General features: G+C 44.0%; 1 protein-coding gene and 1 non-coding gene across 4 annotated transcripts; both read right to left on the bottom strand.

The window, feature by feature from the left end:
* Nucleotides 1-3,995: 3,995 nt before the first annotated feature.
* LOC115836487 lies at nucleotides 3,996-4,060 on the bottom strand. The gene has a single exon (XR_004031565.1). It is a non-coding gene; the product is annotated as a U7 small nuclear RNA (small nuclear RNA).
* A 19,416-nt stretch (nucleotides 4,061-23,476) lies between these two features.
* On the bottom strand, nucleotides 23,477-50,300 carry CD83 (CD83 molecule). 3 transcript variants are annotated; one of them, XM_003263534.3, is made up of 5 exons: nucleotides 42,512-42,843; nucleotides 42,304-42,419; nucleotides 28,628-28,856; nucleotides 26,609-26,715; nucleotides 23,477-25,249 (listed from the first exon to the last, which is right to left on the bottom strand). In XM_003263534.3, exons 1-5 carry the CDS (start codon nucleotides 42,546-42,548, stop codon nucleotides 25,121-25,123), a joined length of 618 nt encoding a protein of 205 aa, XP_003263582.1. In that variant the 5' UTR covers nucleotides 42,549-42,843; the 3' UTR covers nucleotides 23,477-25,120. The 3 variants fall into 3 exon arrangements, with proteins under 3 accessions (XP_003263582.1, XP_030673193.1, XP_012364642.1); XM_030817333.1 differs by lacking the exon at nucleotides 42,512-42,843 and adding an exon at nucleotides 50,219-50,300 and having other exon boundaries at nucleotides 23,515-25,249; XM_012509188.2 differs by having other exon boundaries at nucleotides 23,515-25,246; nucleotides 42,512-42,725.
* Nucleotides 50,301-72,089: the final 21,789 nt, after the last annotated feature.

The raw sequence follows: 72,089 nt of genomic DNA, 5'->3' as shown, positions 1-72,089 counted from the left end.
GCTCATCATTTCACCCTCTGGCTTGCTTTTCTACTTTCATCCAGTGATCGGCTAACTTCCAGCTCCTGGCCATGGCTTAGTTTCCTGGATGCTGCTTTTATGGTGTGCCTGCATCATGGCAACCCAGATAGATGACTTTGTGATGACCATGTTGCCCAATCTAGCCCAGGGAGCACCCACCCTTGGGCAGAGTGCCTCCATGCAGCCCTCACCCAATCTTAGTTCAGCTTTAGTGTCAGGGCCAAAACAAACACCACATAGCATAAACAAACAACAGCAAGGAAGGTTCCCAGTCCCTCTCAGGAAAGAATAATAGAGAACAGGGTTAAAAACAATGCTGACATATTCACAATTTCATATGCAAATTCCCAGAGTATAAGTAATAAACCAAGTGAACTTGAAACTCTAAGAATAGAAAATAAATTGGCCTCATGGGTCCAAATGAGAGTTAGGAGCTCATGGAACTAAAAAGTCCAGAGGTAGAGCTAGTTTTAAGCATGGGTAGTGTATTAGTCCATTCACCCACTATTATAAAGAAATACTCGACACTGGGTAATTTATCAAGAAAAGAAGTTTCATTGGCTCCTGGTTCTGCAGGCTGTGCAGGAAGCATGGAAGTATCTGTTGCGGGAAGTCAGGGAGCCCGAACGGAGGGACCGGCTGAAGCCACAGCAGAAGAACATAAATTGTGAAGATTTCATGGACATTTATCACTTCCCTAATCAATACTCTTATAATTTCCTATGCCTGTCTTTACTTTAATCTCTTAATCCCGTCATCTTTGTAAGCTGAGGATGTATGTTGCCTCAGGATCCTGCAATGATTGCATTATCTGCACAAATTATTTGTAGAGCGTGTGTGTTTGAACAATATGAAATCTGGGCACCTAGAAAAGGAACAGGATGGCAGCGATTTTCAGGAAACAAGGGAGATAACCATAAAGTCTGACTGCCTGCAGGGCCAGGCAGAACAGAGTCATATTTCTCTTCTTGCAAAAGCAAGTAAGAGAAATATAGCTGAATTCTTTTTCTCAGTAAGGAACAGCCCTGGGAAAAGAATGCACTCCCAGGGGGAGGCCTCTAAAATGGTCGCTCTGGGAGTGTCTGTCTTATGCACTTGAAGATAAGGGATAAAATACAACCTGGTCTCCTGCAGCGCCCCCAGGCTTGCTAGGATTAGGAAATTCCAGACTGGCGAATTCTAGTCAGACCGGTTCTCTGCCCTTGAACCCTGTTTCCTGTCAAGATGTTTATCAATGACAATGCGTGCACAGCGGGACATGGAACCTCATTAGTAATTCTAATTTTGCCCTGGCCTTGTGATCTTGCTCTGCCCCCATTTGCCTTGTGATATTTTATTGCCTTTGAAGTATGTGATCTCTGTGACCCACACCCTATTCGTACACTCCCTCCCCTTTGAAAATCACTAATAAAAACTTGCTGGTTTTGTGGCTCAGGGGGCATCACGGAACCTGCTGACATGTGTTGTCTCCCCTGGACACCCAGCTTTAAAATTTCTCTCTTTTGTACTCTTTCCCTTTATTTCTCAGACTGGCCGACACTTAGGGAAAATAGAAAAGAACCTATGTTGAAACACTGGGGGCTGGTTCCCCCGATAAGTATCTGCCTCTAGGAAGGTCTCAGTAAACAGGAAACAGTCATGGCAGAAGGAAAAGGAGGAGAAGGCACATCACATGGCCAGAGCAGGAGCAAGAGGGGCAGCGGGGGTGGGAGGTGCCACACACTTTTAGACAACCAGATCTCATGAGAAGTCTATCATCAGAACAGCATCAAAAGGGGAAATCTGCTCCCATGAGCCAATCACCTATCACCAGGCCCCACCTCAACATTGGGGATCACAATTTGGCATGAGATTTGGATGAGGACACAAATCCAAACTATATCAGGTAGATTGAGGAGCTCAAATTATGTCAGTAAAATAGAAGTAAAATCTCTTCATCTTGCTTTCTCTTGTGTTGACTTTATTCTCAATAAACTTTTTACACTTGAACTATGTCTGAGATGGTCACTACAGAGTATAGTTTACCTCCTATCAGCTTAGTAAACCCAGTGTGAAAAATTCCTTTTCCTAAATTATTCCAGAAAGAGTCCTGGGGTCTCCTTCTGGCTTAACAAAGCACATAATTATTTTCCAATCACAAAGAGCAAGGGTGTGAAGTACTATCATTGAGCCTCCTCATCCCCAGAGGTGGGAAAAATGGTTCCCCAAAGGAAAGTCAGAGGAAGACGAAAGAATGCTGAGCAGCCAAGAACGACAGATATCTATGATGTTGGCCTGCAGCTCTTGACTTGGCTTTGGCAAAGGAAGAGTACAGCTTTATTTTTAAATACATGTACACAAAATATATACACATAAAAATAATATAAATATATACATAACATATATGTGTGCATGCAAATGTGATTATATATTATATATGATATATACAATATATCATATATAATATATATGATATATTATATATGATATATATTATATATTATATAATATATATTATATATGATATATACAATATATCATATATATTATATATACAATATATATATATGATATATACAAAATATATATATTTTTTATAGCAAATTCTATCAGCTACCTGAAAAGTGAGCTCCACAAAGGCAGGGAATATTTTTTTATCTGTTTTGTTCGCTGCTGCATTACCATTACTTATAACAGTGCCTGGCACATAATGGGTTCCCCCAAAATAGCTGATGAATAAATGAGTATGGAAATCCATACACATGGAGAGGAAAGCCCAGGGGACAGTGTGTGAGTGGAGACTGAGTATATACCATAGGCTGCCCCACCAGCTGGAGGGTATTACTGGTACTCTCCTGACACCTGCCCATTACTAGTGATGGATTTAAAGTCTCCAGGCAGTGATAAAGACTGTGTACCCCAAATACATGGCTTCTTTGACTTATCTTGCTAATAATTTCACCTTCAGGGAGTAATAGAAGTTGTATCCCTTAGAACTGTCTCTCACCAACCAGTGAGAACCATTTAGGATTGAATGTGAAAGAGATAAAAACCTTTGGAAGAAAGTGGCCAGGCCAGTCATGGTGGCTCACACCTGTAATCCCAGCACTTTGGGAGGCTGAGTTGGGAGGACTGCTTGAGCCCAGGAGTTGGAGACAAGCCTGGACAACATCATGAGACCCTGTTTCTACAAAAAATTAGCCAGGGATGTTGGCACGCACCTGTGGTTCCAGCTACTTGAGGGGCTGAAGTGGGAGGATCATTTGAGCCCTGGCGACTGAGGGTGCAATGAGCCAAGTTTGCACCACTGCACTCCAGCTTGGGGGGACACAGCAAGACCCTTTCAGAAAGAAGAAAGAAGGAGAGAGGGAGGGAGAGGGAAGGAAGGAAGGAAGGAAGGAAGGAAAGAAGGAAGGAAGGAAGGAAGGAAGGAAGGAAGGAAGGAAGGAAGGAAGGAAGGGAGGGAAGGGAGCCATAGGATCCAAGCTTTAAAGGTATTGGTAAACATGTACCTCAGATGTGCATTGCTAAAAATGCAGATGTAGTGATTCAAAATTTCATATGGGCCAATAAACAAGATTTATTTCAGAAAATGTGAATAAGAAGAAAAATGAATGGGGAATAGATATACCAGATATTAAAATACAGCAGTCCCTCATTGTCCATGGGGGATTGGTTCCAGGACTCCCATGGATATTAAAATCCACAGATGCTCAGTTCCTGATATAAAATGGTGCCATATTTACATATAACCTATGCACATCCTCCCATATACTTTAAATCATCTCTAGCTTACTTATAATACTAATACAATGTAAATGTTATGTAATAAGTTGTTATATTGTATTGTTTTTTAAATTTGTATATTTTTCATCATTGTATTGTTATTTGTATTGTGTTTTTTTCCTGAGTGTTTTCAATTTGAGGTTGGTTGAATCTGCAGATGCAGAATCTGTGGATACAGAGGGCCCACCATACATACTCTTTTTGAGGGGCAAGGATGGTTTACAGTGAAAACTGGAAACCCTGTTAGATAAATTCTAAAAGAGCTGTCACACTCAACTCTATATTCTACAATGGCAGTAACTAAACAGTATGGTACTGCCTCAGAACAGACAGACACGTCTATGGAACAAAATAAAGAATCCAGAAATAAACTGAAATACATCTGGGAATGTAATACATTATACAGATGCCATCCCAATTGAGTAAGGAGAAAATGGATTATTTGATCGGTGGTGTTGGATCAACACAGAAGAAGCCATCTTGAAAAAATAAAGTTGGATCCAGGCCTCACACCTTACACCTGCATAAATTTCAAATGTCAGAAATCAAAATGCCAAAGTAGTAGAAGAAAGCATGAGAGGATATTTAATAAGTTGAGCTGGGAATAACTTATCCAACATAAGATTCAGACATTATAAAAGAATAGGTTAATAAAATTCTATCATGAAAACATAAAATGAAAATTCTCTATGCGATAAACATTACAAGCAAAGTCAAAAAGACAAATGACAAATCAGGAAAAAATCTACTTCCTCCATCACAAAGACCTAATTTCCCCACCATGCATGTTATGCAAATTAATTTTTTAAGATGGTCAGTCCATTTAAAAATGAGGAAAGGATATAAACAGTTCATAGAAAAGTAAATATAATAAGGCTCTTTAAAATGTGAAAAATGTTCACAGCACTCACAAAAAAATACAAGTTAAAACTACCCTGAAATACAATTATTTGCTGCTGAAATTGGCAAAGATCCAAAACCCCGATAACATACTCAGTTGGTGAGGCTTGGAGTAAAAGGAACTCATTTATTACTGGAGGGGAAATAAATTGGATGGCCACAAAGGTCAATATGGCAATATCTATTAAAATTACAAATGTGCCTGCCCTTTGACCCGGCAATTCATTTCACAGCCTTTATCCTACAGTTGTACCCACACATATGCAAAATGATGTATGTACAAGATTATTTGTTGCAACAACATAAGAGGGAAAGATTGGAAACTACCTAAATGCCCATTAAAAAGGGACCTGGACAAGGAAATATTATTAAGGTGTAAAAAAGAACAAAAGATCTCCAATATATGCTGCTAGCTGAAAAACAAAACAAAACAAAAAAACAAGATATGAAACAATGAGTGAAAATGAGAGAAAAGAATATATATCTTTTTCAAGTGCATAAAAATCTCTGGATGGATACTCAAGAAACTGGGTCACTAAGAGCAAGCCATATTCAAGGGGAGAGAAATTAGACTCTATCTTTGATGGGAAGAGGGTCAAAGAATTTGCAGACATATTGAAAACCAGTTTTTATACTCCTAAAATTCTGAACCCCATGAATATACCACCTATCCAATATTTAATCCATTAATCTTTTAAAAACAAGGGAATGAGTACCACTGGGTTTCCAAGTTGTGGCAGTTTACTTCTATCAAAAGAAAAGAAAACATTCAACTTTCATCAGAATTTTTTGCAAGTTAGACTTGACTTCAGCATTCCAGGAGGTCCTAGGAGAGATTCCTCCTGGTTTCTTGTGGGGATTCTAACCAAACCAGAAAGAGAGGGATAGAAGCAGAGAGGGAGGGAGGGAGAGAGAGAGAGAGAGAGAGCGAGAGCCAGAGAGAGACAGAAATACATTATGCCGGTGGTAGTTAGCAATGTGGTAATTGTTATAACCCCCTTTATATTTTTGTGTGATTTCTAACATTTTTTCATTAAGTAGAAATTATTTTTGTAACCAGAAAAACTGTTATTTAAAAATTTATATGTTCTTTAAAGTTCACTTATTAGTTAAAATTCATGTATTATTTCAGATTCACTTTGCCTTCCAACAAAGACGCATCCCTAGAGAAATGTTGCTTCTGCTAATGGAGTGCTAAGCTGAAGGATGCTGGTGGAAAAATTCAAAGGAAAACTATACTCTATTTTTAAAAAGAAAATCTAGGGTGGATGAAGGGAAATACAAGAGAAGGGAAAGGCTGGACAGCGTTGCTAACAAGGTTGCAGGGTAAAGGTTACTGGAGTATAAAGGAGCCATGAAGAGACCATCAGACGAACGCTGGGGACCTTAGACAGTAAACACTAGATAAATTCCATAAATTAGGTATCTTCAAAGGGGGTTTTATGCTTGGCCATACGGTGTATGATGTACAATTCTTCCTCATTTCTGTATGAAAGCATCAGTAACTTTGTATATATGTATATAGTTTTCCAAAACACCCCCACCTCCAAAGGAATTTAGCTGAACAGGAACCTCTGAAAACTTCCACCTGGAGAAGGATATCCCCAGCAGAGTCTTGGGACAGGAAATAGAATGGTCTGGTCCAGAAGTGTGAGAAGGTCAACTGGCTGGAGCCATAAAGCGTCAGGTAGGGAGAGACAGGAGATGGGGCCTGATGGACAATAAGCAGGAGACAGGTCTTGGAGGTCCCTATGTCTTGCAGGACTTGTGGACTTTATTTCATAGATTACTTGGAACTACCGAAGAGCCTTAAATGGGAGTGTCTTAGATTTGTAACTTAAACGGAGCATGTGGCTGCAGCTGGAAGACAGATTGGAGTGGTCAAGATTGGAGACAGGGAGATAAATTAGGGTTTTATTTTGCAACAAACCTCATCCAGGTGATGGATGAGGATGGTGGAATAAGGATCGTGGTAGTGGGGAGAAAGAAACACACAGGTATGAGAACTCTCCAAAGGATAAAATGGGCAAAATGGAGTGATTGATTGGACTGAGGTTGGGTGAGGGAAGAGTTTCTGTGATGTTTCTTAGGTTTCTTGGAACGGATACTGTTGACAAAACAAACAAACAAACAAACAAATACACAAAGCATATGTAGAGAAGACCCGTTTGTGTGAGCCTTTTTAAATTGTTGCCTTCTATTTCTTTTCTTGTCTGTAAGGAAGCTATGAGTTCAGTTTCGAACATGTTGCATTTACATTATTTATGGGACAACCAAGTAGAGATGTTCAGCTGGTGGTTGGATACTTGAGTCTAAGGTTTGGGGAGCATTCTGGGCTAGAGGTATAGAAATCACTAGGATACAGGCAAATAAATGATACAGAGGGATGGGTTCACCCCAGAATATCAGCATAGTAAGAAGGGTCATGGGTCAAGCACAGAGCTTTCGAAAGTGATGCCCCGGAGTTAGAGATGGGACTCTAGGGTTTAGGACTCCGATGACTGAGTAGATATTGACCTGATTATTTCAGGCAGGCACCTTTAGCTGCAGTAACTGGGACTCATTCAATTTATCTCAAGAGAAGAGAGGTTTTGTGGAAGGGTCTGGACCAGACCTGGAGACCTCAGCAAATGAGGCAGGTCTGGGGGTATCCATCTCTCTCCAACCCTATTTATTTCTGTATATCCTCTTCATTTTCACAGTATTGGCTTTATTATCTCTTCTCTAGGGCCAATTTCTCCAACATTTGGAAGGTCTATAAACATCTTAAAACTGTAAGCAAATTGTTCATTTATGCATTTCTCTGCAAGGGGAGTCTGTAGCTTTTGTAAGATTCTCAGGGTAATCTAAGATATAAAAGAAGCCTAAACCTCCTCCTTATCTCTGTCTCTCTCTCTCCAGAAAGAAAGAAGCCTTGGCTTGCCTCAGCCCCACCTCAACCCCACAATATCCATTAACTTCCTGATCACTTGCAAATTACAAAATTCTTTTTATTTTCCTAGTTCAGATTTTTAAATTAGAGGATATGATTGATCCAGTTTTTTTACATTAGGCCAAAGTTAATAGGATTATTGCTGTGGAGTCAGGGCTAGCTAGCAAGGGGGCATGATGACAGAATATAAAGCCATGCTGCCTGAGAAGGAGGTTAGGTAAAGAAGCTTCCCTTGGAAGGGATGTGGTGCAGACAGGATGGAAGGTAAAATCCTGGCCTACGCAGCATGCCCATTGCCATTAAAGAGGAGTAGATTGTGTATGCCACATATTGTGTTAGATGATCAATAGCTGGCTGGTTACAATTACCCAAAGAGATTAGATGACAGGATTGATATTAAACTGGAAGATATCTAATGGAATGCTACAGATTTTGTAGAAGATCCCAACCTTATCTTTTCAACATTTATGTTAATTAAAGTTTATCAAACATGAATATCAACTTTGAAGCTGGGGGTGACACAATATATTGGAAGACAGACCTGAGTCTCAAAAAGATCTTGGCAAGTTGGAACAAGAGACCAAAACAAACAAGATTAAATTTAGTGGGACTAAATATAAAATATTGTATTTAGAATTATTAAATTCAAACACACAACTACCACATCAGGAAGAAGTGGCCAATTATATGTTCATATATAGCTTTAAAAATCTCTAACCAATTTGAGCCCAAAGGATAAGGTAATTGCTGAAGAAGAAGAAGAAGAAGAAAAAAGAAAGAAGACAGAGAGAAGAAGCATAAGCAGGAGGAAAAGGAGGAGGAATACGAAGAAGGAAGAGGAAGAAGGAAGAAGGAGGAGGAGGAGGAAGAAGAAGAAGGAGGAGGAGGAGAAGGAGGAGGAGGAGGAAGAGGAGAAGGAGAAAAAGGAGGAGGAGGAAGGGGGAGGAGGAGGGGCTGGGGGGGGAGGGGAGCAGAGGGGGGGAGGGGAGGGGAGCAGAGGGAGGGGGCAGGAGGGGGAATGTCCTGTATTAATAAATGTTTAAACGCCCAGATCCAAGTGTGGTGCTCCATTCTTCATTGCTCAGAGGGCATCTGCATTCAGTGTCTAGCTGCTGGGGCCCTATTTGGAAAGATCCAGTAAACACAATACACTCCGCTCCTTAAGAGAGCCTGCCTGGGCTGGGCATGGTGGCTCATGCCTGTAATCCCAGCACTTTGGGAGGCTGAGGTAGGTAGATCACCTGAGGTCGGGAGTTCGAGACCAGCCTGACCAACAGGGAGAAACCCCGTCTCTACTAAAAATACAAAATTAGCCAGGCATGGTGGCGCATGCCTGTAATCCCAGCTACTTGGAAGGCTGAGGCAGAAGAATCACTTGAACCTGGGAGGCAGAGGTGGCGGTGAGCTGAGACCACGCCGTTGCACTCCAGCCTGGGCAACAAGAGCAAAACTCCATTTCAAAAAGAAAGAAAGAAAGAAAAAGATAGCCTGTCTGGCTTCGACTTGGATTTCCTCCTAAGTTATTTTCTCTTAAATTACTTGTTCATGCTTTATTCATTCCAGTCCATAGGCACATGATGCCCTTCTCCTGTGCCTGCTAAAGTCCTAGCATCTCACCTCCAGGGATTGCAGTGAGCTCACACAACCCTGGACTCAAACTTTCATCATCGTGATCTTGCAATTATGCCCACTCCACGCCTTGAAACAGACACCTAGAATCACCAGTGAGCAAACATGAGGATGGGTTGTTTAGTTTTCATGGTGGCAACAACAGAAGAAACTAAGGTACAGAGTCATATCTCAAAGTAAGTGACCAGCACAGTTAGGATTCAGACTCCACATATTTGACCCCAAAGGCATGTCCACCCCCATCCACTTTTTTCAGTTCCCCTTTGAGCTACGGCAACACAAAATCCAAGAAATCGATTTTTGAATAGTTGTTTTGATTCTTTGGAATTCTCCCTTCTCCTTTCTTATCCCTCAGGCTATGAGTCCCCATCTGCTCTGCCCCCAAGACCCCAGCATCTCCCCCTACTTCCCCCCTTCCCTCATACAGTCAACATTGTGACTGACCTTTTTATTTGCATGCACCCTCACTTGAGTAGATAACCTCCGCTCAAAGAACACCTCAAGATGCAGATAGTTTTGGTCACAGTTTGGAAAGAGCAGGGGGTTGTGCCCCCAGTGGTTTAGCTTACCAAGCAAACTTGCTACATAAATCTGAGTAACCCACACATCATCAGTGATATCAACATGCTCCCAAACCTAGCTGTGGAGGTCCAAAGATTGGCACATTTCTTTCCACATGGGATGAAATTGAGCCACGTCAGAAATTAGGTTAACTAATTTCTAATGAGAGCCATGCAACAAATCAGATAAAATCCTCCAGGGTCCCAGGCTTGTGAAGGAGGGACTCAGACGGAAGAAGAAACCACAGCTGTGTCCATGTTCAATGTCCTGGTGTTGATTGTGTAGGGGTAGGAAGAGTCAGAAGGGAGGCCAAGGTCATGGGCAATGGGGCAGTCAGGTGGAGCTGGCACAGCCATGGGAGGAGCATGAACTCAAGAGACCAAGTGTACATCCAACAGAGCATAATGCTCATGCTGGGCAAATGAGATACCACCAGGGAGGACCAGCCCTTCCCCTGACAGCAAAACGACAGGGCAGGAACACCTGGTCCCAAGCAGAGACTCGGCCAGGCTTGGGCTCTATGGGGCCCATGGGCCAGGAGGCTGGCCTCGTTGGGCAGAGCATGCAAACCCTGCATAGTCCTATTTCGTTTCCTCCAACCTACCAGCCGGGCCAAGTGTACATTTTCAGGCTAATGATCTACGAGGTTGCCAAACTAAACTTCATTTTCTGTTTGAAAGATTTTTCCAGTTTGGGGCCAGGCGCAAGGCTTGGCAATTTTACCCAGAGTTCTCCTTACACGTGCAGTAATAACAATTAACCAAAAGCAGCCGTGTGCTTTAGGGTATCCAAGCCCCTAGGACATGCAAACGAGTCCCAAGGCAATCAGGGAGTCAGGCGGGGGCACATCTGCTCATTTTCCTTTCCAAAATCATTGCAGTGCTAAGATCCCTTCCACGCTTGCCAGGAAAGCGCTGCCTGGTGACTGATTGCTGCCAGCAGTGGCCGCACATGGCTCCCTAAGTAGCAATTCAGGGTGATGTCCCATTTGCCAAAGAACAGTTAGATACATTGACTAGTAGTACAGTTCAGACTTCTGTGGTTTGTGTGTACTTAAATAAAAATTACAGCCCACTCTTGGAAAGCATAATGAAAACTTGTTCTTTTTTTAAGGGTTCTAAGCTATTTAATTGGTCCAAATAACATCTGTCCCTGAACCTTTCACCATTACCCACCAAGTCACAGAGGAGATGCAGGTAATGCGGTTACTGCCTCCACCAAAGGGTGACATCACTCACGCCTTGCTAAGTGGGTCCTTCTGTTCTTCTCCAGTGTCAATCCCTGGTTGCTTCCTTTCACAAAGCTTCTTATCCAACACACTATCGTTGTCATTAGTCAACTAATTAAAATGCCTATTAACATGGAGAATCATAAAAAAGATGAATACGTACAACCAACATTTGACTTTAACCTAAAAACAAATGTACCTTAATTTGCCAGTTTTTCCTTGTGCCAACAATCCCCGATCCCTCTCTGACCAAAGTCAACTAGAAAAGAAAGAGAAACTTAACACAACACTTCCCCAAACCTAAGTTCCTTGACTAATCATAAAATAATCCTGGGCTTAAAAGTCACCTGAGAGATTAGCTCATTCCACTCCTTTAATAGAACTGAAAATGATACGAAATTTTTATCATTTTACAGAAGAGAAAAATGAAGTCAGACCAAGGATGTTAGCAAACCTGAGAGAGCTGTGAGTGCTTGCAACAAACGGGTTACCAATGCTAAATAAGCTCATCTGTTCTCTAGAACCCCAGACAGATTCAGGAATTAGAGGCCCCGCCAGAGTGTCATTGAAGGTGGGAGGCAGGGCATTGAATCAATCAGGAAGATTGATTAGCTGTCACAAAAGAGGCAGTAAGACTTCCCAACTTGTCCAGCGGGGTAACTGGTCCCCATGCCCACTCCCACCAGGATATGCGGGGGTCTTATTTGGGGGATGACATGGACAAGCGTGGCTCCAGGCTCAAGGCTACCAGGCAGGTCACAGGGCAGGGGCTGGTGCCCCGCTGACATCAGGGCAAGGAGTAAAAAGCCCAGATGCTGGACCCTAAGACCCCACCACCACACTGCCTGGGCAGAGCTCAGGCAGTCACCCCCAGGCAGGAGACTGGAGCGAGACCGGAGGTATGATGTGCGCAAAGCCACAGAGGCTGAGACCGAACTGCAAACAACCAGGCAGGGAGAGCATGAGCCCTGAGCAGGGAGGTGGGCAGAGTTCCAGCGAGGGTGGGAGACCAGAAGGCTCTAAAAAAGTTAAATGGCATGGCCATACCAGCACTGGAACAGGATCGCTCTGGCAGTAGAGGGGCTCTAAATAATGAAGGAGGTAACACTGGGAATGACTGGTTGGGTCCAGGTGAGGACGACAGCTCCTGAAGAAAGGCATATGGGGGAGGGAGAATAGGTTTGAGAGGAAAAGTTAAAATTAACAGTCAGGCTGTCTCTCACTGACCTCTTGGTTCAAAACGTAGGACCCCAAGCTCCCAATGTTGCCCCCTTAACCTTGCTAGTTAATAGACCCTGAGATACCTGGGTAAATGAATGTAAAGAAATATTGCAAGTCGAGCCATGTGGTTGCTGTGAGATTTTAAACCAGTTGCCCATTTCTTGCCAGGAAATGTAATCTCATTTTGGGTTAGATGGATCTGCCAGGAAATACTCCAGTGTGCAGTGAAGCTGTGGAGTAGAGGTCAATTTTACAATTACGAAAAAGCTAGCTTTTCCAGAAACACCAGCAGTCACCCGTCTACATCCTCAAAGGGCAGCTATGAATATCACACCTGTGCAGCCTGTCGCTGGGGGACACACTGGGGATGATGATTCACGTATGGTGGGAATGTGGGGGTATGTTGGGTGCACAGCCAAGTGTGTGCCATGAGCTGGACAAGGTGGGAGACGAGGTTGAGGCTCCTCTACGAACCTCATCAGCTAGGGCTGGGCATCAAAATTAAACTTGTGCTTCTACCACAGCCCTCATTGTATCTTCTCATGGCCTGGGCAGTTCTTGGACCATCATGGTCTACAAAATTGGCACTCTCCCCAAGAGAACTAAGGCTCCTTTACTTCTTCCACTTGGCACTGACGATGACTTTAGCCGTGACAGAGCAAATGCCAAAATACGAATGTCATCTGGGCTTTAACAGTTACTAACTAGAGGAATAGTTCAACAACACCTTTCAACTAGTGGGAAATAATGGAGCTAGTGTCTTTAGCCTGTCTCAAATCAGTCCTACCCCTGACTCAGGCAAGGCTTAAAGGGGGCTGGGACTGGGAAGAGGCAATTCACCTGGGATGCAAACCATGAGGGGATCCCAGAAAACTCAGCGATCAAGATATAAAATATTTCCAATATTTCTAAATATTTAGAATATTTCCGATATTGCAAAAATTAAAATGAACGTAGAAAAATCCATGATGAATAAAATATCAAAATTTTATACAAAAAGATGCCCTTCCAGGCCATACTGGAGCCTGAAGCAAAAGAAAAAAATCAGTAATGCTGGTTGTTTACTTATTTAAAATGTGCATATTTTGCTCATCATTGTATTCATTTGGATTTTTAAACAATATAGCATTAAAACATTTTAATCTTGAGTACTGACTCTTTGGACACCTTCTTAAATCTCGTGCCAGAGACAAACACCCCACTCTTGGATCAGCTTCATGGGAAGGAATTTGAATAGTTTTACATGTATTCACTTACAGCTTTGGACACCCCACCTCACCCCAACACACACACACACACACACACACACACACACACACACACACACACACGTATGCACATACACACAAAAGGGCTCGGAGAAATTAAAAGCCAGTCTTTGGAAATTTAAGCAGACATCCCATCCATTCAGAGGCTATGCAAACAACTTTTCTCATTTCTCTTTTCAAGAGTGTTGCTGTTCACCTTTAAATACACACCTGAGATCAGCATTTGTAACAGAGCCGTGCACTCGGGTTGTGCTCACACACAGAAAGGAGGAAAATCAATTTCAATCCCCGAAGGACAGAATTACTGGTGCAGAAGGTCACTAAATGCTAGCACTTGCTCAGTGGGCTTGGAACAAGATCCTTGTTCTCATTGCTTCGCTGCACTTCTAGCAGAGTGTGGGGGAGGGAGGCCTGGAGACTGGCTCTCACTGGGGAAGAGAGCGATGTCGCTTGTACAAGCCACAGGATAAACACTTAAAACAGCAAAGGGGACACGGCAAACACATGCATGAGCAATGTGGAGTCCCAGACTGACGTTCGCACCTAACACTCTGGAGAAATTGGCCAAGATTGGTCCAACCAACTGAAAATATCATTGCTGTAATTCTTTCAAGGTCACTTGTCTGACTGGGTTATCTACTCCCCGAGGGCTTGCTGCATAAATCGGCCTTTCCAGAGAGACAGAACTCACGGCTGTGTCTGGGGGAACCTCTCAGGCCTGGTTGCCATTTTGCTCATGCTCTTCCCTGCCAAGAGCATCTGATTCAGGCCATCTGAGGTCTGCAGCGGACAAGGGCCGAGCCTGGATCCTGTGCAGTGGTCACGCAGGCTGAGTCCTTCCAGATGTCGGCACACTGGTGCCATCTCTGCCACCTCAGAGATGACTGCGAATATTTGGTTGGAAAGTACACCAATGGTAACACGATCAGAGGCACAGAGGGGCAGTAGTCAGGAGAAGGTGGCCAGGCTTCTTCTGCTCACATGCTCCCAGGAGCACATGCGTTCTTCCTCCAGTATGAGGAGGAGGGTTTAGCGGTAAAAGCCAGAGCATGGAAATCAAATAGATCTGCAGGAGTGAGTCTGGATCCTGGCTCCACACATTAGCCATGGGACCTTGGGACATTATCTGACTTCTCTGAGGTTCAGTTACCTAATCCATAAAGTGGGGAATAGCTAACGGATGCAAAGTGCCTGGTGCAAAGCCCATGCTCCCCACGTGTGTACTGCGCCCTTTCCCCAGCAAAGATCTGCCACATAGGACCTCTCTCCCCTTCTCTGCACCAATCCCTTTTCTGTGCCCAGAACCGCCAGGCTGCTCTTGCTTCCCGTTCATTATGGTTGAGGCTTGACCTGGCCTTCTTTTTAGTCAGCGTCTGGCATTGGGGACAACGGGATTTTTGTGAGAATAAAGGAGACAGGTGAGAGCATCCCATTCCCAGCTTGCATGATTTAGGCAAGGAGGCAGGGAGGAGAAGAGGAAACTAAAGCACATCTCTTGCAGTCCTCTCTCCTCTGCTCCTACCCAGTCCTGAGGACCAGAGCAACCATGAGAGTGGGCCTACCGGGCTGCATCCCAGTCGACCTGCTGCTATTCTGAACTAGCTTTCGGGAGGCCATGAAGGACACGCAGAGACTGAAGCTGAAGGAGGTGGCTGGACACTTGTTCCCACATCCTTGTGGGGAAGGGAGGTTATAAGAGCCCGAGGGAATGAAAACACTGCCCCAAGCGACGGGCTCATCAGGAACTCTAGCGCACATGAGCAGAAAATAGGCTGACCTTGTTATTTGAACAAAAAGATTCATGCAGTGGGAAAGGAAATTTGAAATTACAGATGCCCCCCGCCGCCCCAAATCTAAGCTATACGGCCACCAACCTCCACAGGCTTCCTAGGGAAGATTACTGGGAGACTGAACCCGATGGGTCAAGCCCGTTCTGGGATTAAGAGTCACAAAGATGACAGAGAAAGGCTGTACAACCTGCGAAGTCCCATGTGGGCAGGGCATTTTCCTGTAGTGACAACAGTTGTGTCTGGCCCCTGCTGTGGTTTTTGGCTAAGGTTGGGGGCAAGATGTTTTTGAATGGGGCACTGGGGTGGTGAAAAATGCCCCAATTCCAGGAACTGAAACCAACGCAAAAAGTTAGCTTATTATGTAGGGAGGTTTTATTGGTAAGAGAGGCCTTTACGACTCCCAGGGGCCCAGCGGCTTCAGCCTTGAGAGCAGCAAGTCAGCCTGAGCAGGAGGGATGGGGGAAGCAGTTGCTTAACCCGTCCACCAGGTGGCAGCACAGAGAGCAGCAGTGGCCGGACCAACAATACAACATTGACGGCGGACAAGGGCCAAGGAGAGCCACGGAGGCCCACAGGAATGGGGCCTGTGCGCGGGATACCAGCCCTGTTTGGTGGGGAAATGCAGGGTCAAGGATAATTTTATTTTTATCAGGGTTGTTACTCATGTCCTTTGTCATGAAGAGCCTGGAGAAATAAAGTTATACTCAAAACTTGTTAGGATTTGTTTAAAAAAATGAAACTATAATGAGTTATTTGGCAAAGATCATTTCCGTCTGGGTAAATTTGGGTTAAAAATATAACGGGGGTTCAGAAGTCACTTTTTTTTGAGACAGGGGTCTCACTCTGCCACCCAGGCTGGAGTGCAGTGGAATGATCATAGCTCATTATGACTGTTACTTATAGCTCACTGCAGCCCCAACCTCCCAGGCTCAAGGGATCCTCCTGCCTCAGCCTCCCAAGTAGCTGGGACAATAGGCGCACACCACCACGTCTGGCTAATTTTTTTCATTATTATTTGTAGAGACAGGATCTCGACATGTCACCCGGGCTGGTCTTGAACTCCTGGCCTCAAGTGATCCTCTGGCCTCAAGTGATCCTCCCACCTCAGCCTCCCAAAGTGCTGGGATTATAGGCGTGAGCCACTGTGCCCAGCCCAGAAACCACTTTCAAAGTAAGGTTGCTGATTTCACCTCCTTTGGGTTCAGCTGAGGCTGATGTTTGGCCTAGTCTGAGAGGAGTGACTTCTTGCTTTCTTTATATTGCTTTGCTCTCAGCCTTGAAGAGGATCCATCCACAGCTCGAGCTGCCTTCCTGTTGCTCCCCATCTCTGGTTCCCCAGGAGATGAACCCTACCTTAGAGAGAAGAGACAGAGAAGGAAGAAGCCCCACTGCCTACTGTTGGCCCACTCTGGACAGGCTGGTGCTGCTGCCAGGAGCTCTCGGGGGTGACCCCAGACAAGGAGAATCTTCCCAGGGAAATCCTGGGAGGGGCTAACTAAAGCCATGTAGAGTAGGAAGCAACTTCTCTCCAAGCCACAGTCCAATGGCAGGCTCAATTATGCAGCCTCCTTCAATGGAGCCATCTCCCCGAGCCTCGCCCTCTGCCCCTACTCCAGCTTGCCGGGGCCTATATCGTCAGCTTCCATGCTCCAAAAGAAGAAACTACTTACTGAGCAGAAGCAAATGCTACTGATAATTTAACACATACTGCACACCACACCTTTACACAAATATCAATGCATTTAGTTCTCACAACAAATCTATGAGACTACCATACCCATTTACCGGATGAGTAAATTGAGTCACCTGGATTCTAATTCACATTGACTGACTCCAAAGACTGTATTTTTTTCACACCAGTGTGTATGCCATCATCTTTCCACCTTATTATGTGTTACCCCCTCTGGGGACTGTTTGCATTTTTTTTAAAGGAGCCTGAAAGGGGTAAGACTAAAGATAAATATCACATAATTGTCTCTTACCACGGACGTCTGCAACCTCACCCACGCCAGATGAATGGTATTTCCAGACTTTGGGTCTTAATGTCTATAGATTTTTTTCCTTTTGCTACACTTGATCTAGCACCACTGGCTTCTGGGTGCATTCTTTGATTTTCTGATTTACTGTAAGGATTAAGAAATGGAATGTGTTAAATGCATTTGCACAAGTGCAATTCAACATGTTAAGACAGGACTGACCTGCCAAAACATCTAAGTGTCTGAGAACCATCAACACCTGCCATGCCAGAGGATCGCTGTGCTGTCCCTGTCACCACCATTGCACTCTGACCTCATCTCCAGCTGGAGCACACCACAGTCACAGCCCAATCCCTCCAGGAAATCTTCCTTCAGTTATCAAGATGGTAGGATGTGTTTTTAAATGAATGATCATTTTAACAATCCTGCATTTGAAAGCTTTCCAATATTCAGATTATTATATTAGTTTCCAGGGCTGCCATGACAAAGTACCTGAAACTGGATGGCTTAGAACAACAGGAATGTATTCTCCCTTAGTACTAGAGGCCAGAAGTCTGAAATCAAGGAGTTAGCAAAGGCCATGCTCTCTCTGAATCCGTTCCAGGCCCTTCTCTTAGCTTCTAGTGGTTGCCAGCAATCCTCGACATTTCTTGGCTTATAGATGTATCATTCCAATCTCTGCCTCTGTCTTCACAAGGCCTTCTCTTCTCTGTGTGTCTGTCTCCACATTTCACTTTTGTTATAAGGACACCCATCCTAATCCAGAATGATCTCATCCTAACTTGCCTACGTTTGCAAAGACGCTCTTTCCAAATAAGCTCACGTTCACAGGTACCAGGGATTAGGACTTCCACGTATCTTTTCTCGAGACACAATTTAATCTACAACAACTACCTTTTCCAGACATCAATAATCAATCATGGCCTATTCTACTGGGCACACTAGATACAGCGATCCTCCAGGCAGCCGGCCTGGCTGTACCTACCAGCAATCAGAGCTGACACCTGCGGTGAAACCGATTTGCCATCACAATTCTCACTAAAGGAACGAGTCAGAAATGACGGCAATCTAACATGTGGTGATGAGCCTGTTGGGGAGATCGTGCCAGCATCCTTCAAGCCTGGGTGCAGGTGGCCAGTTCACTGTATGCATAAGGTCGGTCCTGCTGGGGAGGGAGTCATCACACTGTCTCTTTGGCCTGGCAGGGACTATGTACACCTGACCACAGCCCTGGATTCACAAGGGAGACATTCCCGGTGCCTTTTCTGAGTTTGCAATCCACATGCATTGTAGTATGGCTTGGTTCCAACTTCACTCCATGCATACATTTCTCCTTCCTATACCCCCTGCAAATTGGAAATAGTGATACACAGCCATCTCACAGGGCTGTTGGGCAATTTAATTAATGTTTATAAAGCACTCTGAGGTCTTCAGATGAAAACTGCTGTGTAAGTGCAAAATTATTATTAGTTCTCAGCCTCCTGTCCCTTGACTTCTGACATGGGCTTTTGTTGTTCCTGAATGGGAGCCGTTTATGGGCTGTCCAGCTGGCTCTTTTGGGTACATAGGCAAGTACATACACATTTACAGATATTTTCCCCTTTGAAAAAAGCATTCCAACTCTGTGGGATGTCTCAAAGCTTTTCAATGTCTGAATTTCTCTCTACTTGTCTCTACTAAGTACTGTAATCTACAAGAGTAGATTGTAAACAGGCTGCTTTTGCAAAGAGTTGGGGCGGGGGGCAGGAAATGGTCAATTTGAAGAAATAGCTCCTCTTATAATGAAGAATAAAACAGTATCTCCTTCTCATGCAGAATCTAAATGAACCACTAAGTGAGGTCTCTCTCCCTCGCCCAGAGGGATACTGTACGTGTTTATGCATTGAAAGAAGAAAAGAATAGAAGATTTGCTTCCAGTGCCCACGTTTTGCCTCTTTCCTTCACCCTAACTTCTCAGGAACCATGGAAACAAATACACCCCACCTAAATGATGGTTTCCTGACAGTCCTTTGTTACCTCACTGTGCGCTGCCTGGGATCCCACGGGGAGAATGAAATAAAAAAGTGGAAAAGAAGAAAGATGTGTCTGCAAGTGAAATGTCTTGTCTCTGAAGGACAGAGTGGGGCTCGTATGTGATTTATCAAGCTGTGGGGGCAATAAACAATGTTATATTCCTTTTCCTTTTCCCTAAGACGTATTCATACCCGTCCCACATCACTCAGGCACAACTCATCACATTCCCTTGAAGGTATCTTTTGGTTGATTATTATGCTTTGTTAGCAGTGTTTGTTAGTCAGCCAACTGCTGGAAGATTTTATTTTTAAAAATCGCTCAGGAGCAATTATATAACATGTAATCCGTTGGACAAAAGTATAAAGGCACAAAATCAATGAAAGGATCAAATGTTAGTTACAGGGTTATAAACACAGGAAGAAATAAACCAGAAGAACTCAGATGGTGCACACCGTGTTTCCTAAGTCAACCAATCACCGATTAAATAGAATATCAAATTATATAAGGGAAAAATAGGAATATTCTTCCGGGACAGGAATGCAAATTATATAAGGGAAAAACCAGGACTATTCTTCCGGGAGAGGAATGTTGAGGCTGAAGTGGGAGGAAAGAAGGATAGAACTAGCGTGAAACACGTGAAGTCTATGGCTGCAGCAGCGGTAGTGTTTTATTAGCTACGGGGATGACTGTGAAACAGGGGGAACATTTTCCATGGTCTCCAATGATTGAGTTCTGTCTTTTAGGTAGAGATAAAGATAGGAGAGAGAGGTTCTTTTTTTTTGCATTCTGGTAATTTTTTTTTTTTTTTTTTGAGACAGAGTCTCACTCTGTTGCCCAGGCTGGAGTGCAGTGGCGCAATCTTGGCTCACTGCAAGCTCCGCCTCCCAAGTTCACGCCATTCTCCTGCCTCAGCCTCCCGAGTAGCTGGGACTACAGGCGCCCACCACCACGCCAGGCTACTTTTTTTTTTTTTTTTTGTATTTTTAGTAGAGACGGCGTTTCACCGTTTTAGCCAGGATGGTATCGATCTCCTGACCTCGTAACCCACCCACCTTGGCCTCCCAAAGTGCTGGGGTTACAGGCGTGAGCCATGGCGCCCGGCTGCATTCTGTTATTTTTTAAAAGGAAAAGATGGCTGAGTTTTAAAAAAAATAATAACAAAAACATATAAGCAGCAGCTAGGATCATAAGAAAACCCAAGGCGGGCAATTGAAAAAACACGTGCAGGAGCCGGCTGGGGTCCAGCCCTCCTCTTCTCTTCCGTTGATGCGGTGCTTCTTTAGGCTTCCCTCCAGTCTTCTACATGGTCCTCCTGCCTCCCATCTCTTCCAGATCTTTCATCCTTTACTTTGTTTTCCTGGTTATTATCCTAAAATTGGATCTGACAATATGGCTCCCCAACTCAGAATCCATTGACACTACCACTGTGCAAACTCTCCGATAACTTACCCAACTTCCATTACCGCCTCCTCCCTCCTCCACCTGGGCGGAAGCCGCCCCATGCCCACCTAAACTCCCATACGACCCTCTGTTCAGCCTGCTCTCTCCCTTCTTGCCTTAGAGACTGTGCCCTCGCCATTCTCACTGCTCTTCCCATCGCTACCATTCAAAATCAAGTCCAAGCTCACACGGAATCAGCTCTGCAAGGCCTCCTAAGGTGCTCCCAGAAGAATCCGGACATTGCCACAGTTATTTTTCTGTGTTCCCAGTAATCTTCATATTTCATATATTGCTCTCATATTTAGTAAAACAAGCAACCACGCATACGGCTCTGAGCTCACTTCTCCTTCCAGTTCATTGTAAGCTCCTTGAAAGAATGTGTCCCACTAGGTTAAGTATTGCATGGTGTCTACGACAGTATTGTAACTGGAGTACATACTCGGCCAATATAACTTATGTTTAATTTCACCTATTCAACACACACACACACACACACACACACACACCACAGAATGGCAGGTGGTAGAATCTTAATTTCGTACGTACTTTAAATGTACTTTAAAGGTGAAAATTAAAAACTATGCACAACTAGTCTTGAGAAGACAATAAATAACAATAGTAGTAGACTGTGACCAAATAACTGACTGACTGCATTTAACCAACCAATTGGTCCCATCTGCCTCTGCAGACAATCAGTTACAAAATTATGGGGGACAATAGCTGGTGAATTAAGCACATAGCTCATATCCTAAGATTTTTAGGTCTTCAGCTATTTTTACATAGGAAAGATGAGGTATTAAACAATGATCCAGTTAATGCCACCAAATAAAGTTGCCAGCGAGGACAGAGCTGGGAACCAGACTGAATTATTCCAAGACTCTCGACTCTCACTGTGCTGTTAGGTTGAACACATGGCCTTGCTCTGCTGTCTCTACGTCCAGAAGTCACTTTTATGTCTCTTCCCTTGCAACCCCAGCAAATAATCGGGCTCTGTTGGATTCCATGAGTGTGGCTCAGTATTTTCTACGAGGAAACCTCCTAAGTATTATTATAAATACGAAAAAACCACAGGCTTTCTTTTGGAAGAATGTGGAGCTGATAGTCACATCTGTATTTGTGTCCTGGGACATCCCAAGGCAAAGTTATTATAAGCGTAGAACTAATTTCATAGACAAGGGACAGCCTTGAATACAAAGCTTTCCCTGGCAATGGAGATGAAGAATAAATATGGTCCACGACCATGTGTCTTCCTCTAAAACATCTTTATAGGCCTCAGTCGAGGCAGTTGAAACCAGTTCACTCTCCCTGACAAATTCTGCCCTCCATTCTCTTCTACGCCCCCCTTCTTTCTCTCTCTCTCACACATACACACACACACACACACACACTTTTTTTTTTTTTTTTTTTTTGAGATGGAGTCTCACTCTGTTGCCCAGGCTGGAGTGCAGTGGTGTGATCTCAGCTCACTGCAACCTCTGCCTCCCGGGTTCAAGCGATACTCCTGCCTCAGCCTCCCGAGTAGCTGGGACTACAGGCACACGCCATCACGCCTGGCCAATTTTTGTATTTTTAGTAGAGACGGGTTTCACTATACTGGCCAGGCTAGTCTCGAACTCCTGACCTCGTGATCTGCCCCCCTCGGCCTCCCAAAGTGCTGGGATTACAGGTGTGAGCCAATGTGCCCGGCCACACACAAACGTTTTCTTATACCAAAGACTAGGTCTGAAACATTGAGTCTACCTGCTCTCAAATTTCCATCATGTTTCCAGCTTAATTCAGTCCAAATTGACAAAGGGCAACCCTCCTTCCTGGTGTGTCCTGTACTGTAATTCTAATGGCCACGAAGAATTTTAGTACACTGAGTATTAATCCTCTGAAAGCAGCATGACTCCTTCACCAAGCCAATTCATTCCTTTTAACAAAACCACTTTGTCAAAGATTTATGGTTACTGACACTTTCTCTGCTAGCTTTTTCTCCTTTCTTGTTCTAATATCAATCAAAGGCTTACCTTTTGCTAGACACTAGGCTTACTGCTTCTATATATTATTTTATTTAATCCTCACAATAAACCTATTAGGCAGATACTATTCTTATTTTAAAGATCGGCCAGCTAAGGCTTAGAGGGGTAAGTCCTCTGCCCAAGGAAATATAACTTCCAAATCTTGAAGCCGGGCTACAAACTCAGGTGACTAGGAGCTCTGTGAACTCTCAATTACGATGCCCTGGCACTTTTGGTAAAGCATTTGAGAACAGACTTGATTCCACTGAAAGTGAATCCACAGCTTTTAGAGACATTTTATGTGTATTCATCTTTGTAAAGAGCCATCCACCTACGATGCTTTTATAACTATTACAACTGCTTAGACCACATTGTTCTTAACATTTCAGGGGGAAGGGACCTACCTGAGAATCTTGAGTGAAACCCATGAATCCAGGCACAAAGCCCCTGATGTTACACATCTTCCTGAAGCAGAAACCCTCCCTCCATCCCTCCCACCCATGATCGTGCATGCTAGTATGAGCTGCTCATGTACTGGGTAGCAACGTGGCCCCAGGATGGAAGCAGAAGCATCTCTGGGAAGGAGGGTGCTGCTTACAAAGCTCTGTCTGGCAGCATGCCCTCCCTCCGAGAAAGACTCAGCCAGTCTTTCAGCTCTCATTTTGGATTCTGATTCTCAAACTGCTTTACAACATCCTAGCACTCATCCCAAAGTCAGGATTTTTTTATTTGTATTTGTCTATGTTTTTTATTTTTAACTTTTATTTTAAGTTCATGGGTACAAGTGCAGGTTTGTTACATTGGTAAACTTACATCATGGGGGTTCGTCGTACAGATTGTGTCATCACCCAGGTATTAAGCCTAGTAGCCATTACTCACTTTTCCTATCCCAAAGTCTTATGAGTTGAATATCAGACAGAAAAACACCGTTTCTTCACATGCATACATTTAATAACATGAAAGCCACGACAGAGGCAAAAACACTAAATCAACTTGGTATCCATTTTACTCCCTAATATTAGGGGGACAGTGAACATATAACTCAAGCCATAAAATGCCTTTGGAAACCAAGAAGGGAAGGGCCCAAGTTCGATAAGAGAAACCCAACAATGGCTAAAACATCCATGCAACACTCCGTGAAGTCCCCTCTGCCAGTGGCTCCCGTGTGTCCATATCTTGGAGTGTGTTAGGCTACTGCTTCAAGAACAGACCACGGACCTGGCTTCCTCACTTCCCCAAAAGAATTCCTAGAGAAGGCTACGGGAAAGGCTTCTTGGTAACCTTCTTTGTTTCAAACAGTGGAAAACATGAGAAATGGACAGCACCCTCTCATCCCCAAAACACCACCATCACAGCAAGGATAATGACTCAATGGAGTTTCAAATTTGTATAATGCTTTACATGTTTTCAAAGAATTTTCACGTATATGATCTTCATCAGCCCATGCAACAGCCTTGTGGTTTACAATGGAGAAAGCAGACACCAGAAGGAACCTGCTCAAGATCATGCAGCCAGATAGTGGGACAAGGGGGTGAGCACCCAGAGTGCACCGTCAGCCCAGCATTTCCAGCCGGCCATTAAATAGCTCTCTATGTTGTCACCCTCTCCGGCTTCTTCTCCCTCTCTATGTCCAGGCTGCCTGTCAGTTCACGTTGCTATCTCACTACAGATACAGATTTCAAAAGCAGAGAAACACAAACCTTCTTTGACAAGTACATATAGATATAAAAATAAATGTGGCACTCTTCTTTATTGCTTCTTTATGGATGTCTTTCCCAGATGAAAAGACCCTGCTGGGGAATAGTTCATCGACCTGTTATTTCTTTGTACACAGATTACTCCTTAGTAATAGCAGGACCTTCACACCAGGAAATTATTTGCTAAATATTTCCCACTGTCTCACAGCTTGATCTGTCAATTTCTCCCAGACGTAAAACATCTGGGTTGGTACAGCAAAACACAGAAAATTCAAAGAGATGTCCCCAAGATGCAGGAGAGGACAGCTGTCCTCAGGAGTCTGTCACGGGCCAGCTGGGGGCATTCATATTTCCCAAGACCCTTTTCCAGCTGCATCTCACCATAGCTTTTATATGACTGAAAAAGTGTCCAGGAGGTTGACCAGATAGCTGCATACATTGCTGAAAAGGTAGCCATGGAGAAGCAGCAGTGGCCCCATGCTATGTGGTCATGTGATGGTTTTCAAGGCCTGCTCACAGAAAATGGGGTGGGATCCACTTCCAGATGTTTTCAGTGAGGTGAAGGACTGCACAGGAGGATGCCGTCTTCAGCGTAGGCTCGTTCTTCTGTCCTCCAGTGTGACAGACAGGCACACCCCTGAGCCTCAGCTTCAGGAAGGAGAACCTGCAGAAATCCTGCTCATACCAGTTCTGTTTTGTGAAGAGTCACTGGCCCTAAATGCTTATTTGGGGAGGTAACTGGGAGAAAAGCTCGTTCCATGCCAGCTTTAGAAAAATCTGGGAAGATACTCTGTAGTCGTGCAAACTTCTAAAAAGAAATGAAATAAAAGTGAAGTGAATAACTGGAAAAATTCAGCAGTTGTCACCTCCTTTTAAACTCTATTCCCTAACAGCTGGCTAGACAACCCATTCTGGAAGCTGTCCTACTCACTGCCTCACTCGCTCCACAAGGGATTTGTACCCACCATTTCACTGGCGGCTCCAAACTTGGACCAGGAGATTCACTGATTGTGGCCATTTCAACCCCCTACTGTTAGGTCTCTGTATGGAAAGTCCACGCCCACAGAAGCAGGCATTTTCCAACAAGAAGCTAAAGTCATTCATGTTTAAAATATACTGCCTAGTAACTCTAATTATCTTCTTATATGCAAATAACCCTAACATCCTAACTGTAAGCTCCTTGAGGGCAGGAACAATGTCTTACACCTTTTTATGCCCTGTACGGTGCCTAGCATAATGCCTTGAATATAGTAGGTGCTCACTGGAGTCTTTGATTGACTGGTATCTAAAATAGAAACCAGACAGATGAGTGCACAGCCAGAGAGGCAAGTAAGTGAATAGAGGGACACAGTGAGTGGCAAGAACCAGTCCTGGGGTAGCTCCTGAGTGAAGTCTGTCTTGGCCCCTAGGTAGCCAGCCCTGCCTGGTGGATGGAGACAAAGGGGGCAGATCACTTCCTAGAGGGGTCAGAAACACATGTGGTCCTACTCTCCCACAACCATGGTCAACACAGGTGAGCAGCCATGCAGAAAGAATCTCTGAGAGCTCTGAGCCGGAACCTGCAACCAACAGCTAGCTCATGGGCAAGTCTAGGGTGCCCGAGCGCCGGCCAGCCATCCTTCACCCCGGAAGCCTCCCGCTGTGCCTCACTGCTCTGGCTTCTTGGGATTAATTCTTAAGTCATGGGCAGAAATACCAAAAATAGAAGGGGAGAACCCCCATGAGAAAATAGTTTGAAGGCAGCCAAAGGAGGCTGATCTATCCCCTGGCATCCCTGGGGCAGTGGGGCCCATTCCCTCACCCACAGGAAGAGCGGGGCCTCTGCTCTGGGATGGGGGACCCTCAGCGCTGCAACTTCTAGCACGGTGCCTACATGGCCTCCGCTCGTTCACAGAACCCCTTGTGATTCCCCAAACGTCCTTCCTGTATCTTACTTTGTTTTTTTTTTTTCCACAATGCTCTAAATGTAGCCACTAGACAAAAGCTGGAAATATTTCAGGGAGCTTCCTGTAACGATTCTCCCAGTCTAGGGGCCTCAAAAAGTCCAGGGTTCAAAGAATAATCTCTCTCACCATTATTAAATGATTCACACTATCTGCAAAAGATATTTGGATTGGTGCCCTGGGTAATCTTTTAATAACAGAAGATGTTTTAAAAAGATACTTACACAAGTGAAAATGATGAGTGTTAAGTAGAAAATAACCAGAGCCAGCAGCAGGACAATCTCCGCTCTGTATTTCTTAAAAGTCTCTTCTTTACGCTGTGCAGGGCATCCTTTAAAAAAGTAAGTGACATGTGAAGCCATTTTAACAGGATTTTTCTACCATGAAAAAAAGCTAAGAATGCTTTGTTCCTCGGTCCTGGAGTCTTGCTTGTCTCCTCTTCCCACCATCAGGATGAACGACAGTAACGGTGACAGTGACGGTGACAGCAGCAGCAGCAGCCAGTGCGCACTGTCGCTCTGTGTCTGGCTGCATGCGACAGGACTCTCACAAAGCATCTTCCCGAATCTTCAAAGCAGGCCTGAGTAGTCCCATTTTACAGATTAAAGAGCCGAGGCTCAGAGAGGGTCAAGGACCAAGGACCAAGGCGGCTGAGCCAGGCATCTGTTCCAGGCTTATCCTGCGGCCTGTCTGCCTGCACTTCGGATGTCAAGCCTTTTCTGGCTTATTTTGTCCTCCTACCAGATGAACCACCACTTGTTAATCCAGAAATTATCTTAACTTCATCAGTGTTGGGTAGACTGTGGTGCGTCCTCACCTCGGGAGGTTTCAGGGACTATGAAAGGAAGCAGGTGAGCTGCCCTGATATTGCCAAATACGTCAACAGATTTTTCTAGAATCATTCAAGCTCTTTTGGCAAGGCCGCCAGCATGGTTGGGTGGAAGAACAACTCCCTCAGGGTTATTAAAGGGTGTGGTGCAGCACGAAGGGAGGGTAAGAGCAGCGAGGCCTTTAGCCCAGGACAGACATGAAGGGAGGTGCCTCTCCCCACTCAGGTGCAAAACCCAATGTGCTGTTTGGGGAAGCAAGTTGAGCTTTGGCTATAGTGTGCTTGCAAACAGAATCTGCTCGATGCCCCAGGCAGGAGCAGGTGGAGCGCAAATGAGTGGAGGGGGTTCTGCCATTGGAGCCTATGGCTGCATCTCCAGAGAGCTGTCAACCCCTGAAAATGGACTCAACATTTTGTGCAGCAGTCGAGGGATGGATTCTCACAGCCGTGGGTAATAAGAGCCATTGTCCTCATGGTCCCTAACATGTATTGATCATTCAGTCTACCCCGGGCACTACACTCAGCATTTTAACGCAACTTCTCATTTAACCTTCACAACAAGCCTATGTTGTAGATGTTACTTCCATTTTAGAGATTAGAGAACTGAGGCTTAGAGTCAATCAGTGATTTGCTCAAGGTCACACACTAACAAAAGGCAGGGTTAATATTTGAGCCAGATCTAAGTGACTGTAGGCTCTGATCCCTTAAGTTGTAGGCAATATCGCCTTGGAAGAGGAAAACGAGAGAAAATCAGCTATTCTCTTCATTTTCTCTCCACTCCCCGCAGGACATGCCTCCCCTCTCCACTCTCCTCTGCAAGGTTCCTCTCATTCAGGTGAATATTCATTGAGGGCCTACTATGTGCCCAGATACATCAGAGAAGAAAACACAGAGGTTCTTGTTCTCTTGGGGAGACAGACAGTAAATCAATCCATACATAACATACCAGTTGTACTAAGTACCAGGAAACAAAGAAACCAGGATGAAGGGCTGGAGATCCAGGAGGGCCTAAGGGAGGTGTGTGCATACAAGACTAAGCAAAAAGCACACACTGCCCCCTTAAACAGGGGTTGTACTCTTGCAGGTGTAATAATATTACCCTAAGTCCGATTCCTTTCAGATCCCTGACAGAAGGAGAAATCAACTGTTGTATGGAATCAGGGGCTCTGTGACCACATTTTTATCATTTCCAGCCTCAGCCCCTAACAAGTGTTGGGCAAAAGTCAAACAAAAGGCATCATTTAAGCCACAGAAAGAGAAAATGGTGACATGCTTGCAGCGGATTTCCACTTTCAGCCACAGATGTGATCCAAAGCTCTAGAGCAACACTCCAAAAGAGAGGATCGATTTTAGGACCTAAAGGAAGCACACATGCATTGTGCAAGAAGAAAACAAGTGCAGCAGATCACCTCACCTGTCACTCTCAAGATCACCTTGCCACTTAGGTTTCTCTGCCCATCCGGGTCCTGCAGAGTGCACCTGTATGTCCCCGAGTTGCAGCTGGTAGTGTTTCGGATCTTCAGGGAATAGGGCATTTCATTGGGGGCGTCGAAAGAACCATTTTGCCCCTTCTGATGATAGTGCTGTCCCCTGAGGTGGTCTTCCTGGGGTGTCTCCATCCTCTCTTCACCGCCCTCCAATAGCTGTGAAGAAGGAATCATAGCGCATCACGGTCCACTGCCAGCACTCCATCTCGACACCAATGTTTCCATTTTGTTTTCAGAAGATCCAGCCTCAACTTACGTTTGTAAAACAAGACATGATGCTTTTGTGTGTGTGACCTCTTGGGGAGGAGAGATCTATGAAAATTCCCAAGGCTACATCTTTGGAATATATCAGGACTGCATCTCATGATTCTATCATAAGTATCCCAATTTCCACCCTGCATAAGGGACAGAGAGTCATTGTTGATGACAGTGATACACTGTGTGTGAATCTTGCTGGATTATATTTGTTTCTATGTATACACGTATAGATAGGATTGTTCTGTATTAAATGTTCTTTTGTTTTCTTTAGATACCAAAACTTAACCACTGAATGATTCCTATTTTTGTATCCCAGCCTTTTATTTGGAAAAATTCCTAAATCTGTTATGATCCTTGCCAGACAATTCAACTAAAATCAGACAGGCAGATGAGCAACGCCTCCTGTGAACAGTCACCTTGTTCCTCAAGGGCTGTGTCTCTGTGTGGTCATGCCTGACGTCGCCGAATGTGCCACACCTTTTCTCTGTACTAGGGCAGCAAGACAGCTGAGAAGCATGCTTTATAGAGAGTGTATGTGTCAGATCATTTGCTGGTCATATCAAACTCCACATGGAAGGGCAGTAACAGCTGACTTCACTGTACTCAGGACAGACCAGCTGGACTTGGGGTGAGGCCCAATTTAGCCAAACATTTTATCTGGCTGGCTTTCTTTCTTTTTTTCTTTTTTGAGACAGGGTCTCACTCTATCACCCAGGCTGGAGTGCAGTGGCTTGATCACGGCCCATTGGACCCCTGGCCTCCTGAGTCGACCTTCTGGTACTCCCACCTCAGCCTCTCCAGTAGCTAGGACTATAAGTATGTGCCACCATACCTGGCTAATTTTTGTTTGTTTTTTTAGAGGCAGTGTCTTGCTCTGTTGCCCAAGCTGGTCTTGAACTCCCAGACTCAAGCGACCCACCCGCCTCGGCCTCCCAAAGTTCTGGGATTACAGGCGTGAGCCACCGCGTGCGGCTTGCTTTCTGTGAGTTCTTTGTGATCAAACTGGTGGAGTGTCTTCAGCATCTCCCACTGCATAGATTAGGCTCATACCACATTCACCATTAATTCTCTCTTTCCTAGATGTATTTTTAGTTTGCCTAATTAACTTGCTGAGTTGCTCCTCCATTGAAATACTTCAAAGCTTCTAAAATGAATTTACATATGCAGTAAAGCAAATCCTTGTTTTCAGCCTTCCTGGGCAGCCCTTCAACAATGACATCCCCTAGCAGCACCTGAGTTTCCCTTTGCTGGTTGGCTGGGGACCAGCAGGGAGCCGAGGATTAAGTGACATTCCTTACCTGTCCTTAGCATGATAACTACACCCAAGAGCCACCTTAGGGAAGGAGACAGAGATTATCAGGCTCCACTGCCACTATCTTTGCTTGCACCCGTCAATGATGAATCTCCCATTCTGGGAGCACCCTACAACTCTTCTCTGACTTTTAGGAAGGGACTCAGTGTAGGGAAAGAGATAACCAAGGAGTTAGGGGAATACTCTGAGAAGCAACTCAGGAAAGAAAATACACACACACGGGCACGTGTGCACTCGTATACACACACGCGCACACACACACACACACAGTCATTTCTGCTTCATGTGTTAATTCAGGGCATAGACCACAAGGTCACCGGAAAGCTCAGGCTCCAGCCCTGGTGTGTGTTAGCATTCCTGTAGAGTGGGCTACAGAGACATCTGGTGGCAGATTGATCGCTCCTGCAAGAAAACCCGCTCAGCTCCCAGCTCCCTCCTAGCCCTGAGCTGAGACGAATGGCTCTTCTCAGGCTGAGTCTGTGGACATAAATCCCATTTCATGATGGTCCTTCTTGTGTGGAAAGATTCCTTCCTAAATAATCGAGAATCTATGGGAGGAAGCTAAGAGACTGGGGCCCTTGGGTGTGCAAAATTAAAGCACAAAAAGGAGGTGGGGCCAAGGAAATTTAGAGGAAACTAACGGTGTCCACCTGATTCCAGAACACATCTAATTTAGCACCATTTTTCCCTTTTCAAGCCTAAGTAAACCATAAACTGCAGCCTCGTCATGGGCTCACACTGCTCGCCTCTCCCTTCCGCTGCCTGGCAGAGCAGCTTCTTCCTACCAGGCAGGGCTTTCAACAGACCAGAGGCCGAGGCCCATCCGGGGCCAATCTGTATCTAGGATGGCCTGAAAGGCCAGTTTGAAACAATTAGCTTGGCCCAGACCCTGCAGTCCCCATTCCGATGTCCAATCTTGCCTTTCTTTTTCTAAATTAACGTCCAAATGCGAGCATAGCTGCAACAACCATTTTGAGATTATTCATCCATGGTTTTCTCCTGGGGAGCTCCTCTCCCATCCAGCAACCCCTCCCTCAGCTCAGAAAGGCCCATCTGAAAGTCAAGATCAAAACCGTGAACCCCTCTGGAGCTGGTAGAAATATAAACTATTGTGTCTATTTACATAAAGATGGCCCCATTATTGTGTTAGCTGCTGGGAATTGTTGAAGCAAAAAGATGCTGGTGATCAAAACTGGCTGGCAGTAACTTCTGCCTATTCGCAGAGAATTCATTTTAAAAATCAGCAGCAACACCAATAAAATGTAGTTTATTTGATGGCTAGATTTCCAAGGGCCTCTGGCAAAATTGTCAGTGAGCCGCTAGTTATTTTTAAATGGCAAAACAAAGGCGCAGGGTGAGCCATAAGAACAGAAAGAACAACCAAGGGAGAAGGCAAAACAAAGAACCTCAAAGCAACCTGCAGAATTCTGATGTGCTGAAACATCACTGCCACCAGTGGGATCACGGCAAAATATCTCAACTCTCGTAGGGTCATCTTCCAAACACCCCTTTTCCTAAATGAACCAGAGAACTATCGGCAAAACCTAGGAACTCTTGCCAAATTAATGAACAGCACTGTTTGCCTAATAACTAACCACATCGAAAAGAATTCCCGGTAAATTCATGCACTGCACCTGGAAATATTTCATAACCCTCCCTCTAACTTCCAGTTTTAGGTATATACATTTTCAGCTAAACTTTCTCTTGTGATCCCCAGCTGTGGAATTTGGGGTTTATCCACAGCTGCAAAAATCGTGGTAGTTTTTATGTTAATGTTGCATGCTCAGAATGGGAGTGGGGCCCTAGCAGGATCAAGGGACCGTATGCAAAAGCTCAAATCATTATCGTCAGATACGTGGCCAGGCAGCTATCACCCTGCTTTATCAGATGAGCTAACTGTGGCAGAAGCACCACCAAAAACTGAAGGGAAATTTCCGTGGGAGGAAAATGGAGTAACAGCAAATGGGCCATCCCCACTTTGCTTTGTTTTATGAGTTCTCATAAACATTGGAGCTGGCTCAAAATCAACCACTGGCAAGAACAGCTCTTTAAACATTCCAAATCTAAAAGTGTTCCATCGCTTCTCTGCAAAAGCATTTTAGGAAATAGTAATTTATAACAAAAGGAACCCTCAGATTCATTCACAGCCAACCATAATTGACAGGAACTATTTAATGCACCCTTCACAATGCTAATATTGTAGTACAGTGTGCTAAAGCACAACACAATTTCAGCAAATTAATTACTCCAAACACTCATCCCAATCATGTTTTAAAAATCCACATGTTGTACATTAACTTTTAGGCTGACAACTCTATAATTTTTGGTTGAGCTGGAAAAGTGCAATGTGGGACGTCTCATTTTCAGAAAGCCTGGGGACTCTGACTTGCCTCAAGGCCTCCAATTTGACTAAATTATTTAAATACCATATTCTTTCTCTCAAATGGAGATTTGACCTTAAGGAAACCACAAGCCCTAAATTAAACTAAACTCTCTTTCATTTGCAGAATGCTAAATCAAGCAAACACAAGTACTAATTTTATGGGCACGTGAATGGAGTCAGTTTTTTTTTTTTTTAATGATGAACTAATTTGAACTAAAACAAAAGACATAAAATAAATCATTAATTATGGCTGAAACTGAACCAATATTAAAACATCCTATTGTGGAAAGTGTTTTTTTTTAAGTTTACATAATTTTATCCAAATATATGCCAACCTCCTACATTACCATATTTGAAGCTAAGAGGGCAATAGTTTCATTTTATAGGAAAAAAAGAGTTTTGATCACAAAATTGAAATCTAAATGTATCATACATCAGATTTGTTAAGAATGCAGGGCCAGGCATGGTGGCTCACGCCTGTAATCCTAGCACTTTGGGAGGCCGAGGCAGGTGGATCACATGAGGTCAGGAGTTCAAGACCAGCCTGGCCAACATGGTGAAACTCCGTCTCCACCACAAATACAAAATATTAGCTGGGGGTGATAGTGGGCATCTGTAATTCCAGCTACTTGGGAGGCTGAGGCAAGAGAATCGCTTGAAGCCAGGAGGCGGAGGTTGCAGTGAGCTGAGATTGTGCCATTGCACTCCAGCCTGGGTGGCACAGCAAGACTCTGTCTCAAAAAAAAAAAGCAGGAGTAGGGGGAATGTGCAATAGTTGCCTACCTAAAAGAAAAAAAAAACAGTATAAAAATTTCATCTAATGATTTGATAAAACATATTTAAGGGTATAGATTGTAAGGATTTAAAGTTGGTATTAAATTAATCTGATGTATTCCAACCACATTGAGCAGCTTTTTTTTATTGCATTTCTTGTGCACTAACATTCATGTACCTTGGTTTCTAACTCAATTAAAGTGCCAATATAATTCCCATTCATCATAAAAACAGCTCTTTATAATGTGCAAAATAGTTTGGCTCGGAGGTTGATGTCATAATGAGGGTAGAATGTATGAGCATTAATATCTTTTTTTCTATGCGTAGTTTTATTAGAAAAATGATTTTCCACTTTGAAATTTACTGGGTCTAACAGACAGAGCTGGATTTATGGCTGTTAACAGAGTTATGAGTATAACAGAGGCAACATAATTAAGAGCACAGGCATTGGCATCGGACTGAGCTGGAACCAAACCCCAGCCCTCCCACGGCTACCTCTGCTCTTGGCCAACTGACTGAACCACTCTCAGGCTTGGATAGCTCCACTGGTATCTGGGGGTGATCACATCTCACTGAGTTGGCATGAAGATACTTATGATGATGTATACAGACCCTAAGCATCGTATCGATCACACAGAAAGCCCTAAAGATGTTACTACTCTCACTCTCACCTTTTTTTTATAACCAAGGTTTCATTCTGCATACTAAATAGTTCCCTGAATATAAGAAGTATTGAAAAAGTATTTACTGAATGAATGCATGAATTTTAGAAACAATGAGAAAGTTACAAGAGCACTAGCTTTGGAATCAAAGGTCTGAAGTCAATCCCAGCTTCTCCATGCGTTAGCTGGGTCATCTTCCATATGTCACTTCACCTCTGAGCCCCATTTCATCATCTAGAGCTCCCTTACTTGCTCATGGGGTTATTATAAGAATCAAGTGAGAAAACACAGAAAAGTGCTGTATAATTGGTAATGCTGGTAATAGAAATTATTCTTATATGTGATAGCTTTCCACACCATCCACCTATTCTGTCATTTCCTGACCACTGACACTTCCCGTCTCCTCTGGGAAAGTTGTCCTAGAAGTCCCAATTTCTGCTCTAGGGAGAAACTGTTTTTTCCACATACAATGTCTTCAAAATATCCACAACATTCTGAATTTTTTAAAGCATCATCATAATAATGTAGCAAAACCCCTTTGGAACTGAGATTTGAAGGCAATGTTGGACCCATCACTGTTCATGCCAATCATCTCTCTTCTATTAGCATCCCGTGGGGCCTGCTGGACCTGGAAGAGGTACCATTACAAGCTCTGAGTTCATGTCCTCTGAAGAACTCCACACCTAGGTTCTAGAAGAGGCAACTTAACTCAGGCCTGGTACCCCACGATCATGGAGACTGGCTCTGATAGGCACATGACCCAGTCAAAGTCCCTTGAGAATAATCAGACATAAGTTGAGATATTTGAAGAGAAACACAACCTTCTCCTTTGCACTTGCTTCTGGAAGGATATACAGGTTGAGCATCCCTAATCCAAAAATCTGAAACACTTCTGCTCCCAAGCATTTCAGATAAGGGATGTGCAACCTGTCCAACTCTGTAGTTATTGGCTATGATCTGGCTGCTATGTAGAGGTTGGACACAGAACCAATGTAAAGGAAGGCAGAGTTGACAAATGGAAAGTCACCAAGTCCTGGGGACATTCATGAACCTCTAAGCCTAGCTATATTCATTTGCCAGGGCTTCAGAGCACCACAAACTGGGTGGCTGAAACAATAGAAATGCATTCTCTCACAGTTCAGGAGGCCAGAAGTCCAAAATCAAGGTGTTGCCAGGGCCAAGCTCTCTGAAGGCTTTAGGCGAGAATCTGTCCTGTGCCTTTCTCTTAGCTTCTAGTGGTTGCCAGCAGTCCTTGGCATTGCTTGGCTTGTAGACACATCACTCCAATCCCTGTGTCTGTCTTCACGTAGCTTTCTCCCTATTGTCTGTATCAGTGTGTGTTTTCTCTTATTAGGACATCATTCATACTGAAGCAGGACCCACCCTAGTCAGGTAGCACCTCATCTCAATTTGATTACATTTGCAAAGACTCTATTTCAAAATAAAGTCATAATCACAAGCATCAGAAATTAGAACTTCTGATCTTTTGGGGGGGCACAATTCAAGCCACAACGCCAGCCATAACTGAAATGCGAACTGTATTTTGATTTTTCAAGTTTTTTCCCATTCCAATTATATATAAGCCAATATATTTCCTTCTCTTTAGGCTAGTTTTGATTGGATTTACAATCCCTCACAACTGAAAGACTCCTAATGATAAGGCACCCGGCACCACCATGTAAGTAAGGGTGATACATAGGGGGCTATCGGCACATGGCTCCAGCCTCGAGGCCAGTCCTGCTTTGTCCTTTGGGCTCACATGCCTTCCACTCCTTGTGGAATGAGACCTCAAGGCCTGATTTGAATCAGAACCTTTGTTCTCCAGAACTGCTGGTCCAAGGCGATTATGAACTGTTTATGGAAACCAGCATCCTTCTTTTCCTAAAGGTTTTCCCTATGTGGACCCATAATCCTAGGCAGCTACCAGCTCTTCTAGAATCAGTAACCTCGATTCTAATTGGTAACCCCGAGGACTGCTGGCAACCACTGGAAGCTAAGAACTGGAACAATTCTCCAAATTGTCCCAATTTGGGACATGCAGTAGAATGGTCCTCCAAGAAAGCATCAAGTGATATTAGCAAGCCTTGGGCTCCCAAGTCTGTACTAGTTCCACATGACACACACAGAAATTTTACCCAAATACACCTCAGTGCAAAACAAAACAAAATGAAAAACAAAAACATGCTTATGAGTATAAAGGAATCTTAGGGAAGTATCTTCCGTCCAGCTCTACTTTGAGCTAATGATTGTTGATACAAAATTTAGGGGTATTCCAGGAGTAGCCAGGAAGGGATTATGGGAACATCTTTAGAGGGAGGAAACTTTTTTTAGGTAATCAATCTGCTTTTACTCTTGCCCTACATAAAACTTTCCCTTATGTCACTAAGACCTTCTCCAAACTTCCTCTTCTTTGTGTAGTGACATTGCCAAGTACATTGCTAAGACAATCCAGTCCTCATGTGACTCAGGTTCCCCCTTTTATTAATGGAAAACAAGTTGGTTTTTTTGTTTAGTTTTTTTTTTTTTTTTTTTCAATTTAACTCTCAGCTACTTTCTTCCTCTTTCCCCACTGTCAAGCTAAAAGATTTTGGCAACTTGTGCTCTGTTCCACTATTGTCCAAAAATCTCAGTGATCCACCATTCTCATCTAGATGAGACTTCTTCTATAGCCCCTCAGAGGTGGCCTCATTCTTCCTTGCCCACTCCTCCGCAGAACCACATGGACAGGACTGGTGACCAAGAGGAAAAGAAGGAAAAGAGTGAAGTCTCCCTCTGAGACTCATCTTCTAAATGAATCATATTCTATCCAACACCATGAGAAATATGCTTTGCTTTAGGCATATTTTGCATTATGCCATTCTCTTTGCTTAAAATCCTTCAATGAGGCCGGGCATGGTGGCTTATGCCTGTAATCCCAGCACTTTGGGAAGCTGAGGCAGGTGGATCACCTGAGGTCAGGAGTTCGAGACCAGCCTGGCCAACGTGATGAAACCCCGTCTCTACTAAAAATACAAAAAAGTAGCCAGGCATGGTGGTGGGCGCCTGTAATCCCAGCTACTCAGGAGGCTAAGGCAGGGGAATCACTTGAACTTTGGAAGAGGGGGTTGCAGTGAGCCGAGATCACACCACAGTACTCCAGCCTGGGTGACAAGAGCAAAACTCTGTCTCAAAAAAAAAAAAAAAAAAAAAAAAAATCCTTCAATGGGTCCTTACTGCCAAAAGGATAAAGTTCAAGTCATTATTGTTGGGCATTTGAGGCTCCTCACAATCTGTCTCTAGCCTGCTTTCTAATGTTATCTCTCAGCCATCTGCTGTTTAAGTCTCCCTTCTACATCACTGGTTACCTCAATGGTTCCCAAAAAGTCTTAGTGGATCCCCATGCCTTTGCTCAAGATGGTCCTCTGGCAAAAGTTCTACATCGATCCTGAGATGGCCAATGCCAGGCCCAGGATGGGGCACACATTTGGGACTTAGAAATATTTACTAAACAATGAAAGTATAAATATGAGAGACATCTGAAAAGCAACTTTACATCTTTCATGGTTTGACCTAGGGAGGAGCCCATAAAAGTGATTCAACCAGGCCAAGTACTATAGGTGCCAATGGGGACAGTATGATTTTTTTTTAATTCTAACATACATTGTTTTCATAATTCAATGGTTCTACATTTAATGGAGAAATGTTTCCTTTTTGTCCTAAAACATGTTCTTAAATCCATCTTACAATAGAATCATTCTAGAATCAAGGAAGCACAGTAAGTGTTCAGTACTGGCTCCTTCCATGGGCTACGGGGGTCTGTGGCTGTATAGATTACATCTGCCCCGACCGCTTATCAACTCTAGGCCCCCCTAAGGCACTCTGCTCTCCTCAGTATCCCTGGTTTTGTAGCTCATTATCACACAAGATGGTAGAGATAGAAAACATAACTCCATCAAAAAGAAGTTTAGCAACATACATGGAAGACAGCCTTGAACTTCTGAAGTGGCCTCATGCAAGCCATTAACCTGCTCTCCAACAGTTTCCTTAGTGTTAATGTTAGAAGCAGAACACTCCATGCATGGCCCATGATCTGCCCCAGCTGGGGCTCTTCTCAATATTATAAAGTCTATTTATAGTAGACTTTTATATGAAGTCACACTCTTACTTCCCTTTTCTCCCTTCCGTTGGAAATCATCTGAAAAGGGCACTTGTCTTGTGATGCTTCACTGTCCTCACCCCCGCAGCATCACTCAGAGATGACACCATATATCCTCTTTCGTTTTGCATCACCCGTAGGCTGTCAGGGCTCCTAGCGTGATACAAGAAGGCACTGCATCTCTGGGATAAATGACCACTCATTATTATCCTTAGTGAGTATCAACCAGGCCCAAAGTACTCCATCCACAGTCATCCTCTCTCTCCAAACCTACATTGAAGAGAGTGTAGACACAGCGATGCTTTTCATGAAGTACAGATGCAGCCCTTTAATGCACGGCTTTACTCCTTGCAGACATGATATTGTGCTATGCCCTTTTATGCTGGAATTTAACCACAGGTCATGGCCAGTGGAAGAAAAGTCATGGATCAAAGTCTATTTGCATATTTTCTCAAAATACCTCCTCAAAGAACCACATCTATTACAACTTTTTTTGTTTGTTTGTTTGGTAGAGACAGGTCTCACTACATTGCCCAGGCTGGCCTCAAACTCCTGGGCTCAAGCAATCCTCCCATCTTGGCTTCCCAAAATGCTGGGATTACAGGCATGAGCCTGAGCCACCACACCCAGCCTATTACAACTTTAAAAGATAAATTGATTAGCTCATGCCTGTAATCCTAGCACTTTGGGAGGCCGAAGCGGGAGGATGGCTTGAGGTCAGGAGTTGGAGACCAGCCTGGGCAATGTATTGAGATCTTGTCTCTACAAAAAATTAAAAACATAAAAATTAGCCAGGTGTGGTGGTATGCCCTTGTAGTCTCAGCTACTTGGGAGGCTGAGGTGGGAGGATTACTCAAGCCCAGGAAGTCGAGGCTGCGGTAAGTCATCTTCATGCCACTGTACTCCAGCTTGGGAAACAGGGTGAGACTGTCTCAAAAAATAAAAATAAAGCTAAATTGAGCTACTATCCTAATGAATATAATTTATTAACTTTTCTATTTCTTCTCAATCACCCATTCTGCCTTAAAAAGTATAAGGGAGGAAGGGATGAGAGGAGGACCCTTTGTTGGATCCCAGTTAAGAGGACATGGTCCATAGAAGAGAAGAGCTGGGCCAACAGGAATTGGGATATCTCTGTCCACTTTTGGCTTCACCTTTAGCCTCCTGCACATGTGTCTATTAAGTCCCCTCTGGCCCATCTCACTGCATCTTTGAAACAGAGAGAATAAAAGGAACACTCTTCCTTCCCAACCCTAATGTTGCAAACAAATTGGATGCTGTCTGTTTTGAGTTTTCTGGTTAAAGGCATATGATAAAAAACACATGGTTTACATGGGTCCTTTTGTTAATTACAAGTAATCAGTGCCAAATGGACAAAGGCAAGATGCTACATGGTGCCGGGGGATTGAGCGGTGAATGGAATTTTAAATTGTGAGTCATTATAACCATACTTATGATACGCAGACAGCCTGCAGAAAGTGCTTCAATCTGGTGGACGGTGAAAACCCACCGCAAGGGACTCCGCTTTCCTTGCCCAGCACGAAGCCCCCTCCTGTGCCGGCAAAACAGGTTTTACAAAGCTGGGGTAGTGATGATGAAGTGAGTAGGATGGGATAAGCTGGCTCTGGTTACCAAAATGAAATTCATCCCTTTGTGGCTACCCCTCCACTTTGATGAAACATTTTACAAGAAACTTGTAGAAAAATGACCAGATGCTTAATCTTCAGTAAAATGAAGTATTTCGGCATTTCACCACTGGCTTTATCTCCAGAACACTCTATCCATTTTTGTTGTATAAGCACAATCAATGCAAAAGTATAATTATTGGGCTGGAAAATAATAAGTATCTACAGAATATGCTGAGAGCTGTTTAAAAAAAATGCTTAAAGGAACAATATATGTCACTTTCGAGGCACCTGATTCATTTATTGGTACAGCATAACTCTCCTACCCACGAATCTCAATCACCATTTACTTCTCAAAAAACAACTACAGTATGACTTTTCATTGGCACTATTCCATGGATCAACAGGAAAAAAAGAACGCCTAGAGACTGCTGTCCCTTTTCTTCTTGACAGAGTTTTGAAAGACCTTCGGGGTAAATCTCGCAAGAACTGTGTCCAATAAACAAGCTCATGCGTTACAGAGTTACATCACCAGCTGACATCCAAGGAGAAGTCCAAGGTTAATTGCTATGGTTTAGTGGACCATTCCAAATGACCCTGTGCCAGAAGCTTTCACTCCAGAACTGTTTGAACTTTACAGTCTGAAATTTCATCTACTTGTTTCATGAGGACTTTTTAATTACTCCCCTGGGGGTATTAATAATGTTTTCTTTCTTTATTAAATAATTACTCTCTGGAAGGGATAGTGGTTTCATGTTTTCCCCCTTCTTTGAGATAACTAAGTCCCTGCCTGGTTAGCCCAGGGGCACTTTGATTTTCTTTACCTTAAGTTATAAGGTAGAAAACAGAGATATCAAGACAGACCTCTAACAACTCAGGATTTGGAATCAGACTGCTTGGTTCAAACCCCAACTCCACCATTTAGCCAGCTGTGCAAAAGTGGACAGGTTGTTTCCCTCCCTAAGGCTTAGTTTCCTCACCTGTAAAGTAGGAATAGTAACAGTACTGATCCCTAAGTCCATTCTTCCGATGGATGGAAATGGATAATGTATGTAAATATTTACCTTGGAGCTTGGCATGTGGTGAGCACTCAAAAATTGTTTTTACAATATTTTTTAAAAGACTATTGTTTTGACTATGAGAAGAATTTCAAAATTGTTGTGTTCTCTGATCCCACAGTAAGTAAGGTACAAATGAAGTAGGAATATTTAACACCTTACTTTTATACACAATACAATGCTCTGAGGCAGCAGCACCATCCCTGTCATGCATAACTCATGAAGTGCTGGGCTGAATTCACAGAGCACCTTTGCAATTTATAGGGCAAAAAGTAGGTGCCGTGAAGAATACACAAAAGTATTGATACAGCCACTGCCCCCCAGGGAACTGACAACCCAGTTAGGAGCCACACGCACAGAGAGATCACCGCAATGATGCCTTGTACTGTTAAGTGGCCAAAGACACGTACAGTTTCTTATAGTATCTTTTATGGTGGGCAGAAGAACACCCTGCAGTTTGGGGAAAGCTACAAGTGCACAGATTTGCCCCCATGGTAAGACAGCAAATCAGTGAGAGCTACAGAGTAAGGCTGGAGTATCATATTCATTTGGGTTAAAATGGAGGTGCAGTGGTAGCAGTGGCCTAACTTAAAGAAGGACCAGTGATATCAAACAGTAGCTGCTCGGCTTTGGAATGACACCATCATTGCCATCTTAGAATCTGAGAATGTTTCAGTCAAGAGGAAACCTTGAAAAAGCCTCCTTGCCACTCCGTCCTCTTACAGTACGAGCAGCACGGCCTGTTCTTACACATGCGGGCTCCGGCTCATGCATCCACCTGATGCCCTCAAGGCTGCCTCTCTCACGGCTGCCAGAGGAAGGAGGAGGAGGGCTAGGGGAGGAAGCCAAGGGTATGCCACAAAGGAGATGACCACTGATAACTACCATGGATGAAATGGCCTAAGTCACTTCTGTGTCTTAGCCCTTCCTTTCAAATTGCCCCCTCCCCCTCCCATGTATCCTGGGCATCACAGTCACAAAACACAAGAAATCAGAAGTCTGGAGACATTCCCCCTGTCCAATGCCCAAATCTAGGTCCCTGTTGCTTTCTTCCTGACCTGCTGGCCCACAACCACAGGTGGCCTCCAGAATTAATCCAAATGAGAGAGTCTCTGCCCTTCCAAAACGTCTTAAGTGAATCATTCATCTCAGGCCACCTTCAGTGGCAGGAAGGGGGTTGAGGTCTGCGGAGAGCAAAACCGAAGTCGGCCCTGTACCTGGATGCGGACGGGGTAGGGGAGGCGCGACGGCAGACTGAGTACTCTAAGTTCAGCGGCGGGAGACGCCCCCCGCCCCCACCCGGCAGCCACAGAGGGTCGCCAGCCTAGGGGAGATGGTTCCTGCTGTCTTCAAATGAGCCCACCAAACCCCAGCCCGCGGGCATCGCAGCACCTACCTTAACCCAAGAGACCGTGTAGGGAACCTGCGGATCCCAGGGGGCGGTGCAGGGCAAGTTCACATCTTCCGAGCAAGCCACCTTCACCTCCGGCATCGCGGGAGCCAGGCTGTAGGCTACAAGAAAGAGAGAGCGCGTCGTGAGCAAGCGACCGACGGGAGGGGGTGTCGTGGAGGGGCAGGGGGCGACAGGCGCTCGCGGGCCCTACCGCAGCTCAGAAGCAGAAGCTGGAGGCCGCGCGACATGGTTGGAGCGCTGCGCCGCTGCCACGAGCTGCAGGGCTGTGGCGCGCTGGCGCCGGCTGCCCTTTTATGCCCGCGCGTTCGGGAACTTCCCTGCGCGCCAGCCCGGGGGATTCCCCGGCAGGCAGCGGAAGCGGGTGGCGCGCCCTCCTAGTCCCGCTTAGGCCGGGGCGCCCCCGTCCCCGCCCCCTTGGCCCCTGTCCCCGCCCCCGCCGCCCCTGCCGCCCTCGCCGCGTGCGCGTCCCCGCCCCCGCGCGCCTGGGCCGGGCGCCCCGAGTTCGCGTCGCTGCTGCGGCTGGCAGCGGCGACAGCAATCCCCGCGTGACGCCCAGCGCTGGGGGCTTCGCAGACCGCGCTCGCGCGCGTGACGCTGCCGTTGACCCGCAAAAGGAAGCCGGGAACCGGGCCATCCGAGCGGGATCTGCCCATTTTACAGAGGCCAAACCAGATTCCCGGAGGGTGGGCAACTTCCTCAGAAACCCAGCCTGTCTTTGGGAACGCACTGGTGAACCCAAGTCCTCACTCTTCTCCAGAATCTGTGATAATCAAAGGCGCGTTAGATTTCCATAGAAAAATACAAGTCTGTAGTACTTGGCTCCCTGCCTTCCCCGGGAGGTTATCAGTCAGTACCGTCCTACCTGTTTAAATTATATCACCAAAGGAGAGTGTCTCCTGTTAAAATAATAATTACGCACACATATACACAACATTTTTGGAAAAGAACATTCTAGAAGACAATGAAATCACCTGTAATTCATCCAGGAAGTAACTTCAGTTAACTTTTTTTTTATATTATAAAGTGTTTATAACATAACATAAAATATTTATAACATTTATGTCAGTGCACAGATTGGTATTTTTAATGGTTTATTCTTCCTGCTATCTTGTAACCTACTTTCTTTTAGCTTAATAATTTGCAAGCAGTTCCACATCATTAAAAACTTCCAACAGCATCATTTTGGTCCATTGTTCAGTTGCACCATAAATTAGAATCGATTAGTGTTAGACATACAGGTTGTTTCTTTTTGTATTACTAATATTAGAAACAATGCTGTGATTGCTATGGGAAACTTCAGTGTAGATGAATCTTTGCTCTAAAATTGCTTATTTTCTTAGAATAAATACCTCAAGGAAATTGTGCTAGGTGAAGGGGAGTTTCCAATTTTGTTAAATATTGGCAAAAAATTACCTGCAAGGAGGTGTCTTCAATCTATATTTCCATCTGCAATGAGAGTGCCTGTTTGCCAACACAAACTGTTATCCAACCTTTCTATCTTTGTCCATCCAAGAGGTTAAAAATAGTGGCATCACTATACCACCAGTTTTAATCTGCTCTTGGAAGTAGTTGTACCAATTGACAGTCCCGCCAGCTTGTGTGAGTACCTTTTCCCCAGCAGCCTCACCAAACTAATTTTTTGTGAAAATGTTAAGCATACAAAATAAGTATAGAAAATATGGAATTGAACACATCTGTATACAATTTATTCTTGAGAACTAAAACAGTACTAACATTTTCGAGACCCTCTTTTTTTTTTTTTTTTTTTGAGACGGAGTCTCACTCTGTCGCCCAGGCTGGAGTGCAGTGGTGGTGATCTCAGCTTACTGCAAGCTCCGCCTCCCGGATTCACGCCATTCTCTTGCCTCAGCCTCCCGAGTAGCTGGGACTACAGGCGCCTGCCACCACGCCCGACTAATTTTTGTGTGTGTGTATTTTTAGTAGAAACGGGGTTTCACCGTGTTAGCCAGGATGGTCTTTTGAGACCCACTATGTGTCCTCTGCCAGATCTCATTCCTAGGCATTTATGCTTCTTTCCAGTTTTTCCTGATTATAAACAATGTTACAGGGGAGCTGAAAGTCTTCCAACACTCTAGCTCAGTAATTACAGTGCATTGTTAAATATTGCCATCTTATTATCCAAAATGCACATGCCCATTTACACTCCCCTCAGCAGGTCTTAGCATGGTCAGATTTTTTTTTTTAAAAGATAGGGTCTCACTATGTTGCTCAGGCTGGTCTCAAATTCCTGGGCTCAAGCGATCCTCCTACCTTGGCCTCCCAGGGTACTGGGATTACAGGTGTGAGCCACTGTGCCCAGCCAGATTTTTAAAAATTTCTGCCTATCTAATGAGTGTGAAATATTAGATCCTTTTTGCTTAATTTATGTTACATTGACAGCATATGTTTCAAGAACACTGGATAACCTTTTCTGAGGATTGTCATTCATATCCTTTGGCCTTTTCCATGAGCGCTGTTTATAAAATCTGGGCCAAATCCTTTCTTGGTTATATCCATGCCAAATCTCTTCTCCAAGTTTAAGATTTGTATTTTCCATTTTGCTTATGGTATCTTTAATCTACCAAAGACTTTTAAAAAATATTTTAATGTGGTCAAATTTACTGATCTTTTTGTTTATGATTTGTGCTTCTGGTATTGTGTTTAAGAAATCTTTTCCTGACCTGAGATCATAAAAACATTCTCCTTCATTTTCTTCCAAAAGTTTTAAAGTCATGCTTTTTCATATGTTGGTCTTTAATCCATTTAAATATGGTTTGATGTCATGATCTAACTTATTTTTTCCATATGGATAACCATTTTTTCCTATGCTGCTTGCTAAAAGTCCTTCTTTCCCTACTGAATTAAAATGACATCTGTGCTTTATACAAATTTCTATGTATAAGTGGGCCTGTTTCTAGACACTATTCTGCCTCTCTTTGTGCTAATATCACACTTTCTTATTACTATAATTTAATTAAGTCTTGCTGTGGTGGAAGTGAGTGAGTCCTCACATGTTGAACTTCGTCTTCAAAATTGTTCTGGTGGCTGGGTGCAGTGGCTCACACCTGTAATCCCAGCACTTTGGAAGGCCCAGGTGGATGGATCACTTGAGATTAGGAGTTCAAGACTGGCCTGGGCAACATGGTGAAACCCGGTCTTTACAAAAAATACAAAAAAATAACAAATATAAAAAATAGCCGGGCATGGTGGCTTGCACCTGTGGTCCCTGCTACTCAGGAGGCTGAGGCAGGAGGATCGCTTGAGCCCAGGAGGTCCACGCTGCAGTGAGCCAAGATTGTGCCACTGCACTCCAGAATGGGTGACAGAGTAAGACTGTGTATCCAAAAAAAAAGGTTCTGGCATTCTTGGTTCTTTGTTCTACCTTATACACATTATATCAATTTGTGAACCTCAAAAAACTTGATTTGAATTTTAGTAGAAATATATTCAATTTATAAATTGCCTAAAATCAACATCTTTAGAAGTCAGTTCTACAAATTCATCCCATATTGTGTATCTTTCCACTTACTTAGGTCTTCAAGAATTTTTAAAATTTTATATATATATATATATATATAGGTTTTTCACATCTTTTGATAGATTTCTTCCTGTATACCTTTACATTTTGTGTTACTACTTTCACGTATATATTTTTTAAACTATATTTTTCTAGGTGTCCATAGCCAGTGAGTAGAAATTTCCTTTCTTATTAATGTTAACAATGTGTTCTTAGACTCTCCATTAAGTCACTTGTTGAATTATGAATTATTTAGAGGGTTTTTTAAAAAAAATTTCCCAATATATGGCTTGGTTTTCATTTTGCTACTGGTGTCTAACAGTTGAGGTTGCTCAAGAGCAGTCTGTATGATTCTTTGTTGCATATCAAGGATTGCTTTGTAGCCTCATATGTGATCTTTTGGTAAGAGTGGCATGTACTTGGAAAGAAAGATCTTTTTGATCAAGTTTGCCCATAGTGTTGCTCAGATCTTCTATATCCTTTCTGTAATCATAAACTATCAATTACTGAAAGAGATGTGTTAAATTCTCTCCCGTGACTACAGAATTGTCCGTTTATCTCTGCAATTTTATCATTTTTTTGGCTTGGTATAATTTGATGCTATGTTTTAGTGTCTGGAAGTTATGTTTTTCCAATGAATTGTTCCTTTTTCTCTTCATTTATTTGACTTTTTTTTCCTAATATTCCTTTTTGCTTGAAATACAACTTTGTCTACTTTTATTTATTTATTTTTTTTTGAGATGGAGTCTCGCTCTGTCACCCAAGCAGGAGTGCAGTGGCACAATCTCGGCTCACTGCAACCTCCACCTTCCAGGTTCAAGCAATTCTCTGCCTCAGCCTCCCAAGTAGCTGGAATTACAGGCACCTGTCACCATGCCTGGCTAATTCTTGTATTTTTAGCAGAGATGGGATTTCACCATGTTGGTCAGGCTGGTCTCCAACTCCTAACCTCATGATCCGCCTACCTCAGCCTCCCAAAGTGCTGGGATTACAGGCGTGAACCACCATGCCCAGCCTGTTTACCCTTAATATTACTATCCTCTGCCTCTTCCTTTCTCTGGGTTAATTTTTTGCTGGCGTTTTCCATACTTTTACATTCAACATTTCTTTGTCCTTACATTCTATTGTGTCCTTTTTAAAGTATATTGTTAGATTTTCTTCTATCCAGTATGACTGACAATCTATCTTGCTAACTGAGGGTTTAATTTTACTTACTTTGTGAATTCTGCTATATTAGGATTTATTTCGGTCATTTTGTTTTACACTTTATGCTTAACCAGATTTTTCTCTGCCTCTTCCTTTCTTGCATCTTTTTATTGACCATTAATAAAAATATTTTAGCCCAGGCATGGTGGCTCAAATATTTTTTGAGACAGAACATGCAGAGGAAGGGCTTACTGACAAGGAGTGTGGACTGTGAAGGACCAACCACATCTGTTAGATGTTCAAGACATGATAAACGAGGACTAATGAAAGTTATGAACCACAGCAGGTTAAGGAACAAGAAATCCTCTACTGGACACAACACAGTATAACTAAAAGAAGACCAGCCGGGTGCGGTGGTTCACGCCTGTAATCCCAGCACTTTGGGAGGCCAAGGCAGGCGGATCACCTGAGGTCAGGAGTTCGAGAACAGCCTGGCCAACATGGCGAAACCCCATCTCTACTAAGAACACACACAAAAATTAGCTGGGCATGGTGGCACGTGCCTGCAGTCCAAGCTACTCAGGAGGCTGAGGCACCAGAATCGCTTGAACCCGGGAGGCAGAGGTTGCGGTGAGCCGAGATCACGCCACTACACTCTAGCCCAGGCAACAGAGCAAGACTCCATCTCAAAAAAAAAAAAAAGACCACGTAGAAAGGCCAAGATCTTAGAAGCTCTCAAAAACAAAAGCATTGCCTACAAAGGAATGAGTTATCAGGTTGTCTGGAACTTTGCAACAGCAACAATAGAAACCAGAAGACCAATGGAATAATATATTCAAGTGCTGAGAAGAAATAACCGTCAACTTACAACTACACTATGAGTCAAGAATATGAGCAAAATAAACACTTTCAGACAAAAACAGAGAGCATTTTCCACTTGAAGACCTTTGCTAAAAGAATTAAGAATATACTTCAGAAGGAATTGACCCAAGAAAGAAGCAGTGAGATGTACAATATGAGATAAATTTCAACAAATACCTAATATGTAAAAAAAGACTACTTGGGGAGTATAAAAACACAGTGGAATGAAGGTACTGGTCATAATATTAGAAGAGATGGGCAGAGTTTGGGCATTTGGGCATTTTAGGGAAAAGGGTGGCAATATTAATTAACTCTAGAATTTATTAAATTGAGTATGCTTATTAAAAATTATAAAAAGGTAATCACATAAGAAGAGAAATAGTATGCATGACTTCCAAACCAGTAGAGAGAACACCACAGAATATATATTTTTATTTTTATTTTATTTTTTGAGACCCGAGTCTGGCTGTGTCGCCCAGGCTGGAATGCAGTGGTACAATCTTGGCTCACTGCAACCTCCGCCTCCTGGGTTCAAGTGATTCTCATGCCTCAGCCTCCCGAGTAGCTGGGATTACAGGCACATGCCACCACACCTGGCTAATTTTATTTATTTATTTATTTTCAGTAGAGATGGGGTTTACTATGTTGTTCAGGCTAGTCTCAAACTCCTGACCTCATGTGACCCACCCGCCTCGGCCTGAAACCATTAGCTGTCTCTTCATCTCTCTGCACAGGCTTCTGAAGATTCCTCAGATCTTTCTTTCCATTCATTAGTTATTTATTTGGTAATATATAATATTTGGTTTAACATAGTAAGCTTTAAATGATAATTTTTAAATTTCTGAGTTATATTTGATTTCCTATGTAGCTGAGTCTAATCTTTTTGATGTCTTATTCTGTTATGTTCTTTATTATTATACTTCTTTTATGACTTCTCATTTTAAACCTGCTTATTTTTAATCTACCTGATAATTATATTTTATCTGAAGTTGTTGGCTGTTTCATATTGTTTTTTGTTTTGTTCACTAACTATTGGTTTTGGGGGATTGTTTTTTTCATGTGTATAGTAGTTGGGTTTTTTTTTTTTGGTTTTGCCTCCCAGACTGGAGTGTGGCAGCACTATCTCAGCTCACTGCAACCTCTGCCTCCCGGATTCAAGTGATTCTTCTGTCTCAGCCTCCCAAGTAGCTGGGCACCACCACGCCTGGCTAAGTTTTGTATTTTTAATAGAGATGGGATTTCACCATGTTGGCCAGGCTGGTCTCGAACTCCTGACCTCAGGTGATTCACCCACCGCAGCCTCCCAAAGTGCTGGGATTACAGGTAAGAGCCACCACGCCAGGACTGTATGGTAGTTTTTAATTGTAAGTTAATCTTTAGTTGGGACTTCATATGAGGATATGCTAGGAGGCCTAGGATGGATGTATGGCCTCCCAGAAAGGTTTTATTTTTGTTTCAGCCAGGTTCCCAAGGATATTGTCGGCGTGTGACAGCACTTTATATTAATTTCTTGGTGGGACATGTCTTAGACCACTCTAGTAATATAAATTTAAATATCATATCCATGTGAGGGCACATTAATTATTATAAATTAATTTTAAGGGGATCTTTTTTTCTTTTTCTCAAGCAAGCTTCCCTGTCATCTCCCTGTGTAAGCAGGCAATGGTTTTCAGTTCATCCTTATACCAGGGTCTCAGTTCCAACTCCCTACTCTTCTGGGGCCCAAGCCCCTTCTTGTGTGCCTGCTGGTCATGAAAGCCTAAGCTCCTTGATTTAATAAATTCTAAAGTGAATTAATATTCCCAAACTGGATTCCCAGCCTGGCCAACTGTCCTCCCCAACCTTACCTCCAGCAGCCCCAGGGGCAGCTCAAGCTGGTCATAGTTCTTCCTCCATTTTTGACCCTTCAGCGTTCCCTTACTTTCTTGCAGGTGCAGCTAGGCATTTATTAGACTAGATTCAGCACTTCTACAAATTCGCAACAGCTGTTTTTCATATTACATGGAAACCTATGCTGTTAAAGAATAGAAGTATCCAATCTGCTGCTCAATAACCTAAAAGCTTGCCGTCACAGGAACCCCTTCTTAACCCACAGAGCTGAACGCCAAGGTGTATTTTCACACGTAGCATATTCTTCGTCATGTCCTCACACTGAGTATGAAGAGATTTCTGATGAGGGCCATTCCTGAGGAAGCATTTTGAGGCTAACTACAGGCTACCTTACCATAAAAAACCAGACAGTATTTCACAGCGTGTGTCTGGCGTGGGAGTGGGCGTGGGTGGGTGTGGGAGTGGGAGTGGGAGTGGGAGTGGAAATTCAGTAGCTCTGAGTCCTGACTTGTGTTCTTCCTCGAACGTATGAGAGGAGCTTACCTGTCTGTTGATCTTCGCTTTCATTGAAAAGGGAAAAGAAAGGTGCATGCAGAGGAAGAGCTTCTTGCCTTTCTGAAACCACTAGTTGTCACCTTCATGTTTTCTCTGCTGTGACTATAAAAAGAGAAAAACCCAAAATCATTAGAAAACATTGTGGTTACGCATTCTCACTGCCAAGGCAAGCATTATGGTAACCTTGGTCAAGGAACAAAGCTAGCTAGGGCCCTCTCCCCTTCTTCTGACCCTCAAACCTTCCTGTCTGATTGCAATTTGCATCACGGCCAGGGCTTGGTCATTTATCTCAGAGAGCGTCCTGACTGAGCATGGCAGAACACTGTGAACCTAGACATTTGAGAAGCTGGTCAGAGTTTGGGGGCCAGGGGAGAAAGCTCTAGAATGTTTTATTAGTTCTCTCACCTGCCCCTCCCAGGGCAGGGACTCATGGGGAACGGGTGTGGAGAGAGGGAAGGTTTAATTCACTATTAAACATTCACTAAGCAGCTGGTAAGTGGTGCATAAGAAAAGACCATTCTCAAGAAGTTTACACAATAGAATACGGTTTCCTTTATGTTCTGGAGTTGCTGGGGGAGTGCCTCACCATGTTGCCCAGGCTGGTTTCGAACTCCTGAGCTCAAGTGATCCTCCCACCTCAGCCTCCCAAAGTGCTGGGATTACAGGCATTAGCTGCCGTGCCTGGCCATTGAATACCATTTCTCACAGTGGACCTTGCTTGCCTCTCTGGAGTTGTACACAGTTTCTCGCTGAGGGTCTGAGGGGACTGGGATGCAGGAGCAGAAGGTGGTTCTACAAGGAGGGAGAGAACTAGTGACGGGAGAATTCAGGGGAGGAGAGAGGATTAGGAGAAAAAGGAAATGAGAGTAAGGCATGCCCTTTAAGAAAAAGTCCCGAGGGAGGGGGGCCAGTGAACACTTTTCTGCTGTCTGCCTTAGACACCTGTCAGATGCTGAATGGATCATAAATAGGCAGAAAGAGGTTTGTGATAGGCTGGAAGTAGCTCACCTGATGACTGCTGCCAGCGATGGGGGCAAAACCCATGGTACTCCCCAGACACCCAGCTCTCCACCCAGCCTGACTTCCTGGCTGGACTGATCTGCAGGATGAGGAAGTTCTGTAAAAAGGGAAGGCGGGGTTTCCCCTCTGCCCCAAGTGTGCCTTCTGAGCCTCCTTTCCAGAGAAGGGCTTTTGAGTGAAAAGAACGCACTTAACCTAGGCCTGCCCACGGACTACCGCAGCAGCTGCCCCTTGTTGAGCTCTGGCCGAGAGTCAAGCCTTCTGTGCTCAGCCCCTTCTGACTCTCCGCTCCCCAGCAACCCCAATGGAGAGCTCTCACCTGCTGGCCTCCAGGTCTCGGCTTCCCATTAACACAGCCCTTCCCTCAAGCCAGTAGAACCTTCGCGAACACCCTCCACTGCTCGCGGCACTCCCCAGCATTAAGGCCTGAACACCCATGGGCCATTGAGAACCACAGAAGGGCTGGAAGGAAAGCCCAAAGTGTGGCTATGTAAACTGTGTTTTTAAATAAAATTTCCCATCAGGTTTTTCCCTGAGGGCTACTTCTTAGTCACCCTGTACTTTCCAGTTATGGGCTTGTTTGTTCACCGAATGAACCAAATAAATAGAAATAACTCTTATTTCTCGTATTTTGTCTTTGCTTTCTTTTTTTCTCTTAGAAACTAAAAGCCTGTAGAGAGAGTGCCCATCCCCTGCCAAGGAGGAAAGAGGGAGGTGAAACAATTCCTTTGTTGAACATGAGGAAGAAACTGCATAATCCAGCAAGTGACACAAAAACAAAACACAGAGATATTGGTCTCAGGCTTGATTTGAGGCACTTTAGTGGAAAGTCTTTCCACAGGCACAACACAGTCCTTCAAAGACCATGTAAAGCAAGCCTCTTCTCTTCTCTTCTCTTCTCTTCTCTTCTCTTCTCTTCTCTTCTCTTCTCTTCTCTCCTCTTCTCTTCTCTTCCTCCTCTTCTCTCCTCTCCTCTTCTCTTCTCTTCTCTCTTCTCTTCTTTTTTCTTCTCTTTTCTTTTCTTTTTTCTTTTCTTTTCTTTTCTTTTCTTTTCTTTTCTTTTCTTTTTTGAGATGAAGTCTCACTCTGTTGCCCAGGCTGGAGTTTAATGGTGTGATCTCAGCTCACTGCAAACTCCACCTCCAAGGTTCAAGCAATTCTCCTGTCTCAGCCTCCCGAGTAGCTGGGATTACAGGGCCCCGCCATCACGCCTGGCTAATTTTTGTAGAGACAGGGTTTCACCATGTTGACCAGGCTGGTCTTGAACTCCTGACCTCAGGTGATCCGCCTGCCTCGGCCTCCCAGAGTGCTGGCATTACAGGCATGAGCCACCACGCCAGGCTGCCTTTTTTTTTTTTAAAGGCAGGAACTTCTATGCTGATATCTCCTGCTTGTATGCTTCTTGCTGCACCTTTGAGCTTGCTTGTCTCTCTCTAGAAACTTCTTGCCCAGAATCACAGCCCAACTTCCTCATTCATTTCACCCAAGTGTATTCAAATGTTACTCTTCCAGAAGAGTCTCTCTTGACCATCTATCTAAAAGATTTAAGCCCTGCATCATCCCTGTACCTTGTCTTAATTTTCCCCCACATCACTTCTCTCAATCTGACATTATCACACATATTTGTATGCCTAGTTATATTTTTTCTCCTCCATTAGAATGTGGAGGCCATGTCTTATTCACTTCCTTTAGTCTCAGGTCCAAGAATAGCATTGGACATGTAGTAGGTGCTCAATAAATGTTTGCTGAATGGATGTATCAATGAAGACAGATGTACTTGGGAGAAATATTGTGGCAATTTGCATTATCAGCTTTCATTTTCACACCTCGTTTCCATGCTATGAGAATTGAGGCCAAATGTTAAGTCAGGGGACCCTCACTTCCAACATCAATTCAAGTTTGAGGGGTTCCCAAAGCCATGCTTGAGTGTGATAATGCACTGAAGGGACTCATGAAGTGGCTGAAAGCTGTTATACTCATGGTTACCATTTATTACAGAGAAAGAATACAGATTAAAACCAGCCGAGGAAGAGAAGCCTAGGGCAGAGTCCAAGAGAGGTCCAGTGTGGAGGTTCCAGGCATCTTCTTTTCAAGGAGTCATGGACAGTTGTACCTCCTCCCAGCCATGATGTGTGACAATATGCATGGAATATTGCCAAGCAGGGATGCTCACCTGAGCCTCGGTGGCCAGAGTTTTTATTGCAGCTCAATCACTACTGCCGATGTGGCTGACATGATTCTCTAGTTCCTCCAAAGGCAGAGCTAACATCACCTCCACCAAATGCCTCCATTGCAAATCATATTTTTAGACTGGCAAGTGGCCAATGCCCCTAGACAAACAAAGACATTTCTATCAGTCTTGATATTCCAGGAGCCTAGGGGTTACCTCCCAGTAGTGAAGGGCAAAGGTCAGACCTCTCTTTGGGTAGAGCTAATTCTTTACTCACACAAGCCTTATAAATTTGCTGTGCCCTTGAGCTGTGGGTGGGAATAACTCCCCCACCTCTTGACCTTGGGTTTGTCTCATGAGTGGTGCAAGATCAGAGGTAACCAGGTCCATGCACATTTGTGTCTTTTCACATTGACAGATTTTATTGATGGTATTTCAATCACAAAAGCCACTAGCTACATCAAGTCCCCAAGGAGGCAATTCTCGTTAGCACTTCCTATTCACTAGGCAGTCAGAGTCACAGGCACACAGGCTGAAGCCACACCACAAGTCAGTCTATATTGCAAATTATACATAATAGTACACCTAATCAATACATAAATGTTATGGGTTAAACATCTACAACAAACAAAATAACATTTAACATCAAGAGAAAAGAAATGGGAAAAAAAGGTTACTGAACCAGTCCATGAAGAGCAACAGAGACAAAAAGAATCTCCGGGTCTGGGCCAGGCAGTCCAGTGGTCTTGCAAGGAACACCTTTGATGTGGGTAGAGCCTTTCATGGCAGATGCCAGAGGCTTTCATGGCAGATGCCAAGGAGCTTATCTTGAGTGACAGCAAGACAGTGTTGATTAAGACAGCTGTTTCAGCCGGGTGTGGTGGCTCACACCTGTAATCCCAGCACTTTGGGAGGCTGAGGCGGGTGGATCACCAGAGGTCAGGAGTTCGGGACCAGCCTGGCCAACATGGTGAAACCCTATCTCTACTAAAAATACGAAAATTAGCTGGACATGGTGGCACGTGCTTTTAATCCCAGCTACTCAGGAGGCTGAGGCAGGAGAATTGCTTGAACCCGGGGGGCAGAGGTTGCAGTGAGCCGAGATCACGCCACTATACTCCAGCCTGGCCGATAAGAGCGAAACTCCATCTCAAAACAAAACAAAACAAACAAATAAAAAACCACTGTTTCAAGTGCTGAAGTCCTGCTCCTGCCCTTTTTATGGCTGCAGTGTCCTCCAGTAAAGAATGATAGTGGAAGATTGTGCTTATTTTTGTCCTTATCTGGTTGGATGCAGTCTTTATTTATTAATTTATTTATTAAGCAAAATATCTTGTCCCTATTGGCAAGTGTCCTGTGAAATGTAAGATGGAGTTTTTTTCTAAGATGGAGTCACTCATTTCAAGGGTGCTTTATACAGTTTGTAGTGTGACTTCTTGCCCATGGAATGAAGCAGATATCGAGGTGTATTAATTCCACTTTCTCTCCTTCATCTCTACCATCATCATGAGAAGAACATGTCCAGGCTAGCCCATTAGTTCCAGGAAGAATATGAGAAACATACGGTGCAAAGCCAACCCAGCCCCAATCTGAACCCAGCCTAGAGCCAGCCTTCATCTCATGGGCCGACTATCTGAACCCCATAAATGCCTTCTGCTATATGCTGCTGAGATTTTGTGATTGGTTTTTAAGCAGCATTATCATGGGTATAATTAACTGATAAAGATATCAAACCCTTAAGGACCATTTATATTTTTCTATAAGTTTGCTGATCCTATTAGAGCTCCTTTGGCTGTCAGAAACAGGGCAGCTTGAGAAAATGGGCACAAGTTGACGAAGTTTGGATGAAAGCAGGTGATGAGGGAGGAGGTTTGCAAGATCGAAAGCAGTGATTGCAAACCCAGTTACCTACAGGGCCAGGAGGGTTATGTGAGGGAACAAAGAAAGCCAGTTACCTGACAATAAATGTGACCCATGTGAGAAGAAAAGCAATAGAGAGTAGTGAGGACTATGGCAAACTGAACAGTAATCGCCCATCTAAGAGAAGCCACCACTTAGCTCCCACCAATTGTTGCTAATGGGAAAATGTTAACCAATGCCAAATCTTTCAAGTTTTTTTTTTTTTTTTTTTTTTTTTTTTTTTTTTCAGAAAAGTGGATATAGATATTATATGAAATCTCTTAAATGCTGCAAATGGTTGATTTTTGTTCAAAACACTGTTGCAAGACAAACCAAACGAACCTATGGCTGTCTGTATGCAACCTCTCATTTATGTCATGATGTACAACATCTGGTGGCAGCAGGCTTGTCTGGGACCTTAAGGAGAGGACCCTTGATGGCCAGGGTCAGCATGAGGTGACCAGTTGCCTTGTGTGCGGCTGGGTGATGGGATTTAGCTCAGAGAGGAAAAATCACACAAAGAGGAGAGCAGGCATAACAAGCGGATACCAAAGACAAACTTCTTCACCGTTATTTGGCCCGTGGCTGTTCCTATCACAGCTTAATGGGGCCACTTGAGGGTTCTGAAATGATTTGTTAACAGTTTTCAATGGTGGGGGTGTAACACCCATAATAATCAGGCAAGGAGCAAAGTAATTTACATGTAGAACTCTCTGTAGGGTGCTGCAGAATGTTTCAGGAATTCAAGCAACATCAGCGGCAGCACGTGAGTAGCCTCTGCCTGGGGCTCAGGGGCAAGGTGGGAGGTGCTAACATAGCCCCTCCATATGCTCGCCCCTCATTGGCATTGCCCCACACACTGACCCTCAACTGTGTATGCAGAATTTTGCTGTTTGAAACAGAAAAGCGAGAGGTGGGCTTCTTTTCTGTTTGTGACTAAAAGCTACGGACATCAGCACCTAGTCTTTTTTCTAAGGTGGAATTCAGCTGTGGACACAGTAGAGCTGTCAGTAAGTCCTACGACTGCCTTTCAGGGTGTTTATTCTCCAGTCACTGGTCCTGATATGGGCTGTCTGCTCTACAGGTGCAAGAATTATTCCTGAGACAAGTCATTTGTAAGCTGGTATTTGTTTAGCACCAGGTTGTTGCTTGCTCTTCCTCATTTCCTTGCTGTCTTGTAGCCCTGGGGATGCTGCAGACATGATGGTTCTGAGGAAGGCCAGGGAAGGTCTCCCCCACATGCACAGACCTGAGCGCAGCTGCCGGCAGGAACAGCAGAAATGACAGAGCATTTGTCTCTACCTGCAATGGGAGCAAGCCCACTTCATACGCAAAAGCACCTAAGCTTGCCTAAGGGTTTTATTTTTAAGAATGTATATCAACAATGCCACTGAAGGCATATTCTACTGGTACCAGTAAGACAACAGTAACAAACATCCACTGAGTGATACTAACCAGACATACACATCACACCATTTAATCCTTATGATGATTCTGATGGGTGATATTAAAATGTCCACTAGTACACACGAGGAAATTGATGCCCAGATAGCCTGACCCAAGAGACCACTGTTAGATATGGTAGGCATATGTCTTGAACGTTCCAGATTTTGAATACTGTGTTCCACAATTACACCTTCTCCCCTTGTGGGATGTCACTATGTCATGAGGCCAGTGAGGAGCTCCCTATCCCCGTGGTCTTTTAATATCTTACAGAATTTTTATAGGATATTCTATAAATGCCCTCTAGGTACCACAGGTGAGCATCAAGCCAAAAGGGAAGAGCAAGTTCAACTTTGTCTCTGCTCACTTCCGTGATAGGGAAGCAAACAAGTGAAAGCTCCTTGACAACGGTATTTTCAGTAACTTACATGAGAAGATTATGATGTCGCAAAGGTAAAGGCAGCCTTTCTCATGTCTCATGGCTAGCCGAATAGACCTTCCCTGAAGATTCAAACATGATAGCACAGTCAACTCTCTACCATTCCAAAGGCAGGCTTGTGTGGGTACACGAGTCCAGAAAGTAGATCTGTACGAGGAGGCCAGCCTGCCAGGAAAGAGAGAGGTCGGATGTCTGGTAGCAGAAGCCAAGATCTCATCGGGCTCTGAGTGTGGTCATTTGGTCCAAGCAGGAATGGGGCAGGCAGTGAGGGTATGAGGAGGGCCCAGGAAGGCAGGAGACCAGCATCAAGGATGTGAGAGTGTGTGCCAGGGGCTAAGATTGGGCACAGGAAAGGCTGGGGAGCAAGGTCGGAGTCCTGACCCTAAGGACTCGGGGCAACTAGGCCAGAGTCAGGCAGTACCAAGACCACCCAGCTGAGCCAGAGGACTTCCCACGGGGTCTCTGCCTGGGTCAGACTCAGTCCCCAAGACCTCAAGCTGATTTTGATAGCCTTTATTTATGAAAGGACTCGTATTTAAATAAAATACTTTATTTATCCATTGACTGTTGGTGTTTGTAATCAAAACATGTTATCCAAGTGATGAGACTCCTTTATCCCACCCATGACCTCAGGTTAGTGAGCAATCGGAGGGTCCTGGGCTGCTGCCTATGTCTGGATGAGAAGAGCTGCAACTCCAGATTTGTGCATTTGAGGACATGCCTATATGAGAGTGGGCATATATGTGGTTGTGGACATATGGATATGTGTGTGTGTCTCTCTGTGCATGTTTGTGTATGTGTGTTTCCTCAAGATCTGAGGCATCTCTTGCAGATGGGGATTCAGGGCTGGTAATCCCCAAGCATCACTTCTCTCTCTGTGAGCAGAGGAACTTGGAGGAATGGGTGAATATCTCCAACCTCACCTCTGTCACCACTACCCTCTTCCCTATTGTCCAGACCCTGTCCATCAACCTTGGAACCCAGTCCTGAGAGTAAGAGCTGGTGGTGGGACCTTGCCTCTCCTTCACAAGGACCTCCTGAGACATGGCATGGAAACAGAGGTGGCATTTCTCACCTGTTCTCCTCTCCTTCCTGTGTGAGCTGGGTCAGGGGATCTCAAGTCCAGGGTGCACTTTTTTTCTACCACAAAAAGATGGATGTCAACTTCCAAATTATTATTATACAGGTATGACTAAAAAAATGAATCTAGCCAAGTGCAGTGGCTCACACCTGTAATCCCAGCACTTTGGAAGGCCGAGGCAGAAGGATCATCTGAGGTCAGGAGTTCGAGACCAGCCTGGTCAACATGGCGAAACCCCGTCTCCACTAAAAATACAAAAAGAAAAATATTAGCCAGGCATGGTAGCACATGACTGTCATTGAGCTACTTGGGAGGCTGAGGCAAGAGAATTGCTTGAACCCGGGAGGCAGAGGTTGCAGTGAGCCAAGACTGTGCCACTGCACTTCAGACTGGGCAACAAGAGTGAAACTGTCTCAAAAAAAAAAATCTGAACTTTATTTCTAACATCTTAACTGGTCATAGACCATCACCTTTAATTCTTAGTAAATACCCAGCTCTTACATCCCATAAACACCATTTGTCACCTCATACACGGACCTCATCCTAAGTCCATTAATTATTTCTGCTCCCTGAAAGACTGATTTCCTTAACACTATCTATTTTCCCTTCAGAAAGACCGGGGACCCTTCCTTCCTAGGGTTCCCAGGTAAGATCACCCTCAGCGGCATAGCCAAAGCAACACTGGAGTCACCGATTAAACAGGGCTCATTAGGAAAGTGTGGCATTCTGAGGGTGCCCAGGTTAAGTTCACCTGGCAGGGACACTTACAGTCTTCAGAATCTGGCTTCAAATGTTTTGGGATTCTCAAGAAGTCTGCATGGGAAAGGAAGCTTGAAGTAGGAGGATGTTTTTCAACTCTTGGGAGCTCTTGGAGAAAGAGCTGAGGCTTTGATTTGGGACCCAGGGCAGGCTGCTCAGGGAGGCAGGGATCCCTGTGGTTTGATCCAGGTTTTTGTCTATTTGACTCTTTCAGGGTCTAGGCTCTGAGTTCCATTATGACACTGAATGTACTCTTCATTCATCTGATCTACACTGCAGAGGAATCCCAGTCATGTCAGCCCTTCATAAAGGGCTATCTATGATCTCTGCCTCTGGGTTTTAAGAAATGGTAAGCTCTACAGACAAATCTCTTAGACAATCCTCTTAGACTCAGACTTCACAACTAAATCCAACCCTGGAAGGTTACCAGGGAAATAGACTGAAACGGATTGTGGGGAGATATCTGGGAGTAACAGACTAGGACTTCCTGGTGCTGCAATTCTGAACGTCCTTGAAGAATGATCGATTCAGATGCCACTGGCTACCTGCTCTCATCTACATGATGATGATGCTACGGCAGTCATCTCTAGCCTCCCAGCCACTGCCCCTGTTCATCAAGAGTTCAGGATCTGGCTCACTGTCTCTCTGCCACCACCACTGTCATCACAACTACAAAGACGACCCGCCCTACATTCTGGCCCTTCTGTTTCTTATCTCCTTGTTGACATTTTTTCTTCTATCCCACTTTATCCACCCACTCCCAAGATCATTTCCTAGTTCAATACCCAGGGTCATTGCTTCCCCTTGCATAGACGCCAGCATTTCTTGGGATCTCTGATCCAATGGCACTATCATCTTTTTCACATCAGTCCCTCTTACCCAGCTTGGATCCAGGGCCCATCATTCTGCTTCCTTGCATCCATGTCCTTCCACACTTAACCCCTTGTCCCATCTGTCATACTTGTAAGGCTAACACCCCAAGTCTGCTTACACTTACCTCCTTGCCTAGTCAGCTCCCAAACCTAAGCCATGTACAAGGCTGGTAGAAAACACATAACTATGCATACTTCTTTCTTTATATGTATGACCATAAAACTCAAGAGGGCCCCAGCACCATCTGGGTAGTTCCTTAGTCAACTCACTCTGCAAGCCCCCTGCGCAAGATGACTATTTCTCATCTTCTTTCCTGTCCCCACTCAGCTGTTGACCTTGGTTTTTATTTCACCAGAAAACAAAATCAGAAGAGAATTCTTCTCGTCAACAAATCTACCAACTTCCTGAATCTGCATTATCAGGCTCCTTTCCAAGACCTCTCCACTTGTGCCTACCGAAGGACTTTGCAACCATCTCCTCTCTCTCCTGACCCAACTGGCTACTTGCTTATACTCATCAGCCTACATATATTCTGCAATAACTCCTATGTTTAAAAAAATTCTATCTGGGCCAAATGCAGTGCCTGTAATCCCAGCACTTTGGGAGGCTGAGAGGGGCAGAACACTTGAGCCCAGGAGTTCGAGGCCAGCCTGGGCAACATAGTGAGACCCCATCTCTAAAAAAAAAATCAGCCAGGCGTGGTGGTGCATGCCTGTAGTCCCAGCTACTCTGGGGACTGAAGTAGGCAGATCATTTGAGCCCAGGAGGTTGAGGCTGCAGTAAGCTGAGATCCCACCATTGCATTCCAGCCTGGATGACAGAGTGAGACCCTGTCTCAAAAAAAAAAAAATGATATCTGAACAAGGAGTGGTTCTACACTGTATTAGTACGCACTGTGAAGCCCCTATAATGAAAATAGTGTGGTACTAACCCATAAAAATCCAGAAAGATCAATTAAATAAAATAAAAAGTCAAGAAATAGACCCAAATGCTTATAGAAATCCAAGTTATGTAAAGGTGCTATGCCCAAATATCCCCAAATCACTGAGGCAAAGATAGTCTTTTTAGCACAGGGTACTCAAACAACTGGATAGTCATTTGAAAAAAAAATAATAATATCTATTTCTCACACTATCACAAGAATAATTTCCAAATGAATCAGAGACCTAGATGCAAAATGAAACTATAGAAGTACTAGAATAGAACATGGGTGAACTCCTGTATAACCTGGATAGGAAAAGATTTTTTAATATGACCAAAATCCAGAGGCTACAAAGGAAAGACTGGTAAATATCACTACAAAAAAAAAGTTTTTTTTAAAAAAGGCATAAACATAAAACACGATGAAAACTGACAGAAAAATATTTGCAGATGCTGATCATAAGGTTTTAAAATTTTAAAACTTCTAAAAATTGAGAAAAAGGACAAAAATCCTAAAGAAAAATAGACAAAATACATGAACAGATAATTCATTAAAAGAGAAATAACACTGGTCCTTAAACATACGACAATGTGTTCAAATTTACTTATATTAGGGCTGGGTATGGTGACTCATGCCTGTAATCCCAGCACTCTGGGAAGCCGAGGGAGGCAGATCACCTGATGTCAGCAGTTGAAGACCAGCCTGGTCAACATGATGAAACCCTGTCTCTACTAAAAATACAAAACTTAGCCAGGTGTGATGGCAGGTGCCTGTAATCCCAGCTACTCGAGAGGCTGAGGCAGGAGAATCACTTGAACCCGGGAGGTGGAGGTTGGTTGCAGTGAGCCGAGATTGCACCACTGCACTCCAGCCTGGGTGACAGAGTGAGACTCTCTCTCAAAAAAAAAAAAATTATTTATAGTAAAATGTAAATTAAATGCACATTTTTAACTCATTGAATTGGCAAAAAAAAAAAAAGTTCAAAAGCTTAACAATACACACTGTTGGTGAGGCTAAGGAAAAAGGCTCTCTGGTACATTGCAGGAGGGACTGTGATATGGTACAACCCCTGTGGAGATGAACTCACTAACATCTAAAAAAACCACGTATGCATGTACTCTTCCACCCAGCAATTCCACTTCTGTAAATTTGCCCCAAATATATCCCTTTCACTATGTAAAAATACAAATGCCCAAGGTTATTCATTGCAGCAATTTTTTATAATTGCAAAATATTGGAAGCTACCTAAATGCCTAAGTATAGAGTACTTGAATAAAATATGGTACACACATGCAATGAGGTACTAAGCAGATATAAAAAGTATGCAAAAGATCCCTGTGAAATGATACGGAATGATTTCCAGGAGACGCTGTTACGTGAAAAGGCAAGGTACAAAAGAGTATATAGAGTGGGATATCTTTTGTGAAGAAAGAAGGGAAATAATGAGGCTTGAGTATTCTTTTTTTTTTTTTTTTTTTTGAGACGGAGTCTCGCTCTGTCACCCAGGCTGGAGTGCAGTGGCGTGATCTCGGCTCACTGCAAGTTCCGCTTCCCGGGTTCACACCATTCTCCTGCCTCAGCCTCCTGAGTAGCTGGGACTATAGGCGCCCACCACCACACCCAGCTAATTTTTTGTTTTTGTATTTTTAGTAGAGACAGGGTTTCACCGTGTTAGCTAGGATGGTCTCGATCTCCTGACCTCGTGATCCACCCACCTTGACTCTACAAAGACAAGCTTCTTGAGGTTCTCTCTAAGAAAAGAAACACGGGAAGAAAAATCCAAAGAATCTTGTAGTTGTTTTCCTCTAAGGAGTGTGAGGGAATAGGACAGAAAAAGCAGGTTTTTCTTTATAATTCTTTCTCTTTCTTTCTTTCTTTCTTTCTTTTTTTTTTTTTTTCTTAAGACAGAGTTTCGGTTTTATTGCCCAGGCTGGAGTGCAATGGTACGATCTTGGCTCACTGCAACCTCTGCCTCCCAAGTTCAAGCAATTCTCCTGCCTCAGCCTCCTGAGTAGCTGGGATTACAGGCACCCACCACCACACCCAGCTAATTTTTGTACTTTTAGTAGAGATGAGGTTTCAGCATGTTGGCCAGGCTAGTGTCAAACTCCTGACCTCAGGTGATCTGCCCGCCTCGGCCTCCCAAAGTGCTGGGATTACAGGCATGAGCCACCGCGCCCAGCCTGAACATGCTTTTCCATATCGTTTTGACTTTTGAAAGCATCTTCACATTCTACCTGGCAAACAATAAAATTAAATCAGTAGTGAAGCTTAACACCCAGTACCTATTTGCTGCTCTTTGGGTAACCATGCCCTGCTTTTTTGGGGGGAAAGCACTCATCCCACATCCTCTTCCCGTGTGTGTTTCATGGGCCCCACCCATATGTGGGGTGGGCATGTGACAGTCCTGGCCATTCAGAGTACCACATTTCTCTGGCCATGGGGCCTGGCCTCGGGGTGGGCGCTTAACACAACCGAGTCAGTGATTTTTCATAACCTTTAGCTGCCACTGTTCAGAGAGAGGCCACCTTCCTCTTTTTCCCTGCACTAGCATCTGGGAGGTAGTAGACCTGGAGTAACCAGCAGCCCTCTGGCATCATGTGGAGCCTTGAAATGAAGCCGAAATGGAAGGAAGAGAGCAGTGCTAAGAGGGGAACAGACCAGTTCCTGAAAATATTGTTCTAGCCCCTGGATCAAGCCCCTGCCCTTTTTAATGAATTGCATGAACGAATGATTTCAAGTTCTTGCCTATGCCTGCTTGAGTTAGGTTTTCTGTAACATGCATTCAAACCATCTCAAAGGATACATTAGTTCAAATCTCTCCTATTACTGGTGTGGAATCTGAGTCTCAGTAGAGTGAAAGCACAAGCCCAAAAATCATGCTGGAAGATAATAGCAAGGGTGGCGCTAAGACTCAGAACCTCTGGCTCCAAGTTCAGATTACACAGTCAGTGTGGCAGATGGTCTTCATCTAGGGGATAACTTATGTCCCAGATGGAAGAGAAAGAGAGAGAAAGCAAGCTAAGCCCCCTCCTATTGCCTAATATGTCCCAGACCTCCAGAATCAGGGTTTATGAGAGTTGAACGAAGTTTCTGTTATTACAGGTATCAGCCATCAAGATGTGCATTGAGAAAACTCAGCAACTGGGAAATCAGCTGCATGGCAGCAAGATACATGGACTTGGAGTCAGAAGATGTGGGCCCAGACCCTGATATCCACCCACTCGTGTGGGTGGGTGCCTTCTGCATGTGAAGGGAGGCTAATAATAGTGCTCCTGGGAGTCGAAGGACTGATGCTTTGGAGAGGCCTCTGTAAGCCAGCATCCTCCTCCAGCAGTGCTCAGGCCTGGAAACAATCCACAGGCTGTTTTAATGGCCGTCATAGAGGTTTTTTTCAACGCAGAATTCTGCCTTCTCTTGACAACAAACAAGCAAGACTTGAGAACACCTGGGGAGAACTGTGACCTACATGCCTCTTTGTCCAGGCAGGAGAGGCTGATGTGCCCTCAATTCTCCTTCACCCACCCCTACCCAGTGCAGCTAGAAACCTGGGGGTGTGTTCCAGTGACCATTGGGGGTCCCACACTGCCATGGGCCTCACAAAAGAGAACTCTTGCTCTGCAGCCAGGTGTCTTCCAAAGCAGGGAAGCAAAGGATTCACCCAGAGGCCCATGCGAACTTCCCGCCCTGGCTTCCAAGCTGGTCACCCGCCTCACTCAGCACATGACCGCCTGGCCCAGGGGGGCCTCTGAATTCACAGGCATAACTGTAAATGCAAATTCCCACGTAAAGCTCATGGATGAAAGGAAGGAAATGAGAATTAGGACTCAAATTATGTTGGGTAAAATATAAAACCTGGGGTATCTACTCAGATAAGATTAAAGCGAGTAATTGGCAGGTGGACCAATGGTGAGCTTCAGGGATCAAGAACACAGGGAAGCAAGTTTAGAGGCCAAAAAGGCAGCCACTGGGTGCCAAGCAGGGGAGAACTAGTGATATTGACCACCTATGGCCGGGTGAGGGCCAAGGCCGAGCCTCCCGGTGCTGGGCACAGGTACAGCTGCTGGCGTTGACCACTAGGTACAGGAAACCAGGCAGACCTTTACAAAGGCTGGGTGACATCCTGGTGAGCTCCCATGTGGAACCCACAAGAAGCCACGTTTAGTCTCACAACATTTATGGGGAAACTCCCCTGAATTGACGTTTAAGCTTTAATAGAGGAAATCAACATTCTCAGTAAATCTGGTAAAAGGTCTATGGAAACTTAGTTAAATTTCAGCGAGAGACACCCCCAGTGGCTGGTCCAGCCAGTGCTGTCCATTATGCAGCTCATTCTGTACAAAGCCCTTGTTCTCAAACTTGGCTAAGGCCTCCTATGAGAGAACACCTTCTACACCAGAATGTATAATTAGATGCCCTATGGTAGCTTTTAGCCCATGTTTTGAAAACCAGCGAGGTGCCTGAGCTGAGGTGGATAGTGGATGTGCATTGAGGAGATAGGCTGACATGGGGTGTGTTCATTAAGTTATTCAACAAGCATTCATTTACTGGGTATACAGAGTTTCCAAGCCATTATGCTTAACACCGTGGAGCCCACAGCAATGGACAAAATGGAGCAAGTCAGAGGCCAGTTGGGGCCAACTGTGTGTCTGGGAGCAGGAGGGCAATGGCAATCGGGATGCCTGGGAGATTTCCTGCTGTACTTCCTTGGTGGGGCCAGACCAGAGAATGTTGCCTATTGAAAAACATTTCTTTGTAAGGACTTTGTAAGCAGACGTCTCCAGCTGGGAGCAACTGAGGAATTTTTTAATCAGAGCCTTGATCTGCTCTTGCGGCATTGCCTGAGGCTAGCAGCATCCCTATAACACCAAACTGAATTCTAAAAAGAAAAAAAATCAACTGATTGCTTCCAAATACTGGGATGCTTATGGGTGTGTGTGTGTGTGTGTGTGTGTGCGCGCGCGCGCGCACGCCACCATGCTCGGCAAATTTTTTTTGTATTTTCAGTAGAGACGGGGTTTCGTCACGTGGACCAGGCTGGTCTCAAACTCCTGACCTCAGGTGATCCGCCTGCCTTGGCCTCCCAAAGTGCTGGGATTACAGGCGTGAGCCACCGGGCTCAGCCAGGGCTCTGTTGTTATCCCCACATCATGCCCTTCAAGTATGCCATGCTGCGGGATGTCAAGAACCAGGCTCCAAGGGGTGGTGTCTTGGTATCAATTAGACAACCAGAGACAACAACCCCAAAACAGACCTCTGGCCTTTCTCTCCTCCTCCATCTGCCTCCTGCCAGAGAAACCAAAAGAAGAACTTATAAAGGCAGTCATGGGTCTTTTCACTTACGGCACTGTGATGCCTGGCCACTGTGGGGTTTTGGAAAGGGAAGTAGCACTGACATCATAGAAACCTAGAACTGAAAAAGACTTGAAATGTTCATCTTGTCCAGGCACCTCAGCGAGAAAAGACACAGCTCCGTCTCCTTGCAGCTCTCCCTGAAGATGCAGAAATAGTACTCTACCTCTTTCAGTTATTGCTGCCAGGGCTTTTTCTCCCAAAGAGGGAAGATTTTTCTCCCAACTTCAGTTCTCATTTGACTCCAGTCTACTGTCTTTTTTCAGCCAGGAAGGTCCACTAGTCAGCATTAGGCCCCTCACAAACTTCCAAACTCAAAGATAGTGGTGGAAGTGGCTATTAGTCTTTTCATTTCAGGCCAGCTAAACACAATTATCTCCACCTACATTCTTCACTTGGTTCCTGTACTGTGCACGTTTTTGTTTTTGTTTTTTTTTAAATCTATACTGTTTGCAATTTTTCCACTACTTTTTTCAAAAATGTGACTTGGGTACATTGAATTTTTGTTTCCCATTCTTCACTCTCTCTCTGTTACAGAATTCTACACCCATGACCTTTGCCATGTGACTTTGCAGTGGCTCTCACTAGAATGAGCGCAATGTTTTCCTCACCCCATGGAAGCTTGGCTCAGCCACAGGCTTTGCCTTGAATAACCGATGCTAGTGGAAATGATGTAAAAGAGGCTTTAAATGTGCTTGCATGATTTGACTTGGCCTGTTGTATTTCTGCCATCACCGTAAGAAGACTATGCCCCAGGTGGTTCCAGTTCCAGAACAAAATATATAAAGCAGGCCCAAAGTAGACCTGGAGCCTGGAGCCATGCCCAGCAGAGCCCAGCCAAGATCAGCTGAGTCCCTGCCAATCCACAGAGCTGTGAATAAAAAAAATGAATGTTAGTGGCGTCAGCCAGTGAGACTTGGGGCGTTGTTATACATTATTGCGGTAGTTGATGACTAATAAAACTGCCAAAATGAGGTCTGATTTGGACTAGAGATGAATTACTACCCTATCCTTGCATCACACACTCCTCAAACCACCTCTTTTGTGACATCTTCCTTGGTTCCTTTAGCCTCTCTACCACTTGACCACCCCAAATCCTTCTTTTTTGTGTCCTATATTTGGGCCACTGTTCATAGTCAATAAAACGTTTTCTAGAACTCAGCCTGATATATTACTCAATACTTGCATGTTTGAAACCTTATCAACAAGACTATAAAGTCATTGAGAACAGGGACCATGCGAGTACAGGATGGATAATAAAATACTCTAATTAGGAACATTCTGTACTGTGATCTCTCGTCTTTGGCAGAATAAGGCTTCCAGATGTTAGCTGGAAACACACTACCATTGTATTCATGAAATTAGCATATTAGCACACAGTAGACATAAGAGGCATTCAAATATTTATGGAGTGTCCATTGGAAAAGCAAAAGTAACTGAGTTGTCAATCAGATAAATATTTCTGATCTATTAATACTCAATGTCATATGCCTTATCTTTTTTGATAAAGATAATATTCAAATTCTCAATTCCATGAGATATTGAATATAAGCACTTCTCTTTCCCAGCCAAAATATGTCAATAGAAATAAGTGAGAGACAGTGAAGCCGCCTATTTAAAAGGCCTGTGAATCGCTTCTCAGCCTTTTGGCGAAGATTAAGTTTAAAAGGACTATGAAGCAAAACCCACGTAAAGCAAATGTTTACTTCCTATTTGACAGTGCTCTGTTTCATTTTTATTAATAAAATACACTTTTGTGTATGACAGATGATCATATTTGACTTTCATATTCTATATTTAAGACCAGAGAATATTCTTCAGAACCACCTTTTTTTCCCACAGTTTAGTTTCAAATGTAGTATAGTTCCTCTTTTTATAAAACAAGTCAGGAAGGTTTGTTTTATATTAAAGCATTCAATGAAAGGGTGTTTTTTTTTTAAAATACAAATCTACTTTTCATTTACTGGAACTTTCCAGATGACTGGTCAGATTACTACATTCGCATGGTACATTGATCTGGAGTTCAAAAAAATACCAAAAGAACAATGGGATAAGCCTGCTTTCCCTCCAAGTATGGGTATGGCTATCAAAGCACCACAACTGACTTTGCAATATTCCAGAAATTATACATCAAAATGAATCTGGTTCCTTCAAATCAGTCGTCTTATTCATTTATTCCGAAGAATTGCCAGTGGTGAAAACTGTGCTGAAAATCTTTTTATGATTTCCTTCAAAGCCTGCTATACATTTAAAAAAATATTATTAAAGGCAGCAACTCTTTGTCCTATGGGAATGAATGTGATTTTGGAAACAAAAAGTCATTTGGAAACAAATTTAGTGAAAAAAGCAATCAAACTGGGTGATATAAGTAAGAAATTCAGATTTGTCCATCATCTCACAGCCCAGAGATAACCACCATGAATATCTTGGCATATTTTCTTCCAGTGTCTATGTATATATTTTAACGTGAATAGGATGACATCACGTGTGCAGATTTGCATCTCCCCTTTTTCTCCCCAGTCAATATTCCCATTATTCCTATTTTACAAGCATCAGACAAGCTAAGTAACAAGCAAATAGTCGTAATTCAGGAAGTGTTCTAACTTCCAACTTCTTTCAAAATGCATTGAGGTTGAAAACAGGAGAACAGTTATACCAAAAAAAAAGAAAAAAAAAGCCTGATTTTCTATTCCCTATTCCTTGGTGATAATAGCAAGAATACTACTTAATTATAACACCACAATGCATGACAAATGAGAGAGAAACCAAGAGTGAGAGAAAAGAAAATTATGTGGTTCCAACAGAGAATAAAGAGAATGAGATGTCTTGCCCAAGTCAATCATTTATGTAGACAACATGTGTGTGCGCCTGCATGTGTGTGTGTGTGTACACACCTTTTATTACAAGTCACAAAAGTTTATTCTCCAATGCTCAACTATGGAGTAACATCTCTTGAAATTGAAGCAGCACTACTTAAGGAAGGACCAGAGATGATGGAATGGGTGTTTGACATGTATTAGATCTTTTCAGAAACTGAGAAGGATCACACTGTTTATATATGCTTTCTAGGCACACAGAAACCTAAGTCTGTTTCCCAAACTCCAAGGCTGCACAGTCAGTGAGTTCAGCGTAGTCTCTCACCACTGTCTTGGACCTCTGTGGATCCAGTTTTGGGAGCAGGGTGGTGGTGAATTTTGTCTCAAACTCTCTCCATTTGGAATGTGTTCTGTAGACTTAAAAACAAGAGCTGAATATGCTCAATCTCCACGTTCCCCCCCAAACTGAGGCCATCTCCCCAACACCCAGCAGAAGATCCTGTTAGAAATTCTCAATTTGGTCCCACACAAGTTACTGCAATTTTCCTAGTACAGTTGAGATACCAGAAGATCCCTGTTAGGGACTGAAAGTTTGTGTCTCTCCCCTTGCCACCAAATTCATGTATCAATATGTATTAGGAGGTGGGGCCTTTGGGAAGTGATTAGGTCATGAAGGGGGAGCCCTCATGAATGAGATCAGTACCCTTATAAAAGAGGCCAGAGAGCACACTCTTGCTGCTTCTACCATGTGAGGACATAGTGAGACGATGCCATCTATAAATCTGGAAGAAAGTCCTCAACAGGTACTGAATTTGCCAGCACCTTGATCTTGGACTTCCCAGCCTCCAGAACTGTGAGCAACAGATGTCATCTATAAGCCACCCAGTCTCTAGTATTTCTGTTATAGCAGCTCAAACAAACTAAAACTATCCCCATTTTGCCCTTTTCTGCTTAAAACTTGCTTTTTTTGTAGAGCCAGTTTAGCCCAGAGGAGAAAGTTTCAGCTTTTGAATCCTACAAATTCTCCTTTTTCCATTTCTTCACTAAGTCAAGGTTGGAGAGTGACTTAATCTGCCTCAAAATGAACTTTCTCACCTGCGATAAATATGAAGGTATCAGGACATAAAATTATCTCATAAACCACACATTTGGGAACATTCCATAAAGCCAAATCACCCCAGTTGGACCCAGAAACAGTTCCACAGATTGAGAGAAGAGACTGATAAGAATTGAGAGAGTTAATCATTGCAATAAGGTTCCAGATAAAGCCCTGCCTCCTGCCCCTCTTCACCCCATCTTGGGCTAAGCCAACTGAGAAAAGGATGACTGGTAGGAACCCCAATAGCTTTAAAGACCCAAGAACATGTGTGAAACCTTCGAAGACCTTAAGACCTCAAAGTCCCTTGAGCCCAGCATGGTGGGAAGCAATAGAGTAGAAATTGCTAGGTGGCATAGCAAGGCAGAAAGGGACTGGGCCAACACAGCCAGATATTGTCCCTGCTCCCCAGAAGGGCAAAGGAGTGACGAAGAGAGCCAGATCCACAGGGCCTCATCAGGATGAGGTGGGGACAACGGCAGTACTACACACATGGATGACTGGAGGCCAGGCAGGAGCGAGGACGAACAGGACCACTCTGGCACCCACAGGTGATAACCACGCCACACCCTGCCCCACCACCTCCACCCTTGCAGGGAAAATGATTAGATTTCTGGGCCGGGCGCAGTGGCTCACGCTTGTAATCCCAGCACTTTGGGAGGCCGAGGCAGGCGGATCACGAGGTCAGGAGATCGAGACCATCCTGGCTACCACGGTGAAACCCCGTCTCTACTAAAAATACAAAAAATTAGCCGGGCATGGTGGCGGGTGCCTGTAGTTCCAGCTACTCGGAAGGCTGAGGCAGGAGAATGGCGTGATCCCAGGAGGCGGAGCTTGCAGTGAGCCGAGACCGTGCCACTGCACTCTAGCCTGGGTGACAGAGCGAGACTCCGTCTCAAAAAAAAAAAAGAAAGATTAGATTTCTGAAACGCTTTGGAATGAGAGCACTAAACAGAAACTGAAATAGAAATTAAGTTTAGTCATAGAAAGTTACATTTGTCGCAGTCCAATATGGGTACTCATTACATGAATATATATAAAGTAACTGTGCACATGGCAGTTGCACCATAAATTCTAAGCATTATTATGATGACTATTGACCAGTTATATTTCTGTCCGCCTTGTCTTTCCAGAGAAGTTGAGGCAACCTTGAGTGCTGAAATAAGGGCAGAGCATCCCTAGCATAATAAATGTTGGAGAACTATTTTATGTTTCTTTATATGAGTGATTGAGGGATCAGTGTACTCCACCTTCTCCCATCTATTGTAGATTATATTATTCTTCAATCAGTCTTCATGCTCCTGGTCCACACTCCTGAATGGAGTACATCTCCCCATCCCTTGACTTTGGGCTGGGCCATAGGATGTGCGTTGACTGAAGAATGGGATGTGGCACAATGGTGGCATGCCAGCACAAAGAGAGACTAAGAGGCGTTGTGTCTTTTCACTTCCTGTCTGGCACTCCTGTTACTCTCCATAAGAAAAGGATGCCCCAGGTGGCCACTGCTTCTTCAGCCTGGGTCTCAGAATGAAAAACAGACAAAGCAGACTTGAACCTGACCTGAAGCTTACAACCAAATCCCATCAAGTCTAGAGGAAGCCAAAAAGTTTAGGTGAGACACAGCTGGGGCATAGCTGACCTACAGTCCCAGGACTGAGAAATCATTCATTTTCATAAATTGTTAAAATTTGGGGTTGTTACTGCAACAAAATTTGCCTAATATACCACCAACTAAAAGTGCCTTCAGCACATTGAAATAAAGAAAGAGAAGAAAAGGAAGATGGATTGGGAAAACAAGGACAAGAAAGCTTTAAGAGATGAAGGGAAATTACCTTTTCAGGAAGTTTTGGTCCGGCAGTGGTCCTAAGGATGGAATAGCAGCATTGCTAATAAAGAAGAAAGTGGGAGAGTAAACAGAGAGTTCTAGAGAGGCTTGTGAACGTTAGAGACCCTGAAGGTTAAGATGGGTTCAGGAAAACATGGTTTCTT

Source organism: Nomascus leucogenys, chromosome 8, assembly GCF_006542625.1.
Source record: "Nomascus leucogenys isolate Asia chromosome 8, Asia_NLE_v1, whole genome shotgun sequence".
NCBI lineage: Eukaryota > Metazoa > Chordata > Mammalia > Primates > Hylobatidae > Nomascus > Nomascus leucogenys.
The sequence above is the reverse complement of the archived record's forward strand: the minus strand, read 5'-3'. Positions and strand labels throughout refer to the sequence as shown.

Excerpts from the sequence above, each read along its gene's own strand:
- CD83 (XM_003263534.3), bottom strand. The coding sequence starts at position 42,548 with ATGTCGCGCGGCCTCCAGCTTCTGCTTCTGAGCTGCG. Across the intron at positions 28,857-42,303 it reads ACACGGTCTCTTGGGTTAAG|CTATTGGAGGGCGGTGAAGA; the intron begins GTAGGTGCTGCG and ends CCTTCTTCACAG. Across the intron at positions 26,716-28,627 it reads GGTGATCTTGAGAGTGACAG|GATGCCCTGCACAGCGTAAA; the intron begins GTGAGGTGATCT and ends ACTTTTTTAAAG.